Genomic DNA, 72,089 nt, shown 5'->3' on the forward strand with positions numbered 1-72,089 from the left:
CTTCATGACCAAATTCCAAGTCATTTTTGACCCGGAATAGTGTGTGACCCCAATGGACCCAGTTCCGGGTCAATTCTGACTCGGATGTTTTAAGAGTGTAAGAAATGCGTTATAAAGTGTTCTACAGTGCGTATAAAGAAAGGTAATCCAACTTTGGAGGGCTACTATTTCATAATTGTCAGCAATGGAGAGCACAATGTTGGTTGTATAAGGAAAGGGGAACTCTTCCTCTTTTCATTGATACTTAATTATGAAATAGTAATCCTCCAAAGTTGGATTACCTTTTTTTTTTTTAATATACGCACTGTATAGCAGTTTCTGTTCACCTCCATCCGAATGAGACTGTCAAAAATAGCCGTCAGATTTGTATCTTTTGTGTTTGAGGAACTTTATTTTCATTTCACTCACACTCAGTCGATACTATTCAGTTACAAGCTATAATGTAAAGGACGGTCTCACCTCCCTGTTAAAAGCTACCGCAAACCAGAGGTATGCAGAAGTGTCACTCATTCTTGTCTTGCAGAATGGAAAGGTGAGAAGAACAAACCTAGAAACACGTGGGCCTTAAGTTTAAAAACCTTGACCTCAACAGCTGTGGGAATTTACCTTCTACCACGACCAGTGAAAATATTTTGTTCGGTCTGTTACAAGCTAGGGATGTCACTTTGGCTCTCGATTGGTCAGAAAAGTCCTCGCCTTGTTAAAAGCTACGGCGTTAAACTGATGACTGAAGAACGTCGAATTTCCAACTTTGTTGTGCGTGCCGCTCCCTTCTTTGGACCCGGGCGCGGAAGCAAAAAAAAAATAAGAATAAAGATAAATAAAGAAAGAAAGAAACCACTGGAAGCATTTCCTTAAACAATGCTACTGCAGAATAACACGAATAAACAAATCGAAATTCTCCTTATGACAGCAAACAGCATGAGACTGAGATAAGACGGTCAAAGGAAAAAAAAACATAATGTATAACAGTAAAGCAGGATATTAACACGTCATCCAGAACTGTAACACTGTATTCTTTTCTTTCTTTTTTTTTCGAACATGGCACTGATGAAACACTACGCGTAAAACACAATGAGAAGAAAAAAATAAGAAAGAAAAATGGATCACAAGATTTCTGTTGACAACAATAGAAGTCTTTGATAAAAACTGATATCCTTCTATTTTCATCCTCATGCCTCTCTTTAAATAAATGGATGAACAAGTAACTAATATTCAGATATAGATCACAGTAGACCTAAAATTACGGCCTATAGTAACAATGAAGAATTTAAGTGCAAAAAAAAAAATACACCCATTGAAATATTTGAGATGAGAGCTGCTAAGAGAGAAAGAAAATATCTCTAATGTGTGATTATTCTAATAATGTCTTCAAATATCGTCGTTATGTACCGTGTGTAGTATAACTGTTAGGATTTTTTTTTTCTTTGTTTGATGATGACCTCACTTTTAAAACTTTGAAAATGGCGTTTATCTGTTTTAACACTCAAACTCTTTATGTGATATGTGTACAGTGTATAGATTATGTTATCATTATATTATTATTATTATTATCATTATTATTATCATTATTATTTGTTGTTGTTGTTGTTGCTGTTGTTGTTGCTGTTGTTATCACAAATAAACGCGTATTACATGTGTATTGGGTATATGTATGCATGCGCGTAACAAGAAAGATACATACAGACAGAGACAAAAGAAAGAATAAGAGAGAGAGAAGGAATTGATTGGTTTGCATAGGAAACCGGAGTGTTGATGACAGTGAACTTCATATCTCAAAGTGTGTCCCAGACAGTGGAGTGCACTGTAAATGCTCTTTAAATGTAAATAGTCCTCGCAAGAGGTCGGTGACGTGAGAAGACCGATTGAATCCATTGTACTCGTCGCAGGGTTTTCTCTTTCCACAATAGCCGAGGTCATGATAAAATACGAGGGAGAAACGTGTGTCGTCACATCAACACCAGTTGGCGAGGGGCGAGGTTGGTTCGAAAAGCTACGCTGTCTTCATTTCAACGAATTTAATTCTCTGCCGGTACAGTGTTTCCAGTGATCCAGAATTCACCGTAAGTTTATTGTACTTCGTCCTTATTTAGATAATAATGTGTTTTTGTTTGTTTGTTTGTTTGTTTTTGATTAGCACATAATGCATTTTGTGCTTTGTAACCAGGATATATTTTAAATGATTTACTAAAAGTTTAATGGTCAAAGTTGTTTATATATCTCACCTAGAATCTATCGGAGCAATTTATAAAACTCTTTCATTTTTTCATAAAATACTACCTGAAGAAAAACTCATCCAATATCTTGATCTTGATGATATTCTTCTCAATCTTTTGTCATTTTTTTTTCTCAATGGAGCGACGAAAGACAACCGACGTTGAAATACAAGGACACATACCACTGGCAATATGAGTTCGAGTGCATTTAATTATTCGATCCGAAAAAAAGGAAGAAAAAAAAAGGAGATTATCGTCAAACAGAAAAGTCAGTTACCCATATCAACTTGTTGCCATTTTTTTTAAAGATAATAAAGATTAATAGACCTGTGGAATATTTCAGGTATATTTTCGAAACTTGGCAGCAACCCCTATAGTCAAAACAAAACAAAATCAGTAATTTCTTAGAATTATATTTCACCTCTTGAAGAAAATTCTCAAGACAGGCGATGAGTCCAACTTTTCTTCATCAAAGTTTTTTTTTTCTAGTATAACTAGCTAGCTTTGATATTATTCACAGATTTGTGTCATGTATGTGCGTTGTGTCTGACGATTACAAAAACTGAATATATATATATTTGTGTATATATATATATATATATATATATATATATATATATACACGCACATATATAGGGCCTATATATAATGGTCTGGGGAAACATTTTTGCACTTACTTCACTCCTTTGGCAGTTTGGGGTTGAACGTTTCTTGGCGTTTGAGTGACGCTCTTAAATCAGCTCATTGATTATGACATCAGATATAGGCAGTCGCTAAGGCAACACTGGTCGTTAAAACAACTACAAGCTCAAGTATCCTGGACAGTGCGTCTGTGTACTTAACTGTTTTACCATAAAAGCAATCAATCAATCAAACAAACTAAGTTTATAGAATTTTTTAGAAGGAATTAAACATTATGCTCCTCACATCTTCTTTCCTAACTCTCAGATGAATCAGAAGGAGAAGAAGCTGGTCATCAAGAATGTGGACATGACCGAGGACATGCAGAACGATGCCACCGATCTGGCCACGGAGGCCTTCGAAAAGTTCAACGTCGAGAAGGACGTCGCCTCTTTCATCAAGAAAGACTTCGACGAGAAGTACAGCCCGACATGGCATTGCATTGTGGGTAAGAACTTCGGCAGCTTCGTCACGCACGAGACGAAACATTTCATCTACTTCTACGTGGGCTCAATGGCCGTCTTGCTCTTCAAATCGGGCTAGTTGATCCAACTGTCAGAACCGCGGACACCCGCATATTGATTTAGAGACTCGATTCTTATAGATAGACCATTATAGACAGGAGTTTACCCTGATACGAGCGCCAGTTCCACCATCAGGATGTGATGGAGGGGCAAGCTTGTTGACTGAATCTAGATGTCTTCGTCAAACGCAAGAAGTTGAAGTTGAACAGTGACTTTCTGCAACCACAGCACCATCAGACGCCGATTGTGAATCTCTCAGATTTTCTCGACTTTCCTTAGATTGGAGCATCATATCCTTCGTTCGAGAGCGCTTCTGATATCGCAGCGCACACAGGCTCTGCTCATTGAACCGGAATCATGAACGCTTTGCCTTCTTTTGTTTTGTTTTGTTTTGTTTTGTTTTTTAGGTGCTCTGGCAAGGCTAAATGTCAAAGGGTTTATGAATAATTCAGTCTCTGTCTAAGTGACTACTTAACAAGTTAACACAGTGTGGGCTCCATGAGTGAATAGTTATGAGCAATACATGTTGGTTAATTGTACCTTCTGTTCTAGAGGGCATGTGCCAAATTTTGGCCACTGAATGCTTTATAACATTACCTAGCATGTTTTTGAAATTACACTGTGATGAAATTTGAAATGAAATAATTGTGCGACCGCATTAACTTAATTGCTCACGTTCAAATTATTAGAGTCGCATTTATCTGTATTCAAATAGCACGGTAGTTTCTGATAGCTTGTTTGTTAACGGTAACAACAAGTATGGTGGCAAGTATGGTGGCGTGTTGTCGCGTCCAACACTTGCTTTCATTTGTGTACGTATGTACTATGCAATGTGACTTAAAATCAAGTTTTGTGGCTATAGAGAGTGATAGAATCAAGGACACAGCGTTGCTATGTTCCAGGAGATTCTACTATGATCGTGTGTCAAGGGAATTAGAAGCGATAGTTTACAATAATGCTATCAAGATTTTATTCATCAAGATAATTATCAACGTGTGATTCATAAATCGGAAAGCAACGAAGTGAGAAATGTATAATGCACAATAAATCGTAAAGTTGATTAAAGGGCATAATCACTCTTTGCAATGTCTTAATATCTAAGGAGTTATTTTGAAACAGATGATGAAGATGAAGGTTGTGAGAGTAATGGAAAAGGAGGCAGTGACAACAGTTGTATTGCAGGCGGTGGTGTTAATGATACATGATTGATTGATTGATTGATTGATTGATTGATTGATTACTAATTTATTGAAAAAACATGCGAAATAGATAGTAGGCCAAAGGCTAAGCTAAAATGCATTATAACATCTTACATCGTAAAGCATAATCATAAAAAACAAGAATGTATACATATAGATTACATGCAAAGTTTCAACAATAACAAGTAACAATACTTAGTAACATCAAGGATACTGTAATATATGATATTGATGATGGAAGGGGTGTCTTTCATGATTATGATTGTGACGCAATCATCATCATGGCGCAAGGATGATGATAATGTCAACAAAATGGCGACACTGGTGGTTGCGGTAGCATGATGGAAATGGTGATGGGAATGAGGATGCAGTGGTAATCACGGCAGTGGTATAATGATGTGGTGTGGATGATGAAAGAATGGGACAGGTAATGCACTTCAGGATGATGAGTGGGGCTTATAGCTCAAGAATTACGACTGTGGTAAAGATGTGCGTGCATGTGTTAAAATTGATCTTTTGCTAGTGAAATTGAGATATTGACACTAGTTGAGACGATGTGGCAGGGGAAGGTGATGATGACGAAGGTGATAATGATGATGATGATGATGACGGAGATGGTGACGATGATAATGATGATGATGATGATAAAGATGATGATGATGATGATGATGATGATGATGATGAGGAGGAGGAGGAGGAGGAGGAGGAGGAGGAATATGATGGCGTGTGATGGTGAATTTGTCGCTGCTGGTCTCAGATTTGATGGCGGTGATTAAGTATAGCTTGGATCGATTAATCAATTTTACTTTTTTTCCACCAGAAATAACTATCATTCCATCACGGCACATGATTCAGACAGACGGCTGTTCTTCCTCATGTCCGTACATCATGAGGTAAAATGACATATACGAAACATTATAATCATATAATGTACATGAGGGTATAGAATATACAACATAGAATTGAGTGAACACAGTACAAACAAAGTAAAGCAAAGCAAAACAAAACAAATAAATTCATCATTTTTTTTTTACATAAAATTGATTCATCTCCTGTGGAACTCCATCCCATCATCTATCCATAAAATTGGTAATCTGGAGCAATTTAGCTTCGCTTAGGACTCGCACTTTTTTCCTTTTCTTTTCTTTTTAGCAAGACATCCATTGATAACTCCCTTGGAGGAGTCTGCACCTTTGAAGGTTTTTGTTTGTTTGTGTGTATGGCGCCACGCAAATTTTGTGAATCATTATCATCATCAAATACCAAACGAAATATAGAGTGCGCGAGCAAAGCATGCATTAAGAAACATGGGCCTAAAACAATTTTGAGAATCACCAATATCATATCTGAGTGATCAACGTAATTTGTTTTAAAAAAAAGAAGAACAGCAAACAAACCGAATTAAGATGATTATACACTTATCATATTGTGATAAGGAGTAAAACAAGATTTTAAAACAAATCCAGGAGACTACTGCCATAAACGAGAGCTTGACTTAGATTTAACCTTATCATAACATAATGAAATAAAACAGAAACGAAATATTTGTTTGAACATAAAAAAAGAAGATATTTACAGAAACAAAATTTACACGTAATTCTTTGAAAAGGGGAATTATGTTCAGGCAGTGAAAAGGCAGTTTCTCCGAACATTATGTTTGGATGGACAAAATATAAAATATTGACAGAACATATCAGTGAAGTTTGAGAAAAATCCGATGAGCCGTTCAACAGTCGGGAATTTTCTTTGTTTTTTCTTTCGCTAAATCTTGTACTGTCATCGCTAGATGAGAAAGCGGCAATTTTAAAAGTTCGATAAGTGTCAAAACAATACAACGGCATGAAGACAATATGACAACTCAAGACGTAGTATTTCTTTCAAGTATGATGAAAGAGGTCTAGACATAACTCCTTCCGAACGTGAAGAGTGTCATATTACCAATAAGTAATGTCGGTAACAAGTTGAGGAGTTGTGTACTCTTCATTAAAAACAAAAACAAAACAAAACAAAACCGAAATGTTCCACTCTGCTCTTATAGTTCCGCCATATTGCAAGCGATCTGATTCAGAGCGATCGTTTATTCTAGATATAAATGCAAGAAAATTTATTCATGTATCAACACTTGACTGTGATCATCTTTACATATTTATTCTCAACAAACCACATCGACGTGCAATCAAATCAGGTTTCAAGGGCTTTCAAGCAATATTAACAAGTGACAATATACGGAAGCATTTCGTATATTACTAGTCACATATCATCTACATAATCATGCTGTATATGAAGTGTAACATAAACCTCCTCGTTGAGGTATATGATCAGACACGAAAATGCATATACTGAGTAGATGATGATTAATGATTATATTACAGAGGCGGATGTAATGATGGACATAGAAAGAGAGAGAGAGAGGTAGGGGCGGATCCAGGGAGGAACGCAACCGGCGCACGCCCCCCTTTATTTTTTGTTGAAACAAAAGAAATAAAAAGAAAAAAATTTGGGGAGGGGTGCGTGCGCCCCCCTTAAATTTTGTAAACGTGCCCCCTCTTTACGGAATTCCTGGATCCGCCCCTGGGGGGGGGGGGGGGGGGAGGGAGGGAGGGGAGGAAGGAAGGGATGTAGTCAAAACACAGAATTCCTCCAGATCATCTGCATTGTGTCGTCATTTTTTTCAAAGAACAGCAGAAGACGGTATCAATACTGAGTTTGGTAAAAATATGTATTAATCTCAAACGAATAAAACATCAAACTTCCTCGTAGAAGTGATGTCCAATACTTCTGTCGAGAAATAAGATGATTTTGATCACCATGTTTATGTTAAAGTGGAATTATTCTATGCTCTCCACGGGTGGGAAAGGTGTGACACGTGTTATTCTTGTGATGTGGTTTCAAGACGGGAAAAAATTAAATGCCGAGAGAAAGAAGAAAGGAAATTTTTACGAATGAATAAGTTCATACACAGCCATCAACGCTGACAAGAGAGAGCCTATTGTCGCCGCGTCGACCTTGCATGAGGTGTCCCAAGCTCGCCCGTGGGAACTAGATGAGAAATAGTGGCAGCTCGACCCGAAGTCAAAGTAGAACCGTCTAACGGAGAACACGTCACTATATAAAAGGTTCATGAAGAGTCAACAAGACTCTTTATTTCCCCCTGAGAGTGTCAAATTCAGCGTTGGAGGAAGAGTCGACTTGAATGCGACATCGCAAGGTTCGTCATTCTAGGCCCTGAAGTATCGAAACCCAGCAGCAAAGGTAATAATCTTAAGTTCTTACTTAATTATTATTTTTTTTAAAATTTCAATATATCATCACGTAAATCAGTTTTTACTATACCATACTAGATATGTTAAAGTGTCTGTAAAGTACTGGTTGAGTTGAGGATTCATGTTTATAACTTTCCTCAGTGAGAAAACCTCTTACGAAATATGAAAGAGCATGTGATTTTAAGAATGATTCAACATTCATTTGATGAAAATTGGTTTACAAATGGTTGAGATATCCAAAAAAGGGATGATAATAAAAGGTGACAGGCCACGCCTTATATTATGATCTTTTTGTTTCACCTTGTTTTTGGATATCTCAGCCATTTCAAAACCGATTTTCATCAAATAAACTTTTGATACCCCTTTAGAATTGCATGCTCTTTGACATCTCATAGGGTGGTTTCTGAATATCCCCCAAAATGTTAAAAGCTAAATCCTAACCTCAACCAGAACTGTATACAGCCCCTTTAAAAGCAAAAAGCTTATGAGTGGTGAAGAATGAATTACACATTTAGGAAAGTGTAGAGATATTTTGTATTAACAGCACTTGACATCATTTGTTGGTTATGCAACTTCAGAATTTGCACCTGGCAGAAGGAAACATGACACCATTTTCAACCTCCCCTTGCCATTTTCTAATAAATATCTGGTAACTATATGCTCCAAAACTTGGTGAAAAAAAAAATATGCTAAATCGTGTATTCTAATATATCAGAATTTGTGAGAAGCAAAAAGGTGTTATCTTCTCCGGCGTTTTCTCCTGTGTTTTCAAGGCGGGGGAGGGGGTGTGTGGACGTGGAGTATGTGCTAACAAATTTATTTGCGAGGGATCAGTCTTGGTTTGAAAATCTATTTTGGTGTCTTCAAATGGCACTCAATGTCATCCCTGTCAGTCGAGCATCATATTGGAATATTCAGTTTAAGTTAAATAATTGTTTCACTTATAATCGACTGGAAGACGAGAATTGTCTGCATGGAATTAGAAAATCTATTGTCAAGATCTATTGTCAAGACTTAAAAAATTGTGAACATTGTGAAGATCCACGTGTGGTAAAGATTGTCTGCTTTCTCAGCGCAAATCATTATCTATGTATATGAAATATGTTGGAAACTGCAATTTACCCATTGTTCTGTTAATTTGTTGTAACAAGTGGATAAAATACAGTTATACGCAAATTCTATTTTGTATATGGGTATATCAATTCTGTCTTTGCGAGTTCGTACACTGTGTCTCATGTATTGCTCAGTCTCGTTTGTTTACTTTGTAACCATAGTAACACGATTCATCCAGACGTCACTCTCATCACATGCATAGCTTTGTGAGATGGTGTTATTTAAGAAATCGATGGTTTTGAATGTCCTGACATGAAAACGAGAGATTTTTTTCTCTCTCTTCCAAAATCAGATGTCTCGATCCGGACAGTCTTCGTACAGTTTTAGCGGAAGTTCTCGAACGGGAGGAAAATCTGTAAGTCTTGACTGCTGTTTATGATATTTTTATTATCATCATCCATTGTCATTATCAGTGTAAGCATTGCTATTCTTATCATTGTCAGTATTAGTCATTCTACTTCTACTTTTACTTTGCTATACTGTCAGTAAAAGTGGTCGTTGGTTTATTCACTATCATTTTGTCAATACTTGACGTGTAATATATAGGTCTCTTATAAAATATCCAGTTTGATGTTGTCAGTTTATTTATTTTTTTCACAATAGGTTGATGTAATGCAGTCTTGTGCAGACCATGCTTTTTAATGTATTAGGAAATCTTTGGCAGATCTCCAATTTTACCCATTTTATTGCATTCAAGTTTTCAATACATGGCTACCATTCTGTTCTTTGTGTAATCAAAGTATGTTGCAAAAGTTGAGTTTCAAATGTCGGTACTTAAAACATGTCATAAACGATACTGATCAATCTGACATTTCACTGGAAGTAACAATATATAAAATGACATGAAATGAGATGAAAAATTATGACAGACACATACACATTCTGGAATAGATTAATCGATCAGTCGATCAATCAATCAATAACTCAATCAATATATTAATTGTCAAATTGATCATTGCTGTGATTTTGCATTTGTTTCGATGTTGTTATTTTTTTCTGTCCTGTCTGTCCTGTAATGTCTGTCATGTCCAGAATGACTTTATACTTTCCTTTTGTAAGTTTTTTAGTCGATTGTATGAGTTGTCAACAGTACATAAGCTCTGCTTTTTAGCGGACCCTCATTTTTTCTCTCTATTCATAGAATCGATAATGTAATACGTAACACGTTTGGTATGAAATTATGTATACATGCCTTTAATTCCTTAATTACCTCTAAAACTTGTTTTCATCGTACAGTCAATAATGATAATATCGTGTACTCAAGATAATGTGAAGTTTTCGTATATCATGTTTTGTTCTGTGGAAAAAGAAATTCAAATTTGGCCCTAAGTAAAGCTGAACTGAATCTCTGTTTATTTGTCTCTATGTATCCACCTATCTCCATTCTGTCATGAACTTTCCCCCTCGTTCCACAGATAAACCCATCTGACCCTAAGCAACCAGTCATCAAGAATATCGACATGGAAGACGATATGAGGGACGAAATCCTCGACCTCACCGAACGAGCCATGGAGGAACACAAGGTGGAGAAGGACCGCGCCGCCTTCGTCAAACGCGAGGCCGACAAGCTTTTCGGCCCTACATGGCACGTGATCTGCGGCAGGCATTTCGGCAGCTACGTGACGCACGAGTCCAAACACTTCATCTATCTCTACCACGGTCAAATGGCTTTCCTCATCTGGAAATCTGGCTAAATCTTCCTTCGAATTTCATCTTTATTAGTTTGGGGGTTTATTTTCATGTGTTTGTCCCCATACAAATGTGCCTTATTTATTTATTTTTTTTTATTTTTTTTTTACATCAATTTTGTCAATGAAACCATAGAGTTGGAAGATTGTCAGAAAATCTCACAACACGTCATTCCTTTGTAGTATAAGGACTGCAGTTCTTTCTTTTTATGAATATATGGAAGATCTGAATGAATGTACAATATGGAGGATAACATCTTATAAGATGCTATACTTTTTATTTGGGTAGGGCTGCTTAAGCTCCCCCCCCCCCAAAAAAAAAAAAAGAGACCCAAAAAAGACAAAATGAATTTAATGTCCTGCGATTCATTTTGTTGCTGTCTTGGGGAAAAAAGTCTCGCACGAAACGTACTACCCTGTGCTATTCAAGCATTCTCAACAGTCACTATGTCAATGTTTATTCTAGTCCTTTAGAATGTATCAATGTCGTAGTAACATTCCTTTGCATTTTCCTTACAGTTTTCTTCAATTCCCTCTCGAGCACTTTGTTACACAGGGCAAATCGAAAAGAACAGATCTAGCAGATTGTAAATTTCTATCCAGAATCTTTGTTCATAAGTGTTTTCACTTTTCCCCTGGGGGGGGGGGGGGGGGGGACGGCTAACCATCTTTAACTAGCACAACGGCCAATAAGTGCATATGAGATAGCTTTTCAAATACATTTGTAATGTCATAATCATAGGAGGTGCGCCCTCATATTTGTCTCTTTCAATGAGATGGAAGTGATAATCTGTTATATAAATTGCGACTGTAACTTGAACATGGGGAATTTAATCAAAGATATTATGGTTTCAAAAAATATTATTAGGTCGAGGTGGGAGATTTTAAGTACATTGGAAAGAAATGCACAAGATAAAAGTGAATTGTTTATTTTTTTTCTTGAGTTATATTATTAGAATGATACAGATATAGATGTTATATTGAGTGTATATACTGAGATAGTTTTCACAGTATGGGCCTACTGTAATGGTAATGCCCCTATACTAATGATCAGAATTCTAATTACAGTAAACTATGTATTTTCTCTACGTTTTATTAGAATAACTATTATGATGATTATAATTACTTCTTCAGTTCAAGGCATCACAATCATTTTGTTATTATTATTATCATTATCATGGGTGCTGTTCGTTATTCCGAAGGTTCGTTATTCCGAAGGTTCGTGAATCCGAAACACACAAAATCCCTATACCTATAGGGGTTCTTTAATCCGAAAATGAAATAGGGTTCGCTATTCCGAAAGCTCGTTTATCCGAAAATGAAATAGGGTTCTTATTCCGAAGGTTCCTTAATCCGAAAATGAAATAGGGTTCGCTATTCCGAAGGTTCTTTGATCCGAAATGATATAGGGTCTGCAACGAACCCTCGGAATAACGAGTTTTGTTTCATATCCGGATTAACGAACCTTCGGAATAACGAACCTTATTTCATTTTCAGATTAATGAACCTTCCGATAACAAACCTCATTACATTTTCGGATTAACGAACCTTCGGAATAACGAATCTTCGAAATAGCAAGCTGTAACCACCATTATTATTATTGCTATTATTATTGTTATTATTATTATTATTATTATTATCATTATTATTATCATTGTTCATTATTATTCATTCAATATTACTACTACTACTACTACTACTACTACTACTACTACTACTACTACTACTACTACTACTACTACTACTACTATCATTACTATCATGGTATCATCGTCATCAATGTTACTATGTTCAATACATTTCTATTTTTTATTGCTATCACAGTAAGCACCATTATCCTGTTCTGTACTATCATTCAATAATTAAAAATTTATGAGGCCTACTCGTAACGGTTCTCGTCCCTCATCTGAACACATAACGTTTATAATAATCGCGATGAGCTCTGTAGTTAAGTGTGTGTATGCAATTGTATCTCCCATTGTGTAATTTTCGTCTAGATTATTATGCAGTAGGTATGTACAAGTTGATCATAAAGTTGGAATTATCGGTGCCAGTTTGTGAGCTTTTCGGGCAGACTGTATCCCTATCATACGTCTACAATACAAATATCTCTGTAATATTTGTGATAGTGACTAAGGACATGCAAATGTAAAAGCTGTGAACCGTGGTGCACACAAGAAAAATGCAACACGCCATCTCTTCTACGGATAATCAAGCAAAACAAAACTATTCACAGATTTGATAATCTCAGTTCTAGGTCCTACTTTTCAGTGCACACAGTGTACAATCAGTGCTTTGAAAGTTTTAAAGTTTGTAGAGTAACGAAGACCATGTAAATATACATGTACCCAATCTGAAACAAATCAGAATATATCCGGAACACACTACAATGTATATTGTATTTCATGCCCCACCATACGTTTCTGATGATTTGAAAATTTTGTTCCATATGCGATAGCAACTTTTTATTTTATCTTTTTTTTGACACCCTTCGCTGACCCTTATATCCTAATTATATCTTTGTTTTGTTTTGTGTCCAGTTAATAAAAATTGAAAAAGTGAAAGTAAACACAAACGTTCTTTTGATCATATGTCGTGTTTAACTATGATACTGGTGAGCAGGATGAAATATGTTATCATCTTTCTCTCTCTCTCTCTCTCTCTCTCTCTCTCTCTCATGGAAGGGGAATGAAATCCAAATATACATGTGCATTGAATAAATGAAGCAATATTAGTATAGAACGCATCAATGAAAGTTTGAGGAAAACAGACAATTCATTATATATATATATATATATATATATATATATATATATATATATATATATGTATATATTTATTTATTTAAGTTTCTGAATTCCACAATATTCTTTTCTTGAAAAGTACACATTCCCTCGACTTGTTACTGACATGACAAGGGTAATGTTATTCCCCCTGCTTCCTGAAGGAAGAAAGTCAAGTGCTTTTTCATTATGCTAGAAAAGTGAAAATATGTTTCTTTGTTCATTCTGCAAATCATTGTCCATACATGACATCACAAAATGTCGTAGTCTTCTCATCCAGCGATAGTGACTCTAAAATCAAGAATTTAGAGATTTATAGCTGTAAAATTTTCCTCAAACTTCATTGATGTGTTCTACTAATAATAGCTCCATTCCCTCGATCTATGCACTTGTATATTCATGTTTCACTCTTCTTTATTAAAGCTAGTTCGTTGAAAGTTTTCTCATCCAATTTTTGGTCCTCCTTTGAATTACATGCACTCAAATCTTCTTTAAAATGAGACTGCACAAGTGCAATAATTCTTCAGTCATCATGATTAAGATGGGACAGCCTTAAAAGAGGGGAAAATGCCGGGTATCAAATTGAAACAATGACATTCAATCTTTTTGTTCTAATTTTGTATGCAAATGTACTATCCAATGGGAAAGCCAAGTTAGAATGGGCTACAATCCATACTTTGCAATATTCTGTGTAAATCATGTAATTGCCACCGTTTCAAGACAGTATGTCACTTTTTCACTTCCATAAACCTTTTGTTTTTGTTTTTTGTTTGGTTTTTTGTTTTGTTTTGTTGTTTTTTTAGGGGGAGGACTAATTTTGATAAATCTTTAATTTTCACAGTTTGACTTAAAGGAACTGTGCCATGCAATTTGCAAATGCATGTTGACTTACGTTGATACATGACACCCTCAACATTTCTGGGGCCAAATGAATACACTTATGTACATGTCTGTGCCATATATTCCACAATAATCATTTTACATTTTACTACACTCACTTTTCTTCAGATTGCTTTGATACACCCACACAAAGATTTCCGAACCAAAATTCTGTCAGTAAACAGTGTCATCTGTCAATAATTCCTGAAGTACTAATACAAGTAACAAAAGCCAATGGAATGCACCTTCTCCCAGACTGAGCCTAACATGCACATTGCCGTGTTATTAATATGATGAACAAAAGACTTTGTAGGGAAACATGCAAGTTGCAAATGCAACATGGAAGTCTAGGGGAAGGTGCATTCCAGTGTCTTATGTTAATTATATTGTGGTACATTACAAGCAGTAGCGGAGGGGAGTGCATCAGGCATGCGCCCCCTCCTTATTTTTTGTTAAAACAATAGAAAAAAAATGGAGGGGGTGGGGCACATGCGCCCCCTTTAATTCTGTAAAGGCACCTCCCCTTTACAAGATTCCTGGATCCGCCCCTGACCAGTGATTGAGAGATGATGTCATTGACAGAATCTTGGTTCGGAAATTTTCTTGAGGGAAGATCCTAGTAATCTGAAGAAAAATAGTAGAAATATGATTATAAAATAGATATAGCAAATATTCAAATATTCTTTTAGCTACACCAGTGATGATCACAGCATTACAAATCAACATATAGTCCCTTTCATACTTTTCAAATCGGCTTGAGAATCTATGGAGTTGTCATGTATGTTGAATCTCATCATTCTCTCATGCAAAGCATAATGGGTTGTCTGTCATCATCATCAAGATATTTCATTTCCCAAATTGGCTTAAAACAAGCACAGCACATCTGATTCCTACAAGTAAAAGGTAAACTAATCAACCATCTCCCCATACACATTACCCACTCATTTAAAGACTAGTAAGATAAGAAGACAGAGTTCACAAGACAAAGTTGTTTTTTCATGAAGGCAAAAAAAAAAAGAGAAGTTTTTTATTCAAACTTTATCAGACATTTTACAAACATTATTCTGCATGTAAATTGCTGTGGTGTTGTGTGCAACATTAAGTGTGTCCTACACAGCTACAACACAGCACTGGTGACATAGCACAGATAGTATAGAGCGCCCTCTCACAACAGAGCAAAGAAATGGCACTTCGCTATGTTTCCATCTGCGTACTATTTGAAATGAATACCACTGATTTCCTTGTCACACTTTTCTCAACAGGTTCATCTCTATCACACTTGCCAAAGTCCCCATCAGCTGCTCATAACAAATTTTCAGTCTTACCTCAAGACACCTCTCGTTCCAGTGCGGCAGTACCTTGGCATTTAATGCTGTTGCACGTTTCGGCAGCGTGGAAACTAATGATGCAACATCAACATTTTTGGTATTTGTACAGCAGTGTGTCCACAAGTTCCACATCATGTGGTTTTCTCAGCATTACAGTAATTAATTACTCTATGCCTTGGACAGAGCTACTTCAGTCTTTGCTACATTAACTGGTGCAAAACATTTTGCCTGGACAGAACTGCATATGTATATACCATGGAGCTACTAGCTCCATGTATTTTCAGTTTCTCTGATATCATTGACATAATGAAATATCACTGAAACATAAAATGACCATGATCCGTAAAACATTAGGACCACATTCAATTTCCAACTGGATGGCTTGAAGTTATAAGCAAATTGCAGCAAGAAGAGCCATGCAAAGGAGATGAATAAGTTTGTGATGTAACATTACCTCATTTCTTATGAGATTCTAGAAACCAAATGGGTCCTGTACAGCCATACCTTGTTTCCCTTCGCAAGGGGCAAATCTTGCATACCATACTTCAGTCTTTTCATTTCACACTTTTCAGGCCATGAGCATAGATCTAAAGTTTACAGCATCATACCACATTTAAACAGTGAGTGCATAACTAGTATCTTACACACTATGAGCATGTTTTATCTACAATGTATCTAGTTACAACATTAGTAAGAACATTAGCACATTGATAGTCAAAAGTAGAGAATAAATCAAGCAGAAACTCCTTTAGTCTTGCAATGACTTAACACTCTTCTAAATCTGGTGTAGATTCAATGACATGAACTCTTTGTAACTTCTCGGACATGTCAATGTATCAATAACTATGGTCTTGAGAAGCTAGAAGCCAGTAAAGGTACCACTCAGCATCCCATTATCATGGTAACAGTGTAAAACTCTTGTGCATTTAAGAGCCAACACTCCAGAGTCATCTCCCTTGTCAGATTTTTTGGTCCTTGTTATGTATTAAACTTTGTTTAAAAGCTTTATCACAGATCTTGCCACTTCAAGGGGAGACATTCCCTTCCCGTCTTTACCACAGGTTTAGAAGAAGTTAGAATGGACTTGGAATGGGCGCACCACATGTCACCTTAACCCATTACTCATCAAGGATGCCATTTTTTTGTGTCTTGCCAGTAGCCTGGGCAATCCCTGACGAGTGCTAGTGGGTTAAGGGACTAACCGTCCTCATGTTGCCTGATTGATCTCTTTTTCTTCCTCCTTTCCTAGCAGACCCGTAGTCTTCAACGGGTCTGCATGGAACCAACTGACAACCGAATGTCAACACCAACAGCCCTTCCGCTGCTTCCACTGGCATACCTCTGATATGGACGTAGACAAACTCACCAAGTTGCCATGCCTTCTCCCATTGAAGATCCCAGATGAAGACCCCTCACTTGCAGAACAGCCTCCATCACACAGGTTTTGGGCAGTCTCTTCACAGATGGTAAAATCTCTCAAGTCGCTGACTGCAGATTGTTTACTCTGATTAGCCAAAGCCAGAGCACAGCATGAAACCAGTGTCCATTGCATCCCTAGCAAGCACAAACCCCACAACCACCTCTCTCTAATGGGTCCACAGTCATCATCTCTTGACCATCAGAAATGGCTACAATCATTTCTCTTGGACCACCACCGATATGCCCACAACAATCAGTCGACAACCACTTGTTCACTCATGGCGCGAGTCCACAATCACTTACATTTAACCACTTGTTGTCTTACAACAATCTCCTTTGAACCACAAGCATTTGGTCTACAACTACCTGTTACTGACCACATACAATGAAAGTACATTTACCTGTTTTTAACCTCTAACAGTGGATCTGTAACCACTGACAAGTACTTTAACCCACAAGAAATGGATCTTCACCGCCATACTTTTGAGATAAACAGGAAATAGGTCTGCAACGACATGCTCCCAGCCATCTGCAATGCGCCTTGCAAAGACGATCACTTCTGCTGGTTGTTTGCTCCTGGTTTTGAGGTGCTCTGCCAGTAACAACCCTTCCATGCAACATCCACACCCAAGACATACTCTGTGAATATCCTGCAAGAGTGTTTGCCAAATGCTATTTCTGAAGCCACCAATTACAGCATGACGAAGCACAAAAACGTTCCCCCAAAAAATCATGATTTGATTCTCTATTAGAGAAATTAATGTCAAATAAAATCCCTCTTTGGCACAAAATATGGAATGTCCAACAAAGGCAAGTACTGAATCTTCTAAAAACTAGTCTTCTTCTATAGAAAGATGCCTACAACTTAAAAAAATATATATTGGTATCATATACAATGAATGATAAAGAAACAAAAACAATGTAAAACAAAAACTAATGACTTTTCTTCTAGTCTACACAAACACGAAGTTGTACCAGGTGTTTCATCCAAAAAAGCCATTGCAGTCAAATATTCTGTAAGACTAGACTCCTTAAAATATTGTATACATGGCCCAATGAATTGTCTAGTATATGGTCTACACAAGATGCGTACAGAGGTGACCTATCACTATCTAGTCTAAAGCTTCAACCCCAAAACAAAAGTAGGGACAGTATTAAACACATATTGAAGAAGCCTCTAGGTGAGCTGCAGAAGCCCAACACAACACAGTAGATACTATTCAGCACGGTAAAGAAATTCTGGCAAGATTATGAACACAAGACTGAAGTCGGTTTATGTAATCAGGTAACTGTTTGAACTTGAACGCAAAGCGCAGAGCACACACTTCGATTGACAGCATCACACACAGTTGCTGACAAAACTTCCGGTCACATCTCGTATCCAAAGAGAGGCAGAACGCGGAGTAGCACCTGAAACGACACTGAAAGACGATCATCCAATCCGCTAGAGGAAGACAAGGCACTTTTCAACGTCCATCCAGGGCTATGCTGGATGGACGGAGGGACTGACCATAGATGACCAGCTCTGGACGGACAATAGAGCTCTCGATCTTGGTCTAGTCCGGACGGATTGACATAACAGTGTGGTGATTATTTTAGTAATACTGATGGTCTATAATAGGCAAGATGACATTCAACTTCCTTTGCTTTTTCTTTTGATTTTGTTGGAGTCTTTAACAGAAAGGCCAACTATTGCATACAAACATTGCAAAAAATAAAATGAAGGTATTAAAAACTGAGTGTTGTGACATAAATACGATTGGCATAATCCAAATAAGAACAGATACTAAAGATAACTATGAAAGATGAAAATTATTGCTTCGTCACTCTTAGGAAGGGTGCAACAATACAAACATGAAAGTTTGTGTAACTTACATGTTTTAAGGATCTAGAAAGTAAGTACTTAAAGATTAAAAAAAAAAAACAACTTTAATGAACAAACAATAATATTTGTTGGACAGATGCCATTGCAGTTGTGTGTTGTTAATATCATGTTGGCCTTAACATCAAAAAATCTAAGGAGCTCCGAGAACCCTTCCGGGGCATTAGTCAACGAATATTTGCACAAGATAAATATGCATCCACACATACAGATTTCCGCACAATGACATCAAGTCAGTAGTTACCATGACAACCCCAAGCACATGCTGGAACATGCATTCAAAAGAATTTGGATTTAAAAAAATATAATAATAAGTCCATGTATTTGCAACCAGAGAGAAAATGAACGCTGTCTAGAATGCTCAGATGAGGTCGTTTAATATATATCATGATATGCACACATGAAAAGACAAGCACGTTTAGGCACAGTGAAATCTTGCACTCTGCAAGCAATCCAGGCAGTAGAATATGACAAAGAAATCGAACCTAGTAAATCTACATGACTAACATCTCATGTTTCCTCAATATCGTTAATTTTTAAAGAGACAAAGAGCTACCTGTATCTGGATGTGAATCTTGTGAAGTATCACATTTACAGCTGAGACATGACTTCTCTCTCAGACACAAACCAGAGAGATTTTACCTCAGGACAACTGGGAGGTACAATTCATTGGCATTACATGAATGACAAATAAGAAACACCAAAGAATGCTCTTTTTTATCCCTGTTAAACAGCACTGTAGTTCTGAGTCGCAATGAGCATGAGCCCGAATGCATCTATAGGCTATCTTCATGTGACCATCGCAGGACATTGGCAGGCATACTTAGCAGCATTACACCCTAAACCAATTTCTCTCTTTTGTTTTTCCAGTTTTCTCCAAAACACTCATGCCTACCGGTATCTGTCTATCATGACACAAAACCATACTCGCACCACTGTCGTGCATGTCTACACTTATGAAAAACATCCAAATCACATCCAAGTCACACACTGTTCAACTGTTTTGTTTCCCTAGGATCGTACTGACGCAGCCTTCAACAGCATCAACAGCTGCAACTATCAAATTGTCATATTCATATAGCGTTTTTTTTTTTTCCCATCCCTCTAACTTACTGCAACAAGTGAAACCAACAATACAATTTTACTTAGATAACAAAACAGGCCTGTAGAATATGAATACACGTTGGTAATCTACACCTACGTTTGATAACGATACTAGTTAGTATAACATAGACAATGGAATATATGATACAAACACAAGTATGAAAGAAATAATCCCATGAGGGAACTGATCAAGGCTTACTTATCAATAACTTCTTTTTACAAATGCTTTACTTTGCTGTCTATCTTCACAAAATGAAGTTGATTAGTGTTCACTTCATATCAAAAATAACATTCGTAAATGAATGCATATACGCAAAGACATCGCTTTCAAAGTCTATTTTCTTCATTGCATCGCTACAGCAAGAATCTGAACAAGACCACTGGATGTTGGGTGTCAGATTGACAGCACTTTAAAAAAAATATATCCTGATACTTAGTGACGTGAAGAATTTTTTCATCTGAATTCAACAAGGATTCTTTCAACCACCAACAAACAAAACAGCAAGGAATCAGTAAACTTCACTGTCCTTGCAACCAACATTGAACTATAACAACATTGCTGGAATTCTATGCTTCCACAAAATTTTGCATCCTTCGGGGCTTAACTTTACCCTGCAACTCAGAAAACACTTCACGGCTGATAATACTAGTAGCTCACTAGTTAATCCTGACAAGCAACACCTTCAGTGTGGTTTGTCATGTGGTGTTCAAGTTACGTCTCTCGTTCTTGGACGAGTTCTCGGTGGAGGCGGTTGTCATGACGACCTAATCCCAGGATTCCTCGTTCGCCGCATCGTTGCCTCCTCCAAAGCCACCAAAACCCCCTCCTCCACCACCTCCTCCTCCCCCTGATCCCCAGTCCCCGTCTCCAGAGCTTTGTTGATACCCACTACTTCCTCCATACCCTCCTCCTCCTCCTCCTCCTCTACCACCTCGACCTCCTCCGCGGCCACCAAACTGGCAAGAAAAAAATAACAGAAGTGAATAGTAAATGAGGAGATGGTACTCATTTCATGCTTTACAGGTATTCTATCTCTCTGAGAGAGCAGCCATGCATTGAAAAGCATTTTTAAAAAAATGAAGGGGGGGGGGGGTGGCACCTCTCAATAAGATGTGAATACATTGTCCTCATAAATCATACAATTATACACTTGCATTATCAATCTCTTTAATCAAGTGAATATCACTAATCTCAAATCTTGAATCACTTTTGACAGGCGAGGAAAAAAACAAACAATAAAACCTCAAAATCATGTCCGCATCCATGCTAAACATCAATATTTGAAGTTTGGGGTCAATGCTTTCCTGACTTCACCATTAAAAGTCTTCTTGCAATGTTGACCTACATACACTGTAAGAAAGAAGTAAATTTCACACAATTTTGTAACAGTTTAGACAGACTGATCACAGATGCACACATACACACACAAACATGTATACACACACACACACATACACACAAGATGATCAAAGGCAGATCAATGATTTGGGGGTAGGGGTGGACATATGTGGATTGGTGGCTAGAGGGTAAAGAGAAGGGTGTGTCACACACTGACTACTTGCCCTATCTCTACGTAGGGCTGCACACTAACCCATTTTTTCTACCAGTCCCACCCGTCTGTCGGACCGATATAAGCCCAGGTTTTTGATGCTTTACTGGTCTGACAGTGTTTTTTAACTGGTCCTGGACCGTCGGACCAGTGCCAGTGAGCAGCCATGCCCTAGGTCCCAAACAAACTTTCCTGGGAAGACTTATCACAACAATCCCTCCCATACCTTCCTGGTGTCTCGTCCTCCAAAACTTCCTCCTGCGTTGCCATGGTAAGTTCCAACTGCCGAGTCTGCAGCGGCTTCCAGGAACTCGGGGATGTCCTGCTGAGCCTGGAGAAACAGTCATTCATCAGGAAACATCAGACCAAGGACATTTAGCTCTGACAGCACATGTTACAAAATTTCTCTATCACAGTTTTTCCTAATTATCCAAGGTCTCAATATGAAGAAACTTGATAGGTCTGACTACAGCTAGATGATTGCAATGAAATGTGCAGATTAAACGACTGCTGACTGACCAATGAATTTTCATATAAGTCCCCCAAAACAGCTTTAACCTTATTATTCATTATAGTCATAAGGAGGCTGTGGATTCAATACAATCTATGTATGCCCATGATTTTTATCACAGTGTTTACTTATCTTATCATGGATGTTTGTTTATGAGTCGCAATGAAGACAACAGTTTTTACACAAGTGACAAGGCTTGATGGTCGTACAAGGCTTTCATATTAATGCCACCAAATCCTGATCTCATCGAAGTTAATGCTTAAGGGACAGAGTGAGGCATTTTCAGCCTCCACAACTTCAACTGCCTTCACTGGGAAGGAACGAAAAAACTCACATCAGCTAGGATCTTGATCAGTGCCCTCGCTATACTGGAATCCTTTGAGACGTCGTAGAAACTGGTGGATCTGCCTAGGTTGCCGACACGACCCGTCCTGCCGATGCGGTGCACGTACTCGTCGATGCCGTCGGGGAGGTCATAGTTCACTACATGCTTGACGCCCGGGATGTCCAGACCGCGAGCAGCGACCGACGTGGCCACCAGGATCGGAGCTTTGCCCATCTTGAAATCCCGGAGGGCCTCCTCTCTCTCCTGCTGCATGCGGTCCCTGGAAATTTTGAGGGGAAGGTAAATGTTGGAATGAACGACCACTATAATAGGGTTTCTTTGTAAGTTCATTCCATTTAGTGATCCACATCTCTACAAGCTTGTCTGTTACATGGGCCTCTCATTTCCAATAACATAATGGTTTTGAACAAAGAATTTTATACGGATTACGGACTTGCTCCTTTTTTGTTCCACTTTCAAATGAGTGTTTATATTTTTTGTATCAGATTAACCCTAACTTACCTGGGGGGGGGGGGGGGGGGGGGGGGGGGGGGGCCATAATGCCCCCCCCCCCCCCTCGACAAATTCCACGACCATTCCGGCGCGCAAAATTTTTTGACCGCGCTGCTTGCTGACTTTTTACTTTCAAGTCTCGCGCAACTTTTGAGACCAAATTTGTCACGCCCGGGCATACCGTTCCGAAGCCACGCTCCTTCAAAAAATTTTCGTCAACCCCAAAATTGCTCAAAAACGTGATTTTGTGTACAAAGTCAATACAAATTGTGTTTTTTCAATTAATTCATATAAAGACTCATATTTTTAATTTTAATGGCTGAAATCAATTTATTTTAGTATAATTATGCTTCAAAAATGTGTATGACAAAGTCTGCTGAAAAAAATAACAAAAACAAAAGTTCGAAAAACAACAAAAACAAAAGTTCGAAAAACAAAGAAATACATAAAAAAATGATAAAACAATAAAAAACATAGGAAATTAATTTTGATACTGAATTTTTTTTATGCACAAATGTTCAGAATGTCACTAGGAATATTTACACCAAAAATCAGCATTCCATAAGATTTTATAAGCCAATTACAGACGAAAATGAAGTTTTTTGCATATATTTGCATAATTAATTAATTTAAAATAGAAAATGCAAATCTTTTGAAAATTTAACTTAACAGTCTTGTAGATTACATCCGGCTTTATGTTCATGCAAAATTTTGCGGCGATCGCGCGATCAACGGCCGAGATCTGAAAGGGGGGCCATAATGCCCCCCCCCCCCCCGCCAGGAATTCAGGCTCGATAAATAGCCCAGGTAAGTTAGGGTTAATCTGTTAGAATTGTATCTGAGAGAATTTGTGACATTGATACGGATCATGCACTTACTCATTTTCTGTACCACTTTCAAATGTGTGTTTTTTTGTCTCAGATTAGTCTGGTAGCATTGTTTATCTCAGAGAATTTGTGCTATTGAAAACGACCGACTAGATTTGAATACACAAAAGCGGAGCTCAAAACTAACTGTTTTTTCCTGGAGGCCCAAAAATCATTTGAAATTTGAAATTTTGGTGGCCTGTTAACCGAAAAAGAAATGTACTGACTCGAAGAAAAGGAAACATTACAATATACTTTGACTTTCTGTTGCCTAATCAGGTCACCAAAAGGTAGCCTTTTTGGAAATATGGTGGCCTGGCAGCAATTTTTAGTGGCCGCTTATGTTGACCACTGACACAAGGACAAGATGTTTCTTACCCATGAATGCTGGTGGTGGGGAAGTCAGACTGGCTGAGGAAAGAAGCCAGGAAGTCTGCGTTTCTCTTGGTTTCCACAAACACCAAGGTTCTGTCATCGTCTGAAACCAAATCAAAAAGATATTTTCTCAGTCAGGATCTTTTCTTCCCAAGAAGTCAGAGATAAGTACCATTCTATTATCACAGAGCATATTCAACTTCACTGAAGTATGAACATGACTCAGTAAAATGTGAATTTCTGGAATACCAACATCTACTGTTCTTCCTTGCATAAATCACACTTCGTTTACATTTCAATTGAGTATAACACACTTTGCTATTTGCTATTTGGGCAACAAAACCTCTTATCTAAAAATGTCATATGTTCAGGGCAATGAAAAGACATAGCAGCCAGAGCATTATAACAAGTTGGGTCACCCTTCCATTAGTATGCAGTGATAACTGCATTTTTGGGTAAGGCAGCTAGGATTTGGATAGGACATAACTTCACTAATTATCTGATAATGATTCAAAAAAGTGATTTCACCCAAATTTGTGAAATGAGGTCTTGTCACCCCAAAGACATATTACTCTGAAGCAGGTAGTAATGCAGCTCATCCGTAAGGTATCTATGAAGAAAAAAAAAAACAGGTGCAGAGCTACGGTCGTACACTGGCTGATTTCTTTCACATAAAGACACTGCTGCTTAATAACAGAAATGAGTAAAACCCTCAGAGAAGAAATGCAATCCATTTAGAACTGTAGAACTGATTCTCTCTCTCTCTCCCTCATTTTCTTTTTTTTTTTTTTTTTTTGGGGGGGGGGGAATCTTCTCACGGAATAGCAGGAAACATGATGCATTCTAGTCTTGAAGTAAAAGACAGAAAATAGCAGGGAGAAAGGGAAAGTAAGAGAGTGGGGGGGGGATGGGGTGGAGACTGTACCTTTCTGATTCTGCAGAATCTCAATCACACCTTCAGAGAAGAAATGTAATCCATTTAGAACTGCAGAACTGATTCTCTCTTCTTCTTCTTCTTCTTCTTTTTTTTTTTTTTTTTGGGGGGGGGGGGGAATCTTCTCACGGAATAGCATGAAACATGATGCATTCTAGTCGTGAAGTAAAAGACAGAAAGTAGCTGGGAGAAGGGGAAAGTAAGAAAGTGGGAGGGGGGGGGGATTGGGTGGAGACTGTACCTTTCTGATTCTGTAGAATCTCAATCAGCTTATCCCTCTTCTCGAACTGGCTGACCTCGAAGACCTTCTGCTCGATGTCGGAGGCGGCCCCGCCCACCAGGCCCACGGTGAGGAAGAGGTAATCATTGAGGTACTCCCTCGCCTTCTCCTGGACCTCGGAGGGGAACGTGGCGCTGAACATCAGGGTCTGGCGGTCGGTCTTTTTCGGCATGTGGGGATGGTCCACCAGTTTCTGGATCTCAGGGCCGAAACCCATGTCCAGCATCCGGTCAGCCTCGTCCAGGACTAGGTACTTCAGCTTGCCAAGACCAATCTGGGTTTGCAGGGGTAGTCAAGCAGTCATATTATTTTCACGCTCAATATTCAATCTCAAGAGTTTACATCTGGGTATCTTAAAGGATATCTTATGGTGGTACTAAGAAAAGAGCTATCATGTAACAACACCATGTCCTCATCTAAATTCATTCTCTGATGCAGCACATTGATTACACACATCTGTTAACAAATTGCTTTCCTAAATAATTTTCTACCATTATTCCACCGACTAAAACCTATCCCATTAGTTGTACAGTTTATATGAACAGTCAACCTCTGGAAATAAATTGTGAACCCAGTAACCTGTCTTACTGGTCAACAAAAATCTGAAAATGCCTCCTTTAATATACAAATGATGCACAGGATAGAGTGTGTTAGTGTAGGCGTATAGTGCACTCGAGGGTATTTACAATTGTGAAACATGCACGAGGCGAAGCCGAGTGCATGTTGCACTACATTGTAAATACCCGAGAGTGAGCTACGCCTCCACTAACGCCACGAAATAATCCTGTGCATCATTTGTTTTATAAAATGGGTCGAAAATTCGAAAACTAACAGCACTTTTTCAGCGTTTTTCACGTACCTTTGTGGGTCAAGACGTCTGAAGATGTTCGTCCCAAACATTTACGCACGTCGCACTCCGAAATCCCGCACATACAGTATAAGTATGATGGGGGGTTGGGTTTCCGGACACTTAAGTTAACGCATGAAAACTTACGTATTTTACAAAGAATATGCACCCTTTACCTTAAAGACTTGATATAGACTCCTCATATAGGCCTACTAGACAACATACTCTGAAAACGGCGTGAGAATTAACCTGCTAAATCGTTGGATTTGCCCTTCAAAGTGACTCCATGTACGCGTCCGGTCCCACAACGCTTGGTCTACTGTACTGTACAAAGTGTACGTATAAGGCTAAGAGTATACGTACGCCACACATGTTATGCACAAGGGAAGAAAGGCCGGCCGGCCGGCACAGCCCGAACTAGAAGTTGTTTACAGGATTGACAGCGCGTACTGTATGTATGCATGCAATTCAAAGGAGCCGCCGCGCGCACAGACGATCGGCAATAGGATTTAACCACGGTGGATTTAACACGCAGTGCGATGGGACTAGAATAACCAAAGCACACATGACTCATTTCAGCGCTTCCTATTGGCTACATTCTTGAACCCATTTTATAATGTGGGACAACAGCAAAATATGGATGTGAATGGCCTGGCTAAAGTAGGGTTTTCACACTGCATTTGATCCCATAGCATACACCACCATTAAAATTTGAAATCTTCAACGTTACCTTTGTGAGATATCGAAGGCATTATTTACCATTACGAGATGAAACAAAAACCCAGCTTTAGTGCTTCAAAATATTTCTAAAAGGCGAGTTATGGATAGAAACATCCAACTTGATGTAAAAATTTGAATCAGTATAATCAATGGTAAGTACTGTTAAATATACAAAATGTAAATAGTTTTTCGTGTTTATAGACCAATCTGTCTACAGTTATGGTTTAGTGTAAAAAATAGTCATATTCTTATATTTTAGGTTTTATTATGAAATTTTTATACAGTAGGATGTTTTGTGATACAACTGACCTACACGTATGTATCAAATGTGACATCTCAAACATTTTTTAAATCACTGCTCCTAATGGCAAGCAGTACCTTTAAGATTTTGTTTGTTGTTTTGCTTCCCATGAGATGTATACAGTACTACTTGAGAGGAATGAGATAGTAAAGCTTGTGCTGTTCTGAAATCAAATAAATGAATGAATGAATCTGCAAAGATGATGCAAGACGACTCACGTATCCTCTGTTGATGAAGTCATGCATCCTCCCGGGCGTGGCCACCACGATGGACGCCCCTTTCTGCACCTCCTTCATCTGGTGGCTGACGCTGGTGCCACCGTAGATCACCACGGGGCGCAGGGTGGTACCCCGGCAGAACTTGCGCGCCTCATTAAAGATCTGCATGGCCAGCTCCCGGGTGGGCGACACAATGAGGGTGAGAGGCTCCTGGACCACGCTGAAGGCACTCACAGCCCCGCCCGTTGTAAGCATTCCCGTTATGATAGGGAGCAAGAAAGCAGCCTGGTAGGTGGATGGAAGAAAGAGAAGAAACAGGATTATCATAAGGTTGAACAAACAGTGCGAGTGCCTACATGTCCTTCAAGAGAAAGGAAAGAAATAATGAGGTCTGAGTTCTGCTGTTTGGTCTAAGTTAGACCATAAAAAGTGAGTATGAAAATGTCAAATTTCAGTGATAATGGACAAAAAGCAATAGAAATATCTAAACAGTGCAAAGCCTCAGCTTAACCGAAATGAAAGTTACAAAAAAATTTCTCATTATATCAAAGAAAATTCTCAATAAATCAATCAAAAATCTACAAAACATTTTGATAAGGGACAACTGATCTCCCAAGGCAGAGTAAAAATTATTGATATGTCCTACACTTAATGCCACAGATTTCTGACAATGAGGTTGGCATCCTGATATCCCCACTTACTCCAGAAGTTGTCATTGCCTTGTTGTGGAGAGGAAGAATATTAGGGACCTGTGAAAACTCACTGTCTTGCCTGATCCTGTCTGAGCACAAGCCATGAGATCTCTGCCTGCCCCGATGATGGGAATGCCGTACTTCTGGACCGGAGTTGGTCGGTGGTAGTGTGCCTTGATGACGTTCCCAAGGACTGTCTCATCCAGGTCTGCTGCCTCAAAGGCAGAGATGTGCCTTGGTCGGTCGCGACCTGAACGAGAGAAACATATCATCACTCATCAGCTGCGGAAACCAACTTCTTGCAACTGGGTACACCATCATTTTGTACCTCATGTCGCTGATGTTATGTTCAAATTCATGAAATTCTTCTGTCGAGATGTTTACTTACGTCGATGTGGGGCAATTTGTTAATCAGTTGCAATGATATTATGCAGGGCTCCACACTAACTTTTATTTTTGGTGGCCCAAAGGCAAACATCCGACCTTTTATGGTGGCCCGATCAGGCCACCAAATTCTTCATTTCTGAAATTTTGGTGGCCCGACTTGCATTTTTGGTGGCCCCGGGCCACCGTTAGTGTCGAGCCCTGTGTTATGTCATCGCCGTATATATCACCTTCTTGCAGAGAGAGCACAGAATTGTCATTTGAAATGAGCCAAGGTGGATTCTGACTTTGTCTATTGCCCTGAAAGGCAGCTGGTGAGAATACATTTTCAAATTGGGTCCTACAAAGCATTCAACAAAGTCAAGCAGGAAGATTTCACATGGCACGGTAAATTAAACAAAATAATTGATGTCTACAACTCTTTTTCACTTTGCTCTAAGGACAGCTTGTCATGTCCCCCAGTCTCCTATGTGATGTCAAGCAAAGGGCATCTAGCAACACTCCTATTTCTGGAGTTATATATGTATATATATATATATATATATATATATATATTTATTTATTTTTTTATTTTTTATTTTTTTTATTTTTGTCTTCAATTTGAGAGACTTGATTTAAAGGACAAGTTCACCATCATAGACATATGGGTTGAGTGAATGCAGCAATATTAGTAAAACACATCAGTGAGAGTTTGAGGAAAATCGGACAACCCGTTAAAAAGTTATGAATTTTTGAAGTTTCTGCTCAGTCACGGCTGGATGAGAAGACTACTATAGCTTGTGATGTCACATGTGTACAACGATATAAAGAACGAATAAAGAAAATTCAACATATTTTCACTTTTCTCGCACAACAAAAGAACACTCGACTTCTCTCTTTCAGAAGGCAGGGGGAATAATATCACCCTTAAGATACGTCAGTAACAAGTTGAAGAAATGTGCACTTTATTCAAAATGTAACGTTTTGTGAAATTCTCTTTTTATTTTCATTATAACGTTGTACGCATATGACATCATACACTGTAGTAGTCTTCTCATCCAGCAGTGACTTCGCAGATACTTAAAAAATTCATAACTTCGGAACAGAATGTCAGATTTTTCCCAAACTTTCACTGATGTGCTCTCCTAATATTGCTGCATTCACTCAATCCACAGGTCTATGAAGGTGGACTTGTCCTTTAAATCAATTATTCAGAATCATGCATAAGTCAATACAAGCATAAAACAATTGTAGTCATAGTTCAATTTATATCAAACGAAAATCCTGTATGTAATGGATTTTATCATCGATTTCTCGAATATTGTAAAACATGATATATTCGCGGCATGAATATTTCGCGAATTGGAGCCGATGGCCTTTCTCGCAGCATGAAATTTTCGCGACTTGCCACTGGCATCCAATGCATATTGTGTAGGCAAAAATTTTCGCGTGCATTTTAATTTCGCGAATGTTGCCGCTCGCGAAATTCGCGAAATTAAAATGCACGCGAACATTTCTCGTTTTACAGTACTTCTTTTTTTTTGAGATGTCATTACAATATAACAGTATACGAATAATTTATGAGTTGTGAGTGCATAGGGCACGAATATCGCACGAGGCGCGAGATGAGCCACTGGTCTATTCAACAAGGCGCGTAGCGCCGCGTTGAATAGACCAGTGGCGAATCTCGCGCCGAGTGCGGTATTACGTGCCCCAATGCACGAACAAAATCATAAATTATTCGTTTTATACAACACCTTGTCCACAATCACAATACAAAATTAGTGACCGCCAACTCAGGAAGGCCCAAAAATAAATGTAACAATTAGGCAGAGAATTGTAAACCACCCTGTGTACTGCTTTCAAACACTCGTCATGATTCGACCACACAGTCACAGGAATCACGAACTCCGCAGGGTCTATACCCAGTCCACGCTAACGTTAGATCGAGTTAGGCCTGACTGTCAGGTCAATCTGAGATGTCGGTAGATCTAGTAGTAGGTCTAGACTTTGTCTATTTCCGAAAATGATTTTGTATAAAAACACAGAAAAATAATCAAATTACGGTTTCTCAATTTGAAATGAAGTCTTGATGTTGGGATCACTGTGGTCCACGTAGCAGATCAGAGTCAAAAGTAAAAACACAGCAGTACCGCTAGGTGTTACAGGCCGCGATACATGCAACTAGCTAGGTAAAGTAACTGCGCGTACACGTTAACGTTGCAGTACTCCGCCGCGCCTGGTCTGTGAGACTTACCGGCAGCGCAGCGCAGCCGGCCAGCACGTACACTGTACAATGTAGTTTGCTGGCGCTTTGCTACGGGTGTGAGCCACAGAACTCTGTGAGCGGCCATGCATTAGTAGCCCCCCGCGAAGCCGTGCTATAGTACCTTCGAGCCGTGCTATAGGCCCATGCCAGGGGCCTATTGTATGGCTGTCACTCTCAATGAGTTTGATAGGTATTTTCTATTGAATGTCATGTGACATGTTCTTGGCCAATCACAATTCGACATCATTCTGAGGTGTTGTATAAAAACTCATATTTGAATTCTTTTACAATAAAGGATGCAGTAAATCGCTGGTTTCTGTATTCTTCCATGAGATATACCTTATAAATTGCATATTCCATGAAATTAATTATTGCGTTGATAAAGAAATAATCCTTCTTACAAATTTCACATCCGATTACTATGATTTTCTCATCTATGATATTTTTTCTTGAACATTCAAAAATAAGGTCACTGATCGTTGCCCAGATGTTTCTTATTCTCGGACAATATAACAAATTATGCATAAACGATTCATTTTCATTACAGAATTTGCACTGTGCATTTGTGGTTATTTTCCATTTCAATAGATTATCCTTAAAAGGTACAATATTGTTTATCACTTTAAAATCAAACTGTTTTATCTGGTTGAGTTTCACTTTCAACAGATTAAAAGCAAATACTGACTCCCAATCAAATGTATAAGGTAGGTTGAGTTTACGCTGCCAAATGATGATCATATTTGGTTCTGAAACCTTCTTTTCTTTTAAAAAGGTATAATACATTTTGGCTTTTTCGCCGAGGATATCAGAAACATTACTTCTTGACACTTCAGACATCTGTTGACTATTCATTTCATTTTCAATTTTTTGATTACGTAATTTATGCCACCAAATATGAGGGAAGGCGTGTTTCAGTTTTTGATACTGAAAAGAAACAAGCAAATGATCAGTCTGCAAACTATTATTAACTTGGATTTGATCAACCCAAGATCCATTTACTATTACATCAGACACTACATTTATACCATTATTACTCCTATTTTGAAAATAAAGCATTTCTTTTCCAAATTTGATATTACTGTTAAGCCATAAAAATTCCTCGCCAATATCTCTAACTCGCAACAGATCCACATATCGTTATCTCTGTCCAATAGATCTAGATCTCTATAAAATGATGGGATTTTATATTTCTTACATAAACAAAACATATCTTTTGTGGAACAATTTATCACAAAACTGGAGTTATATATAAACTGATATTCTTCAGGCAAAAAGAATACTGACATATGAATTCCTATTCAACTATTCAAAACTGTTGTCCTTTAAGAGCAACTTGTGGAAATTAAATTACAATTTTCCAAGAAGATCAACATGACCTTACCACTGACTTCCACTGGAATATTGTCATATTTGTCAAAGTTGATGCCTTGCTGAGTGGACTGGTAGATAGCTTCTTCCTCCTCCGATGGAGCAGGTGGTATGTAGGTGGAAGCAGGAGGCTTGCCTGCAAAGGTCAAACACAATCACAGCTTCAGAATAACCTTCAAATTTTGATTTGCCACTCGGGAGTAATAAAGCCAAAAGACAGACATCATTTTATGTCGATGGCAAGTTACATACTAAAGTGAAAGGCAGGTTGTGGGCGCATCATCACTGCCAAACAAACAAACAAACAAAAATGAATAATTTAATGCACTGGCAGAGGTCTGTGCTCTCCAAGTGCTTTTCTTGTATAAGCTAAATAAGAGCTTAATGACTTAAAACAACTCGCATAGAACTAGTACATCAATGTACATCCAGTGTCAGGCAAATTACCTCTGATGTTTTGTAAACTATAAAATGAAATGCACATTTATTGGGACTCAAGTACACATGAACACTTACTGAATAGTGGTGGAAAAGGTTGCAAGAGATCATGGCACCACAAGGGAGGAGTTCTTGGGAACGGGTCATAACGACAAGTTAGATGTGGGAGTAACTCAAACACAATTCATGGCATATACACAACTTGGCGCAACAACAGAAAGAGAGTAACATAAGCCCAATGGTATGCACTGTGCAGAAAGGCTTGTCAATGGCACACTCATATCTATGCCTCAAGAAGATGGTGCTGCCCTACATATTTTCTTACACAGATACTGACCGTCAATTTGAGATTTGAAACAGTTCTCAAGTTTGGACTTTATGCATTGATCAATCAGTAGCATATTTTATCCCTTGTGAAAAATCAACATGGATTCTTAAGTCAATAATGGTAGTTGTCGTAGGAATAAATCATGAGAATTGGTATCTTTCTTTTTTTTCGGGGGGGGGGGAGGGAAGGAGTATCTGGCAAAGGTAAATGGAGTAAAACGTTTCTTGTTCTTACCTTCTTTGTCATCACCTGAAATAGAGAGACGAAAAAAATTACACAATTGATAACAGCAACTATGAAAGTATCAGCTTTCACTGGATATGGAATATATTAATGCGACTCTAATATTACCTAAAATCTTTACTGGTATCTTGGTTCCCTTTCCTCTGTATATCAGTTTCAGGAGAATAGTCATCAAAAGCACTAATAATATTAAACAATCCAATGCCTGCAAGTCAAAATCACCACCGAGGGTTTTTATACTCCAGAACACAATATTGAAGAACCATTGATTTTACACTTACATTTGACAAAGCTTTCTAAAAAGTGATTTGTTCGCTTTACTCCCATTAATTGCAATCAATGTGAACATGGTGCAGAATTACACTTTGATAGAGACCGTCAACCTTGCCTCAATCAAATCTATTTGGACTGAAGAAATAGCTGCGACTTTAGAAAAAAAAATGTGATAATGAAGGAAATAAAAATCAATAGAATATGAAGAGAAGAGGACTTGAAAAGACATTTGACTTTAGATGATTATTTGACTTATGCAAGGTTGATGTTCTCAGCAATTTTGTGTAGCATTCACACATGCTTCTATACCCTTCATGAGGAGATAGAGTCAAACCTGCCCAAACTAATATTGAAAATAACCCGAGTCTCACTTGTATCATCTCATTCTGATGTTACTATGGCAACAGAACGCAATTCTGCCAAGACACACAGGCATATGCATACATCAATGAAAAGTCCATAAATGAATTAAAAAATGTCTGGGATATGGTTTTGATATAGATTGGTAACTCTATAAAACTTTCACTCTACCTATGAATGAAAAGATTAATTAAAATGGATGGCTTGGATGTAGTGTATAGTGTAATTACAATGCAACAAAATAAATATTCATGTCATCTTAGCATGAGGCATGGTATGTCCAAAGTAGAAATGACTCGAGAGCCTTTTTCACTCCACTCACACATCAATGTAACACCACATGGAACATGCTTTTTACTGTCGTGTTCCTATCAACAAAAATATTCACAAAAATATTTTTGGCAAAGTTGATTGTTATTTCCAAAGTGCATAATCAATTTGGTCAAATGCATCAAGTCATTCAAAACAAAATTACCAAAATATCCCTCCCCCCCCCCCCTCACACACAGATAATGTAGGGAATTCCCCTCCTTTACTATGGAGCCACCTTAGGGAGATTCCCCCTTTTACCAACCTTGTGACTCGGCATTGGGGCACTCCCTGGCGAAGTGGCCCTCCTCCCCACATTTGAAACATGCCCCACCACCACCACCACCACCGCCACCTTCACCTATGATAGATTACAGTGTCAGGCAGGAAAGAGGCCACGGCATGATAGATAGATAGATACATCACAGCAAATAAATATATGATAGATAGATACATCACAGCAAATAAAACATATGTGACAAGCTTAAGATGGACAAAGCAAGACTGATGCATGCAGAGAATATGAGGATTTGATAGACATGACATGAAAATAGAAGTGTACATGCTCAGGTGAGAAGTTCTACATGTACTTCACTCTTCCTTGCTCAGAAAGTAAGAATATGAGGATAGACATTCGCTACACTGAAATGATCCAAGATGCGACTTTTTCATGATCATTTTATGTATTGCTTTAAGACAGAGGTTTAGGCGAAACTTGCTGTGAAGAAATGAAAAAAAAAAGCAAAACCCATTCACCTCCATGCACCAAGAAAGCAGAGTACTTTATAAGCTGTTACTTTTATGAGGGTTTAATTATGGCGAATTTTGGAAATCAGATCGCAACACATGAAAATGTCACTATGCACTCGGCTACTGGCGGAAATATACAATAGCGTTCTTGTCAATTCACAAAAACATCTTGCGGAAATGTGTGTGACCTTGTTATGCGCGAAAATATCTGTCCATGAAAACTAGAAATGTCCATTGTTGTGCAATGCGATTGTATCCCACGGCACTAGCAGCATTTCACCTTAAACTTGAACAAATTCTGTCAAGAAATGTAGCATGTAGAGCGCACACAAACCATCCAAAAACGTGACCTTTCACCCTATAAAAGATGGAACAACTGGGGGCAGCACATCCAAAATCTAAAGGCTTGTAGATTACATCATGATAAACCTCCATACCAAATTTGAACAAAATCCGTTGACAAATTTGACCTCTAGAGCACACACAAACCCTGCATAAAAATATGGCATTTTACCCAATAAAAAGACGGAACGATGGGAGTAGCATCACCCAAAGTTATAGGTGTCAAGATATTGTACCAATAATATGAAAGTCCATACAAAATTTCAAAGAAATCTGTCTGAGGTTTGTGGTTGCTAGAGTACACCAAAGAATGCGGCAGCAGAGTAACGCTGCTGAATCCAAAGTATCCTCCAGCATACTATACATGCAGGGGGATACAATAACAGCTTATACAGTATGCAAAATGTCATGAAAAAGTCACAGGATGCTTTGTTACAGAAAATTCTGATATTTTGTATTAAGAACCGCAAACATAGGGAACCTGACCAGAAAGGAATATAATTTATTAGTGGAAATATGAGCAAAGAAAATGGGATTCCACTGAGATCCACCCCATAGAATCCCATTTTCTTTGCTCATTTTTTCCACTAATACATTTTGTATTAATGGATAAAATATCAAAAGTCTAAGAGGCAATGATGGACACGATTATAATGTGCAAAACAAAATGCAAATTTTCTACAAAACTGCAAATCACTTCAACCAGTGTTGGGTAAATATCTCAGAACAAGTGAATGAAGCAAAGTATGAACTGTACATGCTATGGGTGGTTTCATTTTTACAAATCTCAGTTTAGGTCAAGCCTGCCTTCAATATGATCTAATAAAGTGACACCCTTGTTTGTAATTTCAATTAGGATCTTAAGTATGATACTTCATATCTAATGAATTCTGTGCAGCAAACTAACTACAATTGTAAACAAATAAAAATGCACACAGCTGTAGTACCACACAATGTAACAAGGTAATCTTAAACCACACATGCACACCACGGCATCATGAACTTCACCTCGTTGGTGCCAGAGATAATTATGAAGGGCCACTGTGGCACTTGCCTCCTGCACGACAAGCCCTGCCAAGTTTTTCTCCCATTTCAATGTAGACTACTCATGATATCAGAGGAGCATGCATCATTTTGGGTGAAGGACACGGTCAACAATGAACCAAAACCAAAATGCAATGCGCACGGCTCCCTCTCTTGTCCAAACTGATCATGAGGCAAGTGCAGCTCATATGGGTTTGCAAAAAAAAAGAAAAAGAAAACATTGTCTTACTTTGACCACCGAAGCCTCCTCGTCCTCGACCTCCAACTCCTCCTCCTCCGCCTCCACCTGCAACACGAGAGAAATTCGCAGACAAAGGTTATGGCAAGAAGAAGTGCCAAGGAATTGTCTCACCAATCATTTGTCAGATTTTAATGGGGGGGGGGGGTGGTGAGAAAGTTGGTTAGGAAATGTGAAAAACTACACGGAATCAACATTTTGAATCATTTATAAATACTTGATTTGTGAAGTGTTCCTTGTAGGCAGTAGTTTGTATTGTGGAGTGAAAGTAAGCATGATATTTACATTGCATTGGGTGAGTAGACTTGAAAAGTCTGTTTGGGTGAAGAAAGAGGATTAACAGGGTTGGGAAGCAAAGTTATGTTTAGGAAAGATAAATAGTAAAGATTTAGAAAAAGATGCATCCCGAGAATCACGTTTCAAACCATGTTTGAAAATGCTATTTGAAGCGCATTTGGAAATGTGATTCTCTCTCTCGAGTTACATAAATGCAGCCGATGTAACACCATATAGAGCATGTTAGTTTATGACATTCCTATGAACAAATGAAAAATGTGAAATCTGTTATTCTAGCGAGAGTGTATTTTCCAAAAGTTTCGCAAAACACGAATAGGCCGCAAAATTAAACAACATGCAAATATATCGTGAATGCCCAGGCATCAGTGCACTTACAATGGCCTCTTCAAAATCGCGAAAACAGCATCCCACGAGAATGTCTGTGACCTCATCATTCACGAAAATATCTTTACACAAAATACAGCAATTACTTTACAAGCATGGTTTTTGCAAAAGTTGTTTCTATTTCAAAGGTGCATGATTAATTTGATCAAATGCATCTCGGTACTAGCGATATAGAAATATAAATATGCGAAATATCCCTACACACTACACAAACACAGACACACACACATACAGACAGAAACAGACTATCCTGGGAATTTCCCTCCTTTACTAGGGAGCCGCCTTAGGGGATTCCCCCTTTTACCAACCTGATGACTCGGCATTGGGGCACTCCCTGGCGAAGTGGCCCTCCTCCCCACATTTGAAACATGCCCCACCACCACCACCACCACCACCGCCACCTATGATAGATTACAGCATAAGGCAGGAAAGAGGCCACGGCAAGATAGATAGATACATCACAGCAAATAAATATATGATAGATAGATACATCACAGCAAATAAATATATGTGACAAGCAAAGATGGACAAAATAACACACGTGCATGCAGTGGACATGACGATTTCGATAGATGTAACATGAAAATTAAAGCATTCGATCAATAGATGTGACATGAAAATAGAAGTGTATGCTCGGGTAAGAACTACTACTTCACCTTTATTTCAAAGGTGCATGATTAATTTCATCAAATGCATGAAGGCACTAGTGACATAAAAATAAAAATAAGCGAAATATCCCCCACACCACACACACACACATACATACACATACAGATAGACAAAGATAATCCTATGAATTTCCCTCCTTTTATATTACTATTTAAAGAGCCACCTTAGTAGGGGATTCCCCCTTTTACAAACCTGATGACTCGGCATTGGGGCACTCCCTGGCGAAGTGGCCCTCCTCCCCACATTTGAAACATCCCCCACCACCACCACCACCGCCACCTTCACCTATGATAGATTACAGTGTCAGGCAGGAAAGAGGCCACGGCAAGATAGATAGATACATCACAGCAAATAAATATATGTGACAAGCAAAGATGGACAAAGTAACAAAAGTGCATGCTGTGGAGATAAGGATTTTGATAAATGTGACATGAAAATAGAAGTGTATGCTCAGGTAAGAAGTACTACTTCACTCTAGCTTGCTCAAAAGATAAAGAATATATGAAAATATAAACAATATAGAAATGATGCAAGAGGTCACATTTTCATAATCATTTTCCATATTGCTTTGAAGACAGAAGTTTAGGTTAAGCTTGCTGTAAAGAAAGGAAAATGCACAACATATTCATCTCCATGCACCGTTAAAGCAGAATATGCAAAATGTCATGAAAAAATAACATGATGCTGAGAAAAATTCTGACTTTTTGTGAAGACAGAATATCAAGAGTCTGCCAGAAAATGATGGACCACATAATAACGTGCAAAACAAAATGCAAATTCTCTACAAAACTGCATGTAAATACAACTAGTGTTGAGTATATCTTGGTACAAGAGATTGAAGCAAAATATAAGCTGTATAATATATTATGGGTGGCTTTATTTTTTGTAAATTTTGCTTTAATTCACACCAGTATTCAAAATGAACTCGTAAACTTGAGCATGTTGATGCTAGAGATAATTGCAATTTGTGCACACCTACCAGGGTGGTCCACGAGGGGTTTTAGCATGTCGCTGCAACATGCTAAAATTCTTGTGCAACATCCTAAAAAGCCAGCAACATGCTATGCAACATCCTCAAGAATTTGCAACAAGCTCAAAGTAAAAGTATTCAAAAATGTGCAAAACATGTGCATAACATAAGAAACATCAAACTACCAGGTACTTTAGATATTTGTGTGCAAAACATGAGAGAGAACATTGAATGTAAGCAGCACAAAGAGAGATAAGCAGCAAAATATTGCGTACTATGTACTCATCGTGTGCGCTCCGCGCATATTCAATTTCTGCAATATTCTCAGATTGTGAGCTTGCAACATGCTAAAATTTCAAGTTGTGGACCACCCTGACCTACCCATGGAGAAATAAATAGAATACACCTACAATCATAGTTTTACAAACATTAAAAGGACAGAAACAGACTTGACAGCAAATGATGGCAATGTTCCTACAAAAATTGTGTCTATGTTAAACATTTAAGAGGAAATCCAGTCCAAATTTAAGTTAGCCTGATAAAATTAGTAAAATCTTATGAGTTCAAAAGTAACGATTTGACTGAAATCAGATGAAAATAAGGAAGATATGACATTTTGAAGTTTTGCTAATATCTGCATAACAGTTCTTGTAAAGTGGATATGAATATGCGAATGAATGAGCTAACCATGTCATACCCTCGCAATTTCCATTGATCGTGTACAAAAAAGGGGGAAAAAAATCAATGCTTCTGTCATTAAAGTATGGAGAACGAGACATTAAAATATTTAAAAGAAAATCATATAAAACAAGGCGTCGAAGCAGAGGGAAATGTCTCCTAAAACAGATTTTTAATGTGACTTATTAAAAGATAATAGCACCACTGAGAAATCGCGATTTAAAACTGACTGATTTGCTTCACCGATATTCGATCCAGAACAGCCGTCTCAATTCAAGCCCTGAAATATGACGTCACGAAATGAATAAAACTCTTTACGAGTGCAGGCCGCCATTCATAAAGCACGTATTTCTTGGTGAACGAATGCAAATATCTGGCCTGTCTTTAGCCGCCTTTGCTTTAAAACGTCCAATTTTTACCTCATATTGTATGGAAAGACTTAGAGTTTGACATCGACAGTGAATTGAGTGATGACAGTGACTGACTATGACACTGATAGTGACAGTGGCAAAGTCGGAGTGGTAGAAGAAGCGAGGGAGAGGCAACAGATTGGAAGGCCGCCGCGGACACAACTCGCTTGGGGCATACAAGGAAGCAGGCACACTGCCTCTCCACACGTATGCCCCAAACGAACCACGCCCACAACGGCCCTCTATATACGGAGCCCTCTGTGTGGATGGAGTGGTAGCACAGCGCACATTTCGTGACGTCATAATTTTGGTCACCAAAATTTTGCCGTCAGAGCGGGTTCTGGTGGTCTAAAAAGGGTCTCAAAACACCATCTCTCCATCGTTCTGGAGACGTTTTTACCTTCTGAAAATTAATTATTCATATTCCTAGAGACTTGAGCTTTCCAGAAATCTATAAATCACCTTGTTTATGAATATCATCCTTTTTTTCTCGTTCACCATACTTTTAAGTCTGAAGCATGATATTATTCCTGGTTGAATAACTTCAGAATAGTGACAAGTTAGATATACAAGGATTTGAGCCTAAGGCTTACATGCGTTCGAATGAAGAACTGTAAATTTAAAATTTTTATGTACAAACTGTACGGTAAGTTGTGAGGGTATGACATGCTCACTTTGCCATTTGCACATTTATACTAACCATTCAAGAACTGATTCCCCCTAAAAAGGCAAAAAATCAAAATGTCAAAACCTCAATTTTCATCTGATTTCGATCAAACTTTTACTGCTGAATTTGTAAGATTTTACTCTTTCTTATCAGACTAACTTATATTTGGACTGAATTTTCCCTTGAAGCAGCTAGTGAGTCGGTAATTCTGTGCTATGCTGAATGTCTTCGTGTCTATCATGAGTGAGAATCTACACACAGCACACAAGGAAAGAATTAGGCAAGGAAATAAAAAAAAAAGGAACACTGCAATCTTTCTCATGTCTGTTTTGGTGATCCCAAAGGCAGCAAGTATTCTCTACAAGCAAAATGAAGGCACATTGACACAACTTCCTGAATGAGACTCTTTGACACTTGCCCCTACTGCGAGTCCCCATTATAAAGTTTTTACCCATTTCGATGTGCATGTATACTGTTCACGATGCCAGTGAAGCATGCATCATTGTGGGGCTGAAAGAGAGGGTTGACAATCTACAAAAACTAAAATGCAGTAATAGCTCCCTCTCTTGTCCAAATCTGTCATGCGGCAGGCAGAGTTGAGATGGGTTTACAACAAGAGCAACAACAAAATCATTGTCTTACTTCGACCACCAAAGCCTCCCCGTCCTCGACCTCCACCTCCGCCTCCACCTGCGACACACAAGGGATATTCACAGACATGAGAACAGGAAGGTGTGCAGAAGAAGTGTTTTACCAATCAGTGCTCAACATTTGTCAACAGCAAATTTGCTAGATTTTAAATGGGGGGGGGGGGGGGGGGGAGAGAAAGTCAGCTAGGAAATGTGTTAACTACATAGAGTCAGCATTCTAAAATCATCTACAAAATACTTGTTACTTGTTTCATGAGGAATTCCTTAAAGGCAGTAGTTTGGATTGTGGGATAGGGTTTAAGAGATGGTATAGTTCTGCTTGAGATGGGGCTTCAGGTTTTCAACTTTTTTTGTGAGATAATGAGAAACCTCTTATCAAACATGAAAATGAGTACCATTCCACCAGGAATTCAAAGTTTAGTTGATAAAAATTTGTTTTGAAATGAAGAAGATATTCAAAAACAAAGAGATCCTAATAAAAGGTGAGACCCACCTTTTCGAAGATTAATTTTTGCCTTACCTTTGATTTTTGATATCTCAGATTTCATCAAATAAACTTTAAATTCCACTTGGAATCGTACGCTCTTTCATGTTTCATAAGTGGTTTCTAATTATCTCACAAAAAGTGAAAATCTGAATCCCTCATCTCTCAACCACAATTATACCAACTCTTTATTCCAAGGTTCATCATGTAAATAGACCTAAAAAGGTATGTTTGAGTACAGAAAATGGATTAAGAAGGTTTGGGGGGGGGGGGGGTAAGTGAGGGAGGAAAGAAATAATAAGAAAGATTTGTGAATAAGTGGGGAAAAAAAGGTTTGGCAACATGGATAAGAGGGAAAAAATGAAAGATGTACTCTTTCTTTGAAGTCCTTTATAAGAACTGCTGGTAGACCAGATAAGAGGTAGTAGTCAGTGGAAAAGGAAGGATATAGGTGAGAAGAGAAGGGAAGTGCTGGTAGGCATTATAAGCTCTACCAGCAGTTCTTGTACAGACTTCCAAAAAAGAATACTGCCTTATAACTTTATGTTTTCTCTGTTGTGACCGTTTCTCCTCTCTCCTGTTTATTTTAACTGCTTTCATCTTCTCTCTCTCTCATCATCTCCTCTTTTTCTCATATCTTTCTAACCTTTCTTTACCCAAACATATCTTCTAAAGGACTACACACGTGGTGAGTTACAAACCTTATACCTTCACATAATTTTGCTTTGAAGTGTGTTTTTGTTTTTGTTTTCTGGGGGGATTTCTAAGGGCGGAAATGACAGGGTGAGTTCACATCAAATCTAAGGTTAAAATCTAAATTTCACATGCAGATTGGTTAGAGATAACAACTAAAACACAAGAAAAAGATATGTTAAATCACCTCCACCAAATCCTGATCTTGAGCCACCGCCAGAGTCATCTCCGAAGCCGCCACCGCCGCCTCCTCCTCCTTTTCTGAATCCTCCTCCACCGCCGCCGAACCCTCCTCCACCGCTGCCGAACCCTCCTCCACCTTCCTTCTTCCGGTCCGCCCAGCCCCCTCTGGAGGGCTTGTCATCCCAGCCACTGTCTCCATTCCCATTGGACATTCCCCCGTTGGTCATGCCCCCAAAGCCTCCCTTAGAACCGCCATCCCCATTTGACTCTGGGGAAAAGGCTCCAAAGCCACGCCCCCTTCCTCGGCCTTTACCTACTCCAAGTCCAAACCCATCCTGAAAGAGAATTATGTTGTAAATGGTGATTGAGCTCAATCATCTTAAAATGGCCACCGAAAACAACTTCACTTACAAAACATTTCGTAAGGAAAGAGATTGTGCTAGTTAAAAAAAAAAATGAAAGAAGGAAAAACAAGGCAAATTCCAAGTTATGTCTTCCTCGCATATTGCAATTTGTGATTATAATGCTTTTCAATGTAAGTTCAGTGATCTCTTGACCTCTGACCTTGTCGGACTTTACCCATATATTCAAATTTGACCAGCATCTTTAGATTATGTACCTGTGGTGTGAGTTTGGTGGTCACAGCTGAAATCTGTGGAAAGTCAATTTGATTACAACACAATACTTGAGTACAGTGTTGAGGGTGACTTCACTGACCTTTTGACATTTGACCTTGTCACAATGCACCCCATATTCGAACTTGTCAGCATTTTTAGGCTATTTACATGTGACATGAATTTAGTGGTCATAGCATTAAAAGCCGTGGAAAATTATTGAGAGTACATCAAATTCTTGAAGACACTGACAATGCCACCGCTGACTGAAAAGTGATAACTTTGTCTCGGTTATGCTATGAGATCGAGACAAAAATGTAGTGACATAACTTTGTTGTGAAGAATTTCAGAATTCATTAACTCCCCCCAATCTTTGCTATTCAGTTCTCACTCAATAATGATTGCACCAAACAGCTAAGTAAACAAGCATGAATTGATTTTTCTATTTCAAATAAACAGCTCACAAAAATTACAATAGGTTATCACAATTGGACAGTAGGCCTACTTCTTATTTGAGTCTCAAAGCGACATAACACTTTCAAATACATTCACTCACAACCCAATCATACACTTTAATACATATAACTCTACACAGCCACTTACCTTATTTCCTCCTAAAGGGGGAGTTAAGAGAAAGAGAGAAAAGACGTGGTAATTTAAAAAAAAATGAAATAATCAAATTCACACTAAACTATACTGTATACAAAATGAGGCACAAACCTGATTTACATGTAAATCCAAACAATTTCTACATTTGAAAGCAAGGGACTATTATGCACAGGGATGAAGATTGAGGTGTGACTTTTCTTTTATTTGCCTCCCTCTACAGATGAAATTTGTAAAATAGGAACTGCTGATCTATAATTTCTCAAATACACTGTAGCTTCCACATCTCTCATACACTGTAAATGCATCATTTCAATCTACAGTTTCAATTATCATGTGATTGAACATTACAGTTCTTGGCTTAGTTTAACAAATTCAAAATACAAACGGACAACAGCTCAAGCAAGAGTTGACTGACTCTGTCTATAACACAATTGATAAACAATAATTTAAATATAAAAGTATGATTTAGGCCTAAATGGACTGTACTTTAACAAGTTTTAGGAAAGGCAAGACAAATTGCAAACGAATCCTTCACTGGCCTCATCAGGAAACATAGCAAGTGTCCCAACATATTCACCTAGAAATGGTCATACAATTTCCATTTGTGTTTTTCATTTTACATAGTAATGAGGTTGGTGTGCTGCATGGGCAAAACGACAACCACCATAATGTACTGCAATTCTAACAGTTTCAACTGATGAAACTAGTCGAGAACCAAGACAGGGCAGAGATAAATCTATCGTATCAAAGAGTCTTGAGCCTAAACTACAGCCCTGAACATGCTGCATCTGAGACATAAGACACACACAGTCAGGGTCAGTGACCTCTGTGCCTGCTTTACTACCAAACCCATCACGAAGGAATTTCAGTAAAGATTTGGATGGAGAATGAGTCATCAGGTCAGTATAAGATTTGCTTCTTGGAAAGGGCCGCCTTTCCCCATTCAGGACTTCCATTCTAGTGATAAGTCTACATTGTAAGCATGGTGGCTAACACAAAGAATATCTGTGAATGAACAGAGGGACTACAGTGTACAAATCATAGAGCACAGGTTTTTCTCTTTTCTTTTTTTTTTCTTTTTTTTTTTTTTTTTTGGGGGGGGGGGTTTACTTCCATGTAACTGCACCCTCCTCCCCCCCCCCCCCCCCCCTTCACATTCAGGTATTAGGCACAGCTTGATCTCTGGCATACTGAACAATACTGTGTAAATTAATTGAAGGATGGGTAGAGACCACCAAAACAAGATCAGTGTTTGGTGACTAAGTTGTGTTTATGCTCCCCCATGAACGCGATTAGTCAGAAACGGCAAATCATAAACACACATATTTGTGCATTTTGAAACAACGTTTTGAAACAACGTTTATATCAAAGTGAGAAAGGACGCAACTGTGTTTTGACCTAAACGCATATCGAAACGCTGATTTTGACCTGAAAAGGGGGAGTATAAACACAGCCTTACTTGTGAAGAAGACTTGCTAAAATGCCACTGTCGTCTGTTTTTCTTTTGTTTTGTTTTTGTTTTTAAAGCAAGAACAGCAAAGAACCTCTAGGAATTACATTTTGAGCGTGGTAATCATTTCATCCTTTCAAAGTTTTCACAATAAAATTCATGTGATATACAACAATATAAAGCAGGGGCAGATGCAGGAATTCCATAAAGAGGGGGTGCCTTTACAAAATTAAAGGGGGGTGGGGGGCGCACACCCGGTGCACTCCTCCCTGGATCCGCCACTGTATAGAATATTGTAACAAGAATAAAGTTTGACCACCAGTATTTCGGCATGGGACTGAAAAGCAGATGGTGGTGCTTACCAAACCCATTGGACTCCCCAAAGCCACTTGACCCTCCAAAGCCACTTCTACCAGATCCAAAGCCTCCAGTCTGTTGGTGGGGAAAAAAGAAAGGAAGGACAATAGAGTCATGTGGCAGAATACATCAATGACCTCATGACCCTTACTGGGATATCCTTGACAGTAATTTCTCTGGAAAAAAAGGCAGGCACTTGCTAGGATTCTTTGAAATTATAGAATGCTAACTGAAAGCACTATGGAACCATATTATTAGAAGGATTATAACACTTTTTGATCATGACTACAACACAGCAAAAATAAAGTTATGAAGACTGTGCCTACTATATTCATCCTTGTATGATAATACAACAGCACATAATCACCAAATGCATAACTATACAACTCTGCTTTTGTTTTACTAACAGTAAGAGGTAGGGGAACTGACAGCATATTAAAGGGAACACAAACCCAAAGAGCAATGTGGATTGAGTGAAAGCAGCAACATTAGTAGAACACATCAGTGAAAGTTTGAAGAAAATCGGACAATCGATGCAAAAGTTATGAATTTTTAAAGTTTTGGTGTTGGAACCACTAGGTGAGGAGATTACTAGAGGTTATGACGTATGAGTGGATAACAATATAGGCCTATATAGAAAATATAAAGAAAATTCCACAAAAATTCATTTTTCACGAAAATTACAAATTCCATCAACTTGATAATGACATGTTGTATGTTAAGGGTAACAATTACTCCCCCTGCTTTCTGAAAGCGGTTAGTCAAGGGCTCTTTCATAATGCTAGAAAAGTGATTTTTTTGTTGAATTTCCTTTATATTTTCTTTGTATAGTTGTCCATTCATACAAACGTCATAACCTCTAGTAGTCTCCTCACCTAGTGGTTTTCACGGATGTGTTCTATTAATGCTGCTGCTTTCACTCAATCCACATTGCTCTTTGGGTTTGCGTTCCCTTTAAGCAGCTCAATACACCGGTAGGAGAGCAGATGAAACAACAAAGTAAAGCCTGCGGTTCTTTGTTTCTTCAGGCAAGAACTTCAGCTTAACATACACTGTTGTAGTAATCTGAAAAAAAAAAATAACTTCAACTTTATGAGTCACATTTTCTTGATATGACTCATTCATTTGCATAACCAAAAAAAAAAGGTATATTACTTCAAATGAAAAACAAAAGACGAAAATGATAACCAACAACAAAAACAAACCAAACATTAATGGCTCTGCATTACAAGCACATTCTGCTACAATATTATATAGGACCTAGGGAGGAAAAGTTGCTTTGCTATTAAATTCTTGGACAGCTAACTTCACTTCCAGTAAACACACCAAGGTATGGCTTGTAACAAATTGCTTATGAAAGATCTACAGTGGGCAGTCAATCACGATCAATTCAATACATACATTGTAAACTACAACGTACATTGTACAGTATCTGATGTACAAGTAAGACTCCTTGTAACTCCTGATTACCACCTACACTTGTAGACAAGTTCCCAAGATTCCCATGTTGCACTACACAGTCATATTAACACAAAATGACACAGATTTGAAAAGGGCAATGTGTGCAGCACAGCTTTTGTACAAATTTGGCTATTTTTTTAATGAAAATAATGTGTATTGTAGGCATCACTCTTCCTTTTTTCTTTTTTGCAAAGGTGATGAAGATTATTGAGTTGAACTTGAAATCTTATTTGATGAAATTTAGTGACACTGATAGTACAGTAGCTCCAAAAACTGCTCTCTCTAGATCACACTGCCATTTTACATGGTACACATCTAGATAACCACATTGTTTTTCTGGGGTGGTAAATCTTTCTTGCAAGTTGATAATGCCTTTCACACAATACAGTTCTCAATCTACAAGAGCACAGGTGGGGTGTACATAGAACTCAGATAAAAACAACCAAAAAGAGAGAAATCACCACAAAGGGCCAACTCCAAGTAGCTACTGGATGCCCTTCATTGCCCAATCATTATATCCCAATGGATTAGTTTCCAGCCTGCAAGTTTATTTGCCCAATTACTCAAGGATTTGTTAACCCATTAGTCTCATCCCACAAACCAGCTTCTAACACTTGACACTAATCTTGTGGGGAAAAAAGCCTTTGTTAAAGTTTGTGCTCTTTTCTCAGGATTACAACGCATCTTTAATGGGCTCTAAAACTCTTTCCCTGTTTGAATATTCTCTGGTTTTCTACTGTCTTTAATTAAGACTAACCAATACAATGGTATTTTTAAACTAAAATAATAATAACAACAACAGTCATGGTGTAGCAATGCTAATTCCATGCAATCTCTGCAGGGCATGTGAGCATGAAATTTATACAATGTAAGATAATGAAAGAAATGCTAGATTTTGATATTTTTAAACCTCTAACACATAATCATGACCACAAAAAATGTCTGAACATGAACAGATTAGGATTACAATAATGACCAATGTCAGCAGGCAGAAATTGCAATGAAAGAAAAAGTCTCTGACAGACCATTTTTAGGCCTATGTTATACAAATTTTGGCTAAGGAGCACTCCTAGAGCACTCTAAAAATCCTCTTAATGAGATAGGAACTGACTGGTGGCTTCCATCTTTATTCTTCTATGGAGGGCAAGAATAAGGCCATACACTGTACACTGTGTGGTGCAGTGATCTAGTACCTACATGTATGACAGACGTGTATTGTAAACAGTGTGCATTCTGCATGTGGCAGTGTACAGACCATGGACTCGTGGAGAGAGTACATGTACAAGTACAATGTATTGTGTTGTAGCCCCATAAAAAACCATGGTACAGACAAATCCGTGTCCCTGGGTTTCTTGTCATGAGGCAACACTACCCTGATCCAGGGGTGACCAGATGCAAGTTGGCTAATCATCAAGTGTATGTGTCACCAGCTTTTGAAAAAACTGACGCACAACATGAAAAATGACATTTAACATTCCATATTGAGCATTCATGGAAGGGGTGCATGTTCATTCATGCAACATTGTACACAGCACATTCTGCATATACACGTATGGCAGCAGTGTACAGACAGTGACCCTGGATTTCATGAGGAAATACTGCCCCAATCCAGGGGTGACCAGATGCAAGTTGGCCAATCGTCATGCGTATGTGTCATCAGGTTTTGCAATAACTAACCCCACATGAAAAATAACATGGCACAACACTCCACACAGTAAGCATTCCCCAAACAGGTGCATGTTCACTTACATGTACATAAACACTGTAAATATGACATTCTACACAAATACCAGAATCAAGTGAATGAACTGCAATGAATTGTAATTCATTATACATGGAGCCCTGGAAGAGCAATGGATGCTCCTTGAGCAATGCATCACCACATGACTGCTTGTCCCTCCAATGGACTTGCAGAACTTTGTGCGATTGCTTAGAGTACAACCATACAACGTACACAAATCTCCCCCCCCCCCCCCCCCCCCTCCCCATGGCTCATCTTAATATGAACTTATGCATGACCTTGGATAAAAGGTAAGGGTCATGAACTTCTGTTACAATCTGTACAGGTCAGTGACCTGCACTGGTAACTGAACAATACAGCATCTGTTGGCACTACAAATACTTACTACAGAGCAAAGCAAAATAAAACATTCTTCTTCAGTGAGTAGTGATGGCCCTTACTACATTGTATCTACACTTATCACACAGTAAACAACCTGGCATGAATGGCTGGCTTGCATTCACGACTATAGGGCCTACAACTACTGATATCCTGGGGTCGTCCCCCCCCCCCCCCCCCTTTTTTTTTTTTTTTAATGTGCTCCACTCTGTCCAAGTTAAGAAAATGCCAAGTTAGAATTAGAATCAAAGATATTCACAATGCTGTGGCGGATCCAGGAGGGGCGCACCGGGCATGCCCCCATTATTTTACGTAAAAAACAAAAGAAATAAAAGAGAAAAAATGGGGGGGGGGGGCGTGCACCCCTTCTAATTTTTTTAAGCGCCCCTAGGCTCTCAACATGGAATTCTTGGATCTGCCCCCTGCAATGGAATGTGACGTAATCTTATGAGATCAATATCCAATTGTTAATCATGGGTGGTTTGTTTTGGTTCACAAATGTTGTTTGTTTGCTTTTTTTTGGGGGGGGGGGTGGAGAGGGCGTAAATGCATGGGGGTCACATCCACGTACTGCTGTAGACTTAAAGGAGGTAACTTTGTAACTCATTGTAACTTTATCATCAAATATTAAATGATACTCTTGATCATCAAAACATTACTTGCCAATTGGAACTCAACACAAATCACCACTCTGAATATAACGTCAAGGGCAAGGTGCCACATAAGCGCTTGCCCGATTGCCTGGGGCAAGTGAAAATCAAAGTCAGGGAAGCATTTTGAAACAATGAAAAAAAAAATTTGAGAAGTTTTGAAGCCATCCTTTTCATTGTTTCCCCCTACAATCCCACGAAGTCAACCATACAGAAGCCCACCAAGAGTGACTGTTTAGTGAAGCAAAGCACTTTAATTTCATTTCAGCAATTTTTCTGATAAAGTTGCAACACCATCACTTGATCGAACCAAGTTTTGTTATTCCACTGTGAGGGATGGTATAGTTTTGTTGAAATTGGGTTTCAGGTTTTCGACTTTTTTGGGGTGAAATAATGAGAAATCTCTTATTATACATGAAACAGCATACAATTCTACAAGGATAGATGAAAATTGGTATTGAAATGGCCGATATATCCAGAAACAAAGGGGTCCAAATAAAAGGTGGGACCCATCTTTTATCGGGACCACCTCATTCTACATATCATTTTGTTTGGGGGTAGGCCTGTATCCCGGCCATTTCAAAATCAACTTTCATCAAATAAACTTTGAATACCTCTTAGAATTGTATTCTCTGTAATAAAGTGGTTTCCAATTACTTACAAAATGTAGTATCTCACAAGTAGTTAAAATGTGAATCCCTCACCTCCACCAAACTAGACTATACTGTCCCTTTAAGCATGCATATCACTGTGTGATATTTATTCAAAATGATTGTTTTATTTATGAAAGCCCTTGACTTTAATACAACTATGTCATTTTCTATATCATTTTTTTATGTTCTTACTCATTCTTTTTGGGCAAGTAAAATTCATATTTGGCCAAGTGTTCTGCAGCAATCTGATCTGCTTGCACGACCAGGCAAGTGGTTGGAAAAAAAAAAAAGTTATGTACAGTGTAGCACCCTGCAAGGGCACCTGCTTATTACTTTATTTTTATGGATAGTTGAACAAGTGCAGAAAAGATGGAATTTCTACACTACAGCGTATAGAGTAAACCCCAAAATGCACAAGAAATTACAAATTTAACTGATGAGCTTTATCAAGATACAAATAAACACTGACGTAAAAACTAGTTTCTATAAGTGTCTTGTACAATATTTGCATATTTTAAAAAGATTGTTATTGCTGATTATCAATGGATTACATACATGTATCTGTAACTATCAGCTCTGAAATTTTTGTTCGATTTTTACCATGCTTTGATAAAGGTAAAATCACACGATCTGTGGGAAAAGCCCTAACAATAAACAAACATGTAGTCTAAATATTTCTCTTGCGAATATAAATTTAATGTTTACACAGTAAAAATATCTGGAGACTGTTAAAATGCTTTTTATGCCCGAGTGCACGACAATAAATTAAATGATTTAGATTCTAAATTCAAATGTTTGAATCTATAAAATGTGTATTGTGTCGACTGTAACACGTTAGGCGTTGTCTCTAGATTATCAAAACTTTAATCAACCTTGTTTGCGACAGGGTGCCAATTTGTGGCAGAGGCAGTTTCATTCACAATAGCACTGGCAAATTTAGTTGTAATGACTAGTTACACAACTAGTAGAGGTCTAGAAATAAGATTAGTAACGTGGTTAGGGTCTAGAACGTGTCTTGACCGAAAGATCGGTCTGTATCTGTCCGTTCGGTCGGGGAATGTTCCGCGGAGACTGCGTCTGGCTTCACGGATCCCCTCCGTATACAGACCGAAGTCAATGATCCCGGCTCCTGTGTGGAGCATTGCGCACAGATCAAACATTACGATAAACCAAATTTCAGACAGCTTTTTTACATTCAAACAAGTTTGACATGACATGACACATTATGCAGCAATATTTGGGTTTAATTTCTCACATTGTGCCATCAAAATACTCACAGTAACTCGGTTGTAATGCAGAAATTTTATCCATATCGCAACATCGCCGTTCGCTAGCCGCAAGTCGCCATTTTGAATCTGTAAACCAATCACATGCGAAGTACGTGTTTTCGTAAAAAAAACACATAGAAACTACCTCGCATGTGATTGGCTAATAGATTCATACTGATGACTGTATGTTTCTGTACTTTGAACATGACAACCCGACGGGCTGATTGATGTGTGTTTTTATACGTTGAAAATTCTACCAAAATGTTGGATTATTCATTGGTAATCTGGTGAGTGTAGTGTATTCTTGAATAGTTGATTTCACTATACAAGCTTAAATTTGCCGACCTAGGGCCGTGAATTACGCAATCGAGAAGGGTGAGGTACCTCACCCAATTTTCCATAGAGACAGTGGTTACTATTATACACTGTAAGAATATCCACACAGCAATGGGTACTGGTACCTTCCGTCTGTCTACGGAGGACAGCGTTAATGGCAAAATATAAAAGAGTCCTCCGGACAGACGGATCTTTCTGTCTAGAACGTGTCTAGTAACGAATATCGTGTGCATAGACTTTAGTCCCACTTTAGAACTCAAGCAGTGGCAGTATGGGAAGTGACACCCAAGTGATTGGGCCTACAATTTAATGAATGCAACTCCCCTGCAGCAAAATGTAGGCACCCTGGCACTGTATGTTAACCTGTAGGCTGTACAAGGCCTGTCACAGTGTTAAATGATTAATTTACTCGTTAACATTCAAAGTAATTATGTAGTTTGCCAGCACTACTAAAAATTCCGATGCAAATTTAATTGCAATGAGTCACCAAGTTTTTCAATGGCCATGTACATCCATCAATGTAATAAAATGATGTAAATCTAGGCCAATTCCACTTTCCAAAACTTCATTTTACCATTGTAATTTGTATGCTAACGTTAGATCTATTGCTTTGGTGGTTGTGTGGATGACTGCCGCAGGCGTGGAACTCATGTTCAAACTCAGCATGTGCTTGCAATTTTACCGATCTCTATAAGCAGACTAAAGTACATGATGTAATTGTAAGAAATGCTAGTCTTAAAAGTTGAGTCAACCATTAAATGACAATTAACTTTAGAGGGGAGGGCGTACACAAATCATGCATGCCGAGGTATTCTCCACTCACTGTTGATGGTGCTGTTGTGGTGCCTCCAGAATCGTCATCGTCCCAATTTTCCGACATGATGGACAGACTCTGGCTGGCTCTACAACTCAAGCAAAACGAATGACAAGACTTAGGCCTACTAAATTTATTATTATTAACTTCTATTGACCCACGAAGTCAGCCCTCGATCAATGTCAATGAGAGCTCAAAATCTTAATTTGAGAGTTGAGGTCTACAGTACAATGGCATCAATTCAAATCTTGATTGAACACGTGCGATTCGTGACAAGTACTGTAGCAGCTTTGCGCATCAACTGCGGTCGCATAAAACGTCGCGAGGGGTGACGTCCAGTCAGCACGCACTGTGTTGTAGATTCCTCCTATCAGTCCTAACGATATCCAGGAAGCCTTCTCGCCTCGGCCTCGTCCACCACCTGAGCTGATTGAGTCTCCTGCGATGAGATACAGACTTCACAAATTTTCTGACGACTGTAGGAAAGAGTCGAAAGTTTACTATGGACTACCAGTACATGACAGAAGACGTCCACGATGTCCAATGAATTGTGTGTTTGTGCGCACAAAATGACGACGTTTGTATAAAAGACGTAAACAGTAACCACTGCACTGAGAAAATCTGTAAAGCACTCATACGTAACACGTGTTTAATACACGGAAAACCCTCAAACCACCCCGGCGCGGCCTGCGTGTGTTACTAGTATTATTACGATCGTGTAGACGAAGGCGAGGGTGATGGCAGGAGTGGGTACGGTACTAAGCTGTACGGTCGGCGCACTGCACGGATCGAATCCTGTCACTCTCATCTCAACCCGACCCGCGGGGAGGGAGCGCGCACACATGCATGACCGACCGCGTGTTGTCATGTACAGTGTACATGTATGTATACATGTGCTCAAAGCAAGAAAAATTCAACATGACCTCTGCGCGCAGCCAGTCCAGCGCTCGCAGACGTCGTTTCATCATCCCACGTGCTCGCTGCCTGTATCGATCCACTCTTCTCGCTTACCCAAGCCCCCCACCCCCACTGATGTCAGGTCAGTGCCCTACCCCCACCCAACCAGTCTCTGCTGCAGGGAGGGTACAAGGGGGATGGCCTGAGGAGGCATTACTAGAACTGTGTACTGCAGGCCTACTACTCCTTTCTAGTAGGCCTCATGTACTACTAGTACATGATACTTGCTTGGGGTACTTGCATAAAGAAAAACAACAAACAAACAAAAACAAAAACAAAAACAAAAGTTTAATTGCTGAAAGAAAAGATAATGAATGGCTGCAAGAAAGTAGAGATAACAGATTTAAAAGGGATGGTATAGGTTTGGTTGCGATGGGGATTTAATTCAGGTTTTAATTCTTTGTGAGATAATAATTTAAGAAACCACTACCGGTAGCTTTATATGAAATATTGATTAGCATACAATTAAAGGGATAGTACAGTATTGGTGGAGATGAGAATTGGGCTTTTAAATTTTTTGTGAGATACCAAGAAAACACTTATAATATAGTACAGAGCATACCATTTTACAAAGTGTGGGTCCCACACTTTATGAGAATCGCTCTTTTTGGATATCTCAGCCATTTCAAAACCAATTTTTATCAAATAAACATTGAATTCCTCAAAGAATTACATCCTCTTTCATATTTGATATGAGATTTCTCATTATCTCACCTAAAAATGTTACAAACCTGAAATTAGGTCTCAACCAGTACTGTACGATCCCTTTAACTGTTTGATGAAAATCGGTTTTTAAATGGCTGAAATATTTTTTTAACAAAAATATTAAAGATAACCAATTGTCCCCTGTGCAAAGTTAAAGTTTTGTACTGAGGGTTGAAAATAGTGCAAAATCTGAAACCTAACTTAAAAATAAATCTTGAATCTAATGAAACTGATTTATGCTTTCATTTCTAAATTACCTCCAACAAAATTGTACACTATTCAGCTATTGCTCATATCAATATCAATGCTGTCTGATATATAGCTTTTGAACTATTATGGATCAAAAGTGGGAAATGTTTTTTGTAATACCTTGTACAATAACAGTGTGAAAGATGCATGCACTCTCGCACAAATTACTACTCATGTCAGAGTAAAACTTTCAAAAAGATTCAAGAATTCCAGCAAGCTAATTTGAAATGAAAGACAATTTCCTTACATTGAAACATTAGGTCCTATTGCTTTTACTACATGATGGAAAACAAATTTTCACTCATCTGATGCCATTGTGTAACAGGCTACTTCCAAACAGCATTTTCTTAAGAGGGATTCTCCTTCAAGTTACAAGAAGATGGAGAACATGAAATTGGGTTCATTATTTCAAAGATTCCAGCATTATCCCAAAGGTTCATTAATCTGAAAATGAAATAAGTTTCATTATTCCAAAGGTCTGTTAATCCGTAAATTAAATAAGGTTCGTTATTCTGAAGGTTCATGAATCCAAAAATTAAAAAAAGTTTGGTATTCCATAGGTCTGTGAATACAAAAATGAAATGAGGTTGGTATTTCTGAAGGTTCCTTAGTACATACCTCCTTCTCATATTTGGATTGAAGAACCTTTTTTTCAGATTAGTAAACATTCAGAATAATGAACCTTATTTCATTTTCTGATGAACAAACCTTCAGAAAAACTCTACAAAAGGTTGGTATTTCTGAAGGTTCCTCAGTACATACCTCCTACGCATTTTAGGTTTGAAGAACCTTTTTTTCTAGACGAGTAAACATTAAGAATAATGAACCTTATTTCATTTTCTGACAAACAAACCTTCACAATAACTCCAAAAAAGTTCAGTCTAACAAACCCTTGTTCATTTTCTCATTAACAAATATCTCAATAGAAGGAATTTATATGTTTTGGAAAAACAAACCCTTGGAAGAACAAACCCTATTTCACTTTTTGGAATAATACACATCATCCACAAGATGATGGCCTACAGAATTTCGGGAATATTTATACTATACATACAACAAAAATTAACGAGACAAAAACATCATACAAATTATCACTGCAGAGACAGAGGTGCTTCATTGTTTTATCTTTTTTATTTTTTTCAACTAGTTATCGGCACATGACTTCTCTTCAAATATATTCCTTTCTTAGCTTTCTGTGACAATAAACTTTGACTCACAAAGATATACATGTACATTAACACAAGACCAACTAGAGGTGAAGATAAGCAGTGTAATTACAGTAGTGTACTTGTTAATACTTTAACAAGCAATTACTCAGACAATAATGAGGGAAGTGGACCTTACTCTCGGCCCATCTACTCTTTGACAGGTAGTGATAGATTGTAATGGACTTCCCCCCCCCCAAAAAAAAAAAAAAAAAAAAAAAAAATCCTCATTATCAATTCTGAGTTTGGAAATATTTGAAGATGTGAAAGATGGCACAATGTTGTTGTTTTTTCAAAATAAACATTATGACAAATTCTTGATGACTTTTATTAACATGAAGCTGATGACTACAGCAAAGGTTAGATCTAATCTGGCTGCCTATGCAACTTAAATGTGAATCTGTATTTATTCTCCATCATTTATGTCTCAATGAACTTTACCGACACTCAAAAGTGGGACTTATGTGATTGTCAGTCATGTTTCATGTGCATTGTTAGCATGGATAATAATTCTCATTCTAACATGGTTCAAGTGCAAAGTGTAGTTGATCTTCCAATGAGTCACTCTATAGGATATCATGTTAAATAATAGTATATATTAAAAAAAGTTTTAAAAGCTTTACAGATTGAGATGCATTACAATGCAAATTATAAAATACCTTCAATCAATTCAAGTCAACAGAGTAAAATCAGCAAGTTGTCTGATATGATGGAAGGGGTCAATTTCATGAAAAAAATCCTGAACACACAAATGTTTCATTAAAATACCTGATTGCATGTGAACAGTATACCATTTCAAATAATCCAGCATTTGTCATATGTCTGGTTTGAATTGACAAGAACACAATGTGTCTCTACACAAACGATATAAAACATAATGAGCACTTTTCAACTCAACACTTCACCAGATCATTAGCATATGCACAATACAAGCTTGTGGAAGTATTACACATAATTTATAATGTGTAAAAACTTCATGCACCATTGCACAAAACCTCAATGTAAAAGCTTCAGGAGACATACAATTTCATGCAGAATACTTGTCACTGTTAATGTTACAAGTTGATCTCATGAGGATTAACATGGAAAATAAAGGTTTTTTTAATATCTCCTTCATTAGTCTATATAATCATGCCTTTTCTATTTAGTTATATGATATAGGACTATACATCATACTGTAAACTTGCACACAATTGAACAGCATTACAGTCTTGCCCAGTAATAAATGTTTGGCGTAACTTGGAAATATTGCCATGGATTTGTCCTATGAAAACATCGCACAACTGTTTATCCATGTCCACATTGAACAGTGGTGGTTGTATTGTATCATCCCAATCTGAATGCAATGGTGGTGACTGTGTTCCGTAATTTGACATATTTAGCCAGCAGCTACCAGAGCGACTCGTGAGTCAATGTAATTCCTGTTAAAATTCACTCCTCCGTGAAAGGACCCCAATGAATACACACTGAAGCAGCAAAATGTACTTCTAACATGTAATAAACCACTCAATAGGAAGATAAACTTCTAATCTGATATATAAAGATATGCACAACATCAATGCTTGAGATACAGAAACAACAAAACATATTATTTGATAAGACAGCAGTATCATGATATCTGACAGTAAATGTGGTAACTATTACAGACATACGAAATTTTATATGTGGAACAAAATTGAGCATCGTCAAATTATTTCAGCTTGAAAGAATGGACATGACAGCACTGTCACTCTGGAATAATATTTCCCAGAAGTCATTATTTAATCAGTCAAATACTGCAAAGCCAGGAACATTCAAGGCATGAAACTCTCACGAATAGGAGCCAATGGCCTTTTTCGTGGCATGAAACTTTGGCAAATTGCCACTGCATTCAATGCACTGTGTAGATAAATACTTTTAATATGCATTTTATTTTTCATGAAACTTGGCTCCTCGCGAAAATGTGCACAAGTTTCGTGCAGGTGAAAATTTCTGGTTTTACGTTACTTTTGATTCACTGAACACTATCATTTCATTTGAAATGTATCACGGCCACTTGGACCAGGATAGGAACAAGAAAGAAAGGTTTCCACTTCGAAAACATGACACACTGACCTTTCATGCATAATACTGATGAAGCAGATTCACCGAAATCAGCCTTTATACATTCTATCCTGGTCTCAAATTTCAGGCTGTGAAAGAGAGGGTCCTATTCAATACATTGTGTTGGCATATTGATTATCTATCACTATCAATCAATCACTGCCCAAATTGAGATGTTGAATATTCTGTATAGGGAGTATATCTATACTTTCACTATCATACTTGTATTAAATACCAGTTGTATCATGATAATTTAGTATTCAACCTGCATTAATATCATTATCATTTGATGCAAAGATCCACATTTGATAACTAAAAGTACCAGTACAGTGCACATATTGGATACAGCTAGGTATTTCACTCAGAATTTTCACGTATCCTTGCGGTACACTGGTAGATTTCATAGACATTTACTCAATATATTTCTATGCATTTACATATCATACATCGTTACAATTTACAAACATCTGTCACTCCTATAATCTGTACAATATACACATGTTGATATTAGGAAAATATGCATCTAGTACCAGATATTTACAACAACCACAGGCATTTTACCACCTGGAGAAGAGTGTCATCACACGATATACTGTCTTTCTGCTTGTTTTCTTTGCCTCCTTGGAGAATGTAGGATATAAATAATTGTCAAAACACTGGCTGGTTTGCCTGACTCCAATGCTGAATGTCTCCCCAACTCAGACAGTGTGTTCCACACCATCATATGTAATACACTCCACTATCCCTTTTGGAGCAAGGTGGTACAATGTAATGATCAGTTGACTGTTTTCCATTGCCCATACAAACACAAATAATATCTCCTGTGCACAATATATGGCTTTACCTGCATCACACCAACATTTCATTTGTAGACAGTATGCAAAAAAAAAGTCATTAATTATGGATAAACATATGATAAAAGGTTATTCAAACAGAGAAGTAAATGATAGATATACTTCATAAAACTCTTTGCTACCAACATACATGTGACCTGTTATGAAAGAAACAAGTTTTAAAGCTAAAAACTCAAGGAGTCATCATAATAACTTGAGATCCTCCCATCAACAATAGCCATGGTGTCTTTACTATATAACTTCATGTCAAAAACTTTTGGTGATAAAATAAGCAATCACATAAAATTAAAGATCAAATCTATGGAAAGTGTTTTGACCTGTCACAGAGAAAAAATATGACAAAACATTACCCCAAGATTTCTGTAAAAGTATACACCTTTCCCTGAAAGCCTAATACACAGAAATTTGAGATACTTCACATGCTGAGTACAGACAGATGGTACCCAGTATATCAAAATCATAATCCAAATCATCATCACAATCATAAAATCCTAAAGTTATAATCCAAATCCAGTAGGCTGGCTCTCTGCCAAAATATTTTCACTTAGTCTGATTTCATTAGGAATCCTCTTCTCAATCTATCAACTTGATAATTATCACAGAGTGTCTTCATTTTACTATGTGAGGCAAGTTACTCAATTCCTCATGTAACCACCATCACATTTAGAGCACAGGCTGATCAATGAGACATGACATTTCTTCTAATCTGTTATCATTTGAACTACATTGAGCCTACTCCACCTGAGACAAGATAACATCTTTAAAATGATGATTGCTTCATTTTATCAATGATATACAAATGATGTAAACTTTTGAGTGCACAAGGGCAACAGAAGAGAGCATGACAGTTTTCACAATGATGTTGAAGTGCACTAGGAGCAAACCACAGTGGCTCTACCTACTGCCTGTACCCCCAGTGTGTCTCACACTACCCTAAATGCAAACACAAAAGTGTGTTTGACAATGTATGATGTACATCTGTCTCAGGGCTAAAATGGGCATGCATATCTACATGGCTAGACATACACCAAACTCATTCCAGAGACAGAAATTAATTTCTGATACTTTTGAGAGCACAAAACTGACAATAACAGCACTTCTCATCCAGCTGGCTGAACACTAAAGCTTGGTACGGACTTCACATGAGAGCAATGCTGGTAGTGGAAGGGGTCATATGCCATGTACACAGTGAATCACAGCTTGTACATTTTTATATCATTTCATTTTTGTTTTTCCGCTTTCATACCATATGATGGCATCATCATTCTTCATATGAAGCATGACAGTGATACTCAGTCATGTTGGCAGAAAAGATTAAATGTCGGCAGAACATTGATTTTGATATATGTGCCTATATACTATCTAAAGAGTTTATGTCAGATTTGGTCCGGAATGTTTCATTTGTTTGTGTGTTTGGGCTTTTTAATTACAAGCTAATTGAAATGAATTATCATGTTAAATGCATCATAAGGGAATTTCCATACTACATCAGTGCAAAATTCTGATATTTCCATAGATGCCAAATGCAGCAGATAACTTGATGAGGTCCCAAATAGGAAAATTTGCCATAGTTTTGTATGTTTATCATTACCACTATCATTACGAGACTTCACACAATCATTTGATCTGCAGTTCATTTGGAGTTTGGTGTCTGAAAATAACATGAAGACTTCTTTCTTTTTTTCCTGCCAACTGACTAATCAAAATAATCTTGCTGCAAATGAATAGCATGAATTTGCTACTGAAATTGCTACACTTTATGTTCCTTGGCTTTATACAGCCACTACTACCATGACCAACCCAGACACTTGCAACAATGATACAGGCAAAAACTCCTAGTGAAGTGATACGTGAGGGGTGTTTACCATTTCATTTACAAAATAATTACACGCAGGGGACATTTTACTGTTTGTTTTTTGTTTTTTTTTTCTGGAGGAAGGAGGGTCTCCTTCGAACACCAACAGCTGGAAGAACCTTGCATTAAGAGAATACAGGGGGACTATGCTCACTGACCAAAACAACACAGCACATGTCAACCAACTGCCTTTCTATAGAGACACATCATTTGTATATATATCTAGATATGACTCATCTAGCACCTGGTTCCTACATACGATGGAGTAATCTTTGTTGATAAATAAATCACGGTATGTCTTGACATCAAGGACCAATATGATCTCATAGTAGGGAATTTGGTCTGTATGCAACACAGAAATATCCTTAGAAGGAGAAATGTTCGTATATACCCCTCCCAAACTGTCGACATGTACACGGCATTAACCCTCTACAGACTAATAACGGTTGAGCGTTATGCATGGGTATGAGAGTGAAAGAATTCTGAGGTCCAAGGGAGTATCAATGCCAAGTCAGCAATTCCCATTTAGTTTAGTTGTCCAGGAGGACAAAGTCCTCGGACTCGCGGACCGGCGCGATGAGCCGTCCGTTCTCGTCCACGTGTCTGACCCGCAGGTAGCGCTCCGGCCGGTTCGTGTTCATGTTCTTGTTCTGCCAGTCGCCGCAGCGGCCGTTCCTGATGATGAACATGGGGTAGTCGCTGGACTGGGAGCCCAATGGGGTTACCACCTGCTGGCAGAAGAGACAGGAAGAAGGGAAGGAAGTGGTAGGATATTCATGACAGACTCGATACCAGGGACATCCACAGCTCAAAATGAAAACAAACATGAGACAAGCTGAAAAAAAAAAAAATTGAATGTCATGCTGTTGAGAAATGAGCATCAATATGCCACACTATATGCTCTATGTAACTTAGAATTTCAGAATACAAACAGATTGCTCTTGCATTTAAGTGCAGCAAATTTTAACAATTACATACAATGATGAGGTTTAATTCTACTTGATCAAACATCCAGATATTGATGCAATATTTAGATGTTTGATTGAGTAGAATAATGAATTTGTAGCTGTCTGTATGCACTTGCACTTGTGAACAAAAACTATGTCTGTTATTTACACTTTGATACTTTTGTTTGTGCTTTTTTGATAACTGCAATGCATATAGATTTGATCCATTAACCCGTAGAGGAGAGTCCCAAGAATACTCGGGCAAGGGTCTGTGGGAAATCAGTGTTGTAGCAAAATCAGCCCGTCCTCAAAAGGTTAACCCATCTGTGGAAAGAACTGTGAAATTCTACTTTTATTCTATTTTTTTTCTTTTTTTGTGTGTGCATGTGTCAGTGGATACAAAAAAAAAAAAAGATCGTTGAAATGGTTAGCCATACTGGTAACCACTTGCCTAACCAAAGATACACATGCTACATTGTAGGTACACTGTAAATGTACATGTATTATCGGTACTACAATTTGCAGTGGAGTCAAAAGGGCCCCCCCCCCCCCCCCCCAGCTTTTGATCCAAGCAGAATCTTTGCCAGAGGCCAAATGACAAATATACAGGGTATTACAGTAAGCACATAATGAACTACACACAAAGTGCACTGTCTGGGAGGAGCTATTAGGGAAACAGAACAAAGAAAACAAAAGGGGTACACAGGGTTAGGTGTCAAACAGGGAGCCAAACAGGTAAGGGGGATTAAAGCAAAGGGGTGAACAAACAAAAGGGAGAGGTAGGACCAGTAATGATCCCAAGGATCATTTAGGGCAACTTGTGAAGGATACAGAAGAATAGGGAGGCAGTATCAAACAAGATCAGGAACAACACAGGTGAAGAAAAGGAAAAGGGTGACATAACAACAACATGAGTGAAGGGGGGGGGGGGGGAGATTCAAGAAGAAAGCCCTAAAACTGGTATACAAAAGCGTGGCAAAAAAAATACAGGTAAGTATAATTTGCAACACAGTTGATGATGACCAAAACTCATTGTTTTATTTTGATAATTGGATAATGTGCTCAAGTCTGTTTTTTCTATCTCTTTCGCTTTAAAGAAGGGCCCAGTTACAGTATAGTGGCCAAACTGGGAAAGCATCCCGTATTTCACTTGCCCAAAAGCAACATTTTGACCAACTCTGGCAAACATACATTTGCGTTGGGTTTGAGATTGTCTACAGAAGAAACCTGAGCTGGGGTCTGTTTGACAGTGATACTTGCAATCAGTGCAAGTTTCAATGATAGCAGTAACCATGGCAACAGCTAAAATGCTCATATGAGACTGGTCATTTCCTGGCTGCATCATGAGGAAGTGCACAACACAGCAGCTTTTATACAGTGGATGCACATCTCCTTTCAACCCTTTGAGGACGGGCTGATTTTACTACAACATGCATTTCCCATAGACACTTGCCCGCGAATATTCAGGACTCATCCTCAACGGTTGATAAAAAGAAAGGGCCTCGAGGGGCCGGACTCACACTGCTGATGACATCACAGAAGTTCTCAAATTCCTTCTCTGTCCTGATGTAGAAGCCCACGGTGCAGCTTGGGTCCATCTTGCCGATGCTCATCTTGCGAGGAGACATGCAGTGGAATGACTGAGAAGAAAGACAAAGAATTCCTCAAGATTTACAGGCATGGACAACATAGGAGAAATCATTGTGAGCTTTGGATTTGATTTGAATTGATTTCATTTCATATCATTCCACTTCATTCTTTGCAGTGAAGAGTTCAATACATTTGATTCTAGCACAGACAGGTATTTCTCCTTTCTTTCTTTTTTTAAATTGCCAGTTTTGTCTTCAGCATGTAATGCACAAAAGTTGTTGAACCAGGTTGGATTACCATAGTGCTCTCATGTACATTTACAATTTTGAAGGGGGATACACTTTGAAGGGCGCCCTCTTGTGTTAGCACACTGGATATCCTGTTGACCAATGGCGCTACCATCACTTGATTTTACATCACATTGACTGGGACTTGATTCACATTCTCTGAGACACATTAAGAGGCAGTGAGTGAATATCTATTGTTCTGTCTAGTGTCAATAGCATACACAGATGCAGTAAGTCCTTTAAAATTCTATATCACAAATATATTCAAATGACAAACCTTGGGAACATTGTACAATATTAAAGCAGAAATAAATCAACCTAACAGATATATCTTTATTCAATAACTACAGTTGGATCAGCTGCTTTCTCATTTGTAATGTTAGATGAAAAAAAAAAATTGAAAAAGTGGTAACTTTTTTGTGAGAAATTTTTGAGTAAAGCAATTTCGTCTACATGGCTCGACAGTAGATTGTCTGTAACTGCTGAATGCCTTTTAGGCCTCAAGTCAATTTTCTGCTAATGATAGCTACATAATTGTAGCCAGTGTTGTCTAATCACAGGGAAACCCACAGCTAAAGCTAGACCTTTAGACCAGTCACACTTTGTATTTATTAATTACCTCCGCCAAGGAGGTTATGTTTTTGTCAGCGTTGATTGCTTGCCTGTCTGTCTGTTTACAAAAATAACTCAAAAAATTGGGAACAGATTTGGATAAAACTTACAGGAAAAGTTGATAATGACACAAGGAACGGATGATTACATTTCGGTAGTGATCTGGGAATTTTTAAAGGATTTTCTATCTTTTGGCAATTAGGGTCAATGAACTTGGGAGTTCAAGCTGTGTGTATTGAGGTTTGCATATACAGGTGCACTATCTAAAGCACGATCTCTGCTCGAGGCACCACGCAGTAGGAGGCTGATGAGGTAAAACACAAGGCTTCTTTATTGGGATATTGAGCGATTTTCAGCATGCGTGTATGGGTGGAAATGAGCTGCTTAGGGGAGGTCTGCGCTCTTCGAGGACTTTTCCAGGTTAATCTGTTCTTGACTTTGCATCACAAACTGCCAAACATTTGAGGCTATTAATTTGCTTTTTAACCATGAGATATTTCAATCAGTCAAGACGGTAAAAATAAAACAAGCATACAAACAAACTACAGCCACACAAATTAGATGTCTTTCCCTTTTCAAATGTAAGATTTAAATCAATACACTATGCTCTCATGACAGCTGTTGCTTTCTCAATACTCGTAACATGAGCCACATTTGTATACTTGTGAATAGTATGCTTCATATGAATGTCTGTGTGCTCTACACTGTTAAAAGCAAGCAGTTTGCATTAAGGCATAGAAAATACCTGCAAAATAAGGCAAACTGGTGAAAAAAAATCTTTATGGTGAATGTAACTTGCCTTTATTAAATACATTTATTATCTAAAGCATCCTCTTGGGGGAAAAAAAAAAGATGACTTCAGTAACAAATGGTTTGTAATTCTGAAATTGAAAGGGTCATCAGCAACACAGCTAAAGACAACACACTTCACAGTGGTTGTTCCTAAAGAAGACAGACACCTAGGCAGGGGTCCCTAATCCAAGGCAGTGACAAAGGCGAGTGTGAATTGGTCACCTCAGTATGTCTCATTCCCTTGACTCTATTCTGACACACATCAGCTGAGCCTGGTGACCCAACCAAACATGGCTGAGTCATACCCACTACCTTGCATGTGCAGCATGTACCACTGACTGTCATAAAAACCAGGGAGTCTTTTTGCTGAACTTCTGTTTTAACATGCACAGTTACAACAAAGTTTTCAAGTACCACCCACATGAAATATAAAGATTGCAGGGAGTCAAGAGAAACTGATTACCTCTCTTTTCTGGCTTTTCCTCATTAATCCATCCCAGTCAACTAATGTTTTCTCAGAATAGACGCAAGAGATGAATTCTAAAATGGTTTATATCTATCTACATATACCAGTTACTGTATACGCCAAATATTTCGCGAGGTTTTTATTTTCGCAAATTTCGAGAGTAAGGTGCTATTCGCAAAATTAAAGACATACGAAAATATTGACTCTGATCCCGATGTGAATGTGACGTATGCGTGTACACTTCTCCGTTAAGTACAGGACTCCACGATCGCGAATTCAACCACTCGCAAAATCATCGGGAATTCCCAATTCGCAAAAATTTAGAATCGCGAAATATATGGCGAATACAGTATGATATTGTTTCTGAACGGCTTTAACTTTAACTTTTCATTTAATCTACATTCTACATATATGTATATACCCCTGGTATGCCTGTATCTACAAAAGATGACCAATGTACCCATTGACGCTACAGCCCTATATATATATACGGACAGTAAAAGATGACCCAGTGACAAGAGATACTGCATGGGATAAGGTCACTCATAAACTCTTAACCCGTTCCCTCCAAGATACCATGATTCCCAACAGGGTTAATACATGACACAACTGCTTCCCATGTGGAAAGTGTTAATACCTATTTGATGTGCATCTTGCAAATTCTTGGATCTATATTTTAAATGCTTAACTTCCATCTTAATCTGTGAACATCATATCTCTGCTGTTACATTGCTTGATACAAATCATCTTTATATGGCATTACCATTTTCTTCAAAACTTTTTCTTTGAACTTATTTTTACCCCATCCTATTTGATTTGCTGCAAAATATAGAATAGATATTTGGCCAGAGAAGATTGTGATATACCTCTATGCAACTTTGGTTAATCTTGTTGTCCCTACAAAATCTGCTATCATGCTTGTCATTCTTTTCTTATTCTGATATTGCATGGATGGTATCATAAATTTATATCTACTCTTATGTTTACCAACACTGTGAGAGGTTTTTTTTTACTCAATAAACTGAAAGATATGTTTTCTTTGAGTTATTATTCTTCTGTTTGCTCTATATTGTCTTTTCTGGGAGGGATGGCTTGGTATCACATTTCACAAACATCATAGTGCTCACTGATTTAAACAAACAATTACATATATGTAGCTAAGTAGAGTGATTATGCACAGTGAATGACTGAATAGAATTTAGAGTAGCTTGGCACTGAAATTGATGTATTTGACAACATGTAACAGCATTCAATTTTGAAGCTGTCGAATACTTAACACTGTACAAGGACAGATCTGTGGTGTGTTCACCTTTGCATGTCCCTTAATACTCAAGTAGGTCCTACCCATTTCTCACATTCACATGGAGAGCTAGACTACATCATGGAAGTGATTCCATCATCACCGTACATTTCCTGGCCACAGACTACTATTCCTGTTGCGTGCCGACACACTCCTCTATCTTCTCTCTCACCATCATGTGATTCTCTCTCTCTCCCCCTCCACTCCTGCTTGTTCCTTTTCTCTCTCTCTCTCTCCATCTCTCCCTTCCTATATTTCTCTCTTCCTTCTCTTAATATTGTCTCTCTCCTTCTCATGCTTATTCCCTCCCTCCTAGCCCCTCCCCTTCTCTTTCTTCCTTTAGTTCAAAGACAGTCACACCTTTGCATTTAGTCTGGTCTGACCTTTGCACAGAATGACTTTTCCATATACAGAACTTAGACATTTCCGATGCTTGTTTTCATTGTGCATCATATTCAAGACATGAAAAGTGGAGCTTACTGAGTTTGGTGCTTATTCAGCATCATAAGGGCTTCTGAGATGAGTAAAGTTCATAATGTTGATTATCCGTTTCTCAAGCGATGACACGCAAACGCTAACGGAAGGGATTGGTTGCACCCCGCTGCTGCGAGTAGGTGAATGATATTTGCGGCTCAAACTTGAATACAATATGAGCACCAACGTGAATGCTTTCTTAACTGAATGCATCTAAGACATAATCAATGCCTTCACGCAGGATATACACCGTAGACATGTTTTTTGGGTTTTTTGGGTTTTTTTGGATGACAGAAAATGTCCCAAGCCACTCTCTTTATGCTGAGTACTGAGAGTATTAATGGTTTATTCAAGCCGTTTTTCGGTAGATGATAATTTGAATTAGACTCTCTTTGATGGGAAAGTTATAGCCACTTATTCAAGAAGGCCAGCAAAAACAAATAAAGAAATAAAAAAGAAAAGAAAAGAAATATCAGGGAAGTAAAGAAAATTTCAATGAGAATACATGGCCCTTCATTTCACACTTATACGCACAACTTATCATCATTTAAAACTATTTCATAACTCTCAAAGCAAAAACATGCACTTCACAGGTTGACTGCTATGTCATAGGTCACACAAACCATGACACTGATCGGGAGAGAAGGATGAGGCGATATATGTGGCATTGTGAATGTCTACGACAGCATACTGGAAATGCCATTAAAACAAGAGGGGCAAATCAAAATCTTTGCAACATAGAAACACTATCCAATCAAGTTACAACATGAATGAATTAGGAAAAATCATGCAAAAGCCTGAGAGCCAGACTAGGAAGCAAAGATGGCTGTGATATTGGGATACGGTATACATACCCAGAGGGGGAAGTCCCTACTCCTCATGTCGACCACCTGTTGGCAGTAGTGGGGGTCCAAGTGAATCAGTTTCTCCTCTGTCAGTGCATGCAAGGAGAGAAGATTGTGAGAACTTTAAGACACAGGTACATATCAAAAGAATATTAACTGATGTCATATCCAATTCAATAAATGTGTGCAGAAACTATGAATGATAATATTCAGCATCAACGTTAATATCAATTATGACATTTGGAAAGTGTGTGACAAGCTGCAACCACAAACCCTACATGAACAGTTGATAAATGTAAATCCATCACTGGCCTGAATGTTGAGATATACTGCATTTCATGAATCAATGCATCATCAGTCTGTATTCAGTAGTGACGCCTGCAAATTACGCTGAATGTTATCTCACCCTGAAAACCAACAAAGAAGAGCGAGTGCTTGGGTTTTCCTCCAATTATCCCAAGGCAGCTCTCCAGGGTGAACAGGGACTGGATTGCTCTGACGTAGACAGGATTTACTTCGTCTCCTCCGAGCCTGACCGGTACCAAGATCACTACGGCGCACCATGGTTTCTCGCCCTCTGCCGAAGACCCAGTCCTTGACCTGGTCCGCTGGTCATGGGCGACACTTTCACCTCGGCTGAACGCATCGCTGCCGCTGCTTCCTCGGCTTGAGCGAGGATCGTCAGAGTGCAATGGCAAATGTCTCGAGGTGTTCTCTGACGGCGCCATGGGAGGCTTCTCCAAGACTGCTTTGAGTTCCTTTGCTTCCTCCTGCTGAGAGAGTGCCGACTTCCCCTGCAACCCATCGTCCAGCTCGAAGACCTCGTTATCCTCATCTACAGGACTGGAAAAGTTGGACATATCCTCCATCTCCACATTTCTGTGTCTCTCATTATCCACCGTGCTGTGAACTACATCACTAGGGTCTAGGAGAATGTCCTGTGATGTCTCTGTCTCAGGTTTTGTTCTACTACAGGAACTCGTCTCGCTCTCACCTTGTTCATCCACTGGCGAACCAGAATGGATGCCAGGACTAGTCCTTGAAGGCAATAGTGTATTGTCCTCTCCTTTACTCAATCCTGGCTCAATGCCAGGAGTTCCTGCACCTGTATCACAATTGCTTGGACTGTCTCTGTCAGAGTGATTAGTACTAGTACTTGTAAGCTCGCAAGAAGAGTCCTTGCCACTGCCTGCGGGAGGTTCTAGCCTCCCCGCCATTGCAGACATGCCATACAGACCGGGTCCCTGCGGAGAGCCATGGGCCAGCCTGGAGCCAACTCTCCGACTGGACTCCAGGCTGGAAGTAGTACTCTGCGGAAGGTCTTTGGAAGCTGGACTGGAGCGCTGCAGCTGTTGATGGTGCAGTCCCGATGTGCGGGCCTGATCCTTGCCGCTGGCGACGCACCGGATCGGTTGACTGCGCTCTGTGCAGACGTCCTTGTAGACAGGCTGCAACAACTTTTGGGACTTACTCCTGCACAGGTCAATCACATCTTGTTTGTACACTGTTGAGAAAATAGGAGTTCATATTGTTATGTGAGTCAACTGTCAAAGCATGTTATGGTCATACTACTTCATATATCATTTTAAAATTATTTCAATTTAGTTTTAAGCAGCCAAATTTGACAAAAGGAGAAAAGATGAACACTCTTCAGGTAAGACAAACTTCCAAAGTTTGAGTCAGACAACCAAAATGACATGCTTGGTCCATTACAGAAAATCTGTGACTTTTTGTGGGCTTTGAGCTGGGTGGTCACATTTTATACAATTCAATTAAATTTTGAATTTTGACATCACTGAAACGCTTTTCATTTCATCAAGTGATTTTGGATAACAAATGATGTCATTAGCCACAGTCACACTGGCAAAACTCCTCGAAGTTGAAGGTTGAGAACTCTTTGCCAAATTTGTGCATCGTTCCCTTCGGCAGCCAAAATTCTTATATTTTCAGTACTTCATATAACATTCTCAAAGCTTGGATCACTAGTGCACACACGCAATGAAGAAGAGAGCTCATGGGCGTCTGACATACATTGATTGTTATGTCCATGATGCACACACTTACATCCCAAAGAGGGTGCACTTTGGAGGCACCACTGCACACAGGCAGTGGACTGGTCACATGACAAACTTTGCAATGTTTCAGTTGCGTTCAGATTCAGATTGCACAAACTTCAAGAAGTTTTGAGGGGGTTCGGGAAATTCCCCTAGATTGAGTGGGAAATTTTACGAGAAGTTTTTAGGAAGCCTATGGTCACACTAGCAAAACTTTGAGAACTTAGACTTCACACACTTAAACTTCGTGAAGTTCTGCTTGTGTGCCAGGGACTAGCAACAGTAAGCATTGCTCACACAGGCTCCTCACTAACTAATTCCCCATGCCCTGAGAGATGAATGACATTTTTTTTTTCTGGTCTTTGCTATAAACCATGCTTCAACATCTAAAGTTCTGTTAAAAAAACAAAAACAAAAACAAAAACAAACAAACTAAGAGTAAATGTTCTTTATTCATAGGTGAGAGATGAACATTTTTACATTTCTGTTTTGATTTACAGGATTATATTTCATAAAGCATCTTGTCTTTTCACCCTGTAATGAATGCTGTAACACATTTACTAGACATGTCATCTTTGTTTTCAACCCATAATTATCTGATTTCTCCTCATAAAGACCCAGTAGCGGGGGATAACATGCTGTAGGATCGCTGGCCTGATTTGGATATACAGTCAGCAAAAAAAGAAAGTAAACACTTTTTCGAGATTATATTTTTTTAAAGAAGATTTTAATGAAATTCAATGTATTATATACCATATTAAAGGTAATTTAATTAGCTATCAAGTTAGAAGGTTGATACAAAAGGAAATTTTACGCATGAGTGAACACATTCATTTTTGCCTGCCAAGACACAAAAGGAAAAATTGCAAAATTTGACAAGTTGTCTTTCATTTGGTAATGCCCTTCAAGATAACAATAACAAAGAGCCATTTCAAAACAATGAGAGACATAAATGAAATAGCATATTCAAGTGTTTATTCTCTTTATATCTTTATAACCTCAAACAGAAACAAAATAGGAAACTAAAGGAGGAAAATGAGAATTTCTTATCAGCTTAAATTTCAAACGACATGGGGAGTAATGGCATAAAGATGATTAAATAAACAGAATTTCTTTATTTTACTCTTTTATGTAAGTACAATGTGTAAGTCAAAGATTCATGAGATAAATTTAAGAACCAAATATCATTTACTATTCTCCTAATTTGAAAACAAATTGAAATTTCTACCATTTGTATTCATATTTCTTCGTCTCTTATTTCATTTGAATTTTGGCTTGACCCAAGATTCTTCATATTTCTCACTTATTTTTTGCCTTTATTGATATTTAGGCTTCAAAGATATTATAGAGATCAAAGGTTCATTTTTGCAACTCCATTCATGTGTCTAATTGTATTAAATTTGTCTTTTGTTCTTATTGTTATATGGAGGAGCACTTGCGCATGAATAACAACTCGTTCAATTTTGCAATTTTTACTTTTGTGCCTTGGAAGAAAAAAACAAAGGTGTTCACTCAGTCATGCGTAAAGTTTCCCATTTTATGGACCTACTAGGCTGCTAGCCAATTAAATAACCTTCAATATGGTACATAATACATTAACTTTTAGCCAAATGTTCTATGAGAAATATAAACTTGAAAAAGTGTTTACTTTCTTTTTTTTGCTGAGTGTATTTGAGAATCCCCTATAAAGGAATTGTGTATAGCTTTATATACTGATTTCTATGCAAGTACACACACAGCCACAGAATCTCGCAAGGAGTCAAATGTTACCAAATAGCATGCAATATGGCTTTAATGTGCATACTTAGTGACAGGAACATGTGATTCTATTCTAGCTTGCCTGGGCTAGTCGTGGCTTTCGAG

General features: G+C 38.3%; 3 protein-coding genes across 3 annotated transcripts in view; 1 reads left to right on the plus strand and 2 right to left on the minus strand.

Annotated features, from left to right (window-relative positions):
• The first annotated feature begins 1,959 nt into the window (after positions 1-1,959).
• Positions 1,960-3,440, plus strand: LOC139709198 (dynein light chain LC6, flagellar outer arm-like). The gene is made up of 2 exons (XM_071621149.1): positions 1,960-2,063; positions 3,165-3,440. The coding sequence occupies exon 2, from the start codon at positions 3,165-3,167 to the stop codon at positions 3,438-3,440; it is 276 nt and encodes a 91-aa protein (XP_071477250.1). The 5' UTR covers positions 1,960-2,063.
• A 16,263-nt stretch (positions 3,441-19,703) lies between these two features.
• LOC139709176 (ATP-dependent RNA helicase DDX4-like) lies at positions 19,704-44,697 on the minus strand. The gene is given in 16 exon segments (XM_071621130.1): positions 19,704-21,036; positions 21,856-21,960; positions 22,475-22,745; positions 24,223-24,322; positions 25,395-25,707; positions 27,520-27,804; positions 28,283-28,461; positions 32,225-32,347; positions 34,401-34,517; positions 36,558-36,578; positions 37,526-37,618; positions 38,079-38,171; positions 41,254-41,289; positions 42,656-42,956; positions 43,839-43,849; positions 44,694-44,697. Coding segments are annotated over 16 exon segments (2,244 nt in total). The 3' UTR covers positions 19,704-20,844.
• A 16,339-nt stretch (positions 44,698-61,036) lies between these two features.
• The window catches only part of LOC139709190 (uncharacterized), a 42,860-nt gene continuing 31,807 nt past the window's right edge, over positions 61,037-72,089 (minus strand). The window contains exons 7-10 of the mRNA XM_071621142.1: positions 68,579-69,676; positions 68,182-68,258; positions 63,327-63,446; positions 61,037-61,587 (exon numbers count right to left, since the gene is read on the minus strand). Coding sequence (XP_071477243.1) covers positions 61,390-61,587; positions 63,327-63,446; positions 68,182-68,258; positions 68,579-69,676 — 1,493 coding nt within the window. The 3' untranslated portion in view covers positions 61,037-61,389. The remainder of the gene's footprint in view (positions 61,588-63,326; positions 63,447-68,181; positions 68,259-68,578; positions 69,677-72,089) is intronic.

Source organism: Diadema antillarum, unplaced genomic scaffold (assembly GCF_040938485.1).
Source record: "Diadema antillarum isolate AM-2024a unplaced genomic scaffold, OU_Dant_1.0 seq00001411_RagTag, whole genome shotgun sequence".
NCBI lineage: Eukaryota > Metazoa > Echinodermata > Echinoidea > Diadematoida > Diadematidae > Diadema > Diadema antillarum.

What these genes read in the sequence shown, in the direction of transcription:
- LOC139709198 (XM_071621149.1), top strand. Translation starts at nt 3,165, where the DNA reads ATGAATCAGAAGGAGAAGAAGCTGGTCATCAAGAATGTGGACATGACC.